At 36.0% G+C, this 72,089-nt stretch overlaps 1 protein-coding gene across 2 annotated transcripts; it reads right to left on the bottom strand.

Annotated features, from left to right (window-relative positions):
• Positions 1–32,692: 32,692 nt before the first annotated feature.
• On the bottom strand, positions 32,693–64,285 carry LOC114278180 (serine carboxypeptidase-like 7). Of its 2 annotated transcripts, XR_014358508.1 has the most exons (16): positions 64,028–64,285; positions 63,763–63,908; positions 55,362–55,438; positions 54,672–54,794; positions 54,409–54,511; positions 53,627–53,664; positions 52,691–52,789; positions 50,548–50,634; positions 50,295–50,447; positions 49,214–49,285; positions 47,601–47,716; positions 45,528–45,641; positions 45,391–45,436; positions 43,700–43,825; positions 33,471–33,515; positions 32,693–32,832 (listed from the first exon to the last, which is right to left on the bottom strand). XR_014358508.1 is itself a non-coding variant. In XM_082912264.1 (14 exons), exons 1-14 carry the CDS (start codon positions 64,159–64,161, stop codon positions 43,742–43,744), a joined length of 1,392 nt encoding a protein of 463 aa, XP_082768390.1. In that variant the 5' UTR covers positions 64,162–64,285; the 3' UTR covers positions 43,519–43,741. The 2 variants fall into 2 exon arrangements, 1 of the variants encoding a protein (XP_082768390.1); XM_082912264.1 differs by lacking the exons at positions 32,693–32,832; positions 33,471–33,515 and having other exon boundaries at positions 43,519–43,825.
• Positions 64,286–72,089: the final 7,804 nt, after the last annotated feature.

Below are 72,089 nucleotides of genomic sequence, written 5' to 3'. Positions count from 1 at the left end.
CATTTCCCCAGCATTTTCATTATATATTACATTATAGTGTAATTGTCGCATCCAGCATTAGGATCGTAGTCCTTTCTCCAGCGGGTCATTTCCCCACTTATGTCATCCCCCCCCAATACTTGTTCTTGTGTCCGTCTACATTACTCATAGTTCAGTTGACCGTTCTATGGTAGACGGACTTGTTACCTCCATCAATCTATTTGACATAGGTGTGGTTTCGAACCGCTCATGATTAGATCATTATTCGATTGCTTTGCATATAGTTTGCATTGTTTCAATCACATTGCATCTTCATTTGCATTGTTTATACATAGTTCTGTATATATTGCATATCATCTTGCATTCATTTTGCATGTTGTGCATGTTGCTAATAAACATCATACCTGTTGAGTTGTTTTCTTCACAGGCACGATATTGTATGTACGGTTCATTTGAGGTTGGTGCAACCAGACGAACCGCACAGGTATTATATCCTCCGAGTGAGACGTATTGAGAATTGCATAATTCTCTTACATCCTTTCTGCATTGTAGTGTAGTTCGGTGTATGCTAGCTTAAAATTGTCGCATGTGTGCTCTGTTACAGCTTTTCTTTGCATGATCATAAGTTATGCTCGGCTTCGTGCATTGTCTTGCATTTTGCCCCCGCCTTTGGGTGCATACCTTGTTTGTCTTGCATGTTTGTCTAAGTCTTTGGTCTTGTCAAAAATGGGTCATCTCTGGCTTTGACATTCACTCCCGTCATCGTTATGACTTTCGAGTTCTGTCAAAGAGGGGCAATTGTAGACACCCCATTTTTGACCGTCCTCAAGACTTGGACGTCACCGTTGGAACACTTGGTGATTATCCATGTTTGTGTTCGTCTTGAGTTCCCGGAAGCCTTGGCAGCGCGCCTCGTCACAGGACCTCTCGACTCGACTGTTTTGTGCTTGGTTTGACACCAAACACTTGTGTTTTGCCTTTGAGAGGCAGGGTAGGGCTTGTAGACCATCCCCACCCATCACCGGCCGTGGCTTGAGGCCATCGGCTGTGTTTTGTGGCCACCGGCCAAATATTTGGCCGGCCGGCACTATAGATGGCCGGTCGGCTATCTTTTTTTGGTCAATTGCATCTTTGGCTGGCCGACTACTGTTCATCTGCTTTTGCAGATATTTTAATGCAGTTGGCTTGCATTTTGTTCCCCTCTATACATGTGTATGGAGGGATGGCTTCCTTGTTAGCTTCTTGAGTAAGCTTTACAAGATTGGCTTCTCTATAAGAGGAGCCCTCCTCTCTTGGCTTGGGGGGTTAGACATTTTAGAGAGAAAAACATTGTTAGAAGCTCTGGTTCTAGGGTTAGGATTTATATATATTCTATCTCTATATCTCTCTCTCATTTTGCCTTTGTATGTGTATAAGTGTGTTTGTGTCTTACTATTGCACACAAACACATAGTGTTACACCTTTTCTTGGTTCTTGACCAGAGGTTTGTTCTTGAAGCTTTGGAGCTGTTTTGCGCTCAAGAAAGGGGCTGGTCCACCATTTGTGAAGAAGGTCAACAAGGGTAACAATCTTACCCCTTTTTACCCCATTCTTGCATACTATTTTTGCCTATCTTAGAACTGTTTTTGAGCTTAGTGTAGAATATAAAAAATTTGTTTTTGGGCCCTCTAAATAGTTTGTTTAGAGTGTTTTGTGGTTTGGAGGTGTTTGACCCCTCTTAAGCCTTGTGGGGCTCCATTTTGTGCCATTTTGAGTGAGCTCCGAGACCTTGGTGTTTGGGCCTCCTCACCACTGAAATCTTGAGGGATTTCAGAGGTGAGGATGGTGCCTTGAGGTCCCAAGAAGGAGAGGGTCACCCCCTCTCCTTGTTGTCCTTGAAAAGGACCATTTTTGGCCTCTTGAGGGAACACCTAGCTTAGGCTCTTGTTGACCATGCCTTAGCTGATTTTTGTGCTTATTATGTCATAATATGTCTCTGTTTTTAGCTGGTTTTGGTACACCATGCATGCTTAGCATACCTACCTTGTAATGCCATGTTTAGGCCTTAACATGCCTTAGGTTGTAAACCATTGTTCAAGCATGTTTTAGGTCTAGCTCTGTGAAGCTTTTGTGCTTATTTTGCCATGTTAGAGGTCTGTCCTTAGTCATTTTGGTCGGCCATGACATGTTTAGTATAGCCCCTTTGCATTTTGGCTTGTTGGCCTTAAGTGTGTGAGTGTGTAGCATGCATTACTTGCTTTATTTTAATGTTTTGGCACCATTTATATCATCTTTTCAGTCCCCTTAGCATGCTTGTATGCTTGCCTTGGATGCCTCTTTGATGCCTTATGAGCTTGTGTGGTATGCTCCTTGAAAGTGCATTTGTGCATGCTTTTGAATTTAAGCCATTTAGATGCCATCTAAGTGGTCTTTTGGGCTTTGTTTTATGTGCTAAAGCTCTGTTTTTGGTCATTAAATTCATGCCATGTTTGGTCTTGCTAAGTGTGGTCAAATACCCCTTTAGCTTGCCTTGAATCTTAGGCCATTGTTACATGCTTAGCCTATCTTGTTTGCTTGGTTTGGCACCATGTTCTTGCATGATTTTCAGAGCTTAATGCATGTCATTAGTCCATGTTACGCCTCTTTCAAGTGTGCTTGAGAGTTGCCCTTTTGTGCTTGAGTGTTAGCCCTTTAACATGTGCATGTGTGTATGTGTGTTTAGTCCTCATTTCATAGCACTTATGGCCACTGTTTTGGACCTAACTTAGAGCTGTCCAATTAGTGTAAGTCCATCCCTTGAATGCCATTCAAGTGTTTTTACATTATCCCATGTTTGCATGCTTTGGTTGCATGTGTTGCATGCTTGAAATCACTCGCATTTGGCATGCATTCCCTTGGTCAAGTTGCTAGCATGTCGCATGATTAGATTGCATCTTGCATGCTTTAGTAGTTTGCATAGTTATGGCATGCTTGTTTGCTTGTTTGCTTAGTTTGTGTACCTAGTGTACATCACTTGCTTGTATGCTCATGTTGCATGCTAGCTCACATGATTAGGATTGCATTGCATTGCCATGTCGCATCCTTAGCTCACATGCCTAGGATTTCATTCCATTTGCATGCATGCTTGGCCTCTTGAAATGCTTGTGATAGAGGTTGAGTCCCATTGGTTTGTTCATGTGCATTGCATTCCATATCAAAAATGCACACTTGATTTTTTGGGCCATCACGCATTGAAATGCGCGCTTGATGGCCCGAGAACCAAGGACCATATCCCTTTGAGTCATACACATGATGAGGGATAGGATTGGTGCATACATTGCTTGAATTGCATTGCCATGCTATGCCTTGCCCTCTGCTGCTGTCAATTGCAGGTTCTGCAGACATTATTTGCCGACCGGTAGTGTTTAGTGCCGACCGGCAATCCATTGGTGGCCGATAGCTTCACCAACAGCCGATGGTCACATACCACTGCCGGTGGCTATTCTACTCAGTCGGTGGTGTCTCCCAATGTCCAGGGAAGCAATTCTGAGACTTTGGCAGTCTTCAAAGAGGCAGAGCAGGGAAAACAGAGGCGGCCTATGCATGGCAGTGTACTTCCGAGCAGGACCGAGCATGCACGGCATTGGGCTCTCTTCCCGAGGCAGTTTATCTGTTTTCCCTAGATTAGTTAATTTGCTTAGCTAATTAGATGGCCTGTAATATTTAATTAGCTTGTAGGTTAATTATCATATAATTTATTACAACAAAGGCATTATGATGATGATAATTATAACAACAAAATACAACAAGATTATTTACAACAATATTATGAAAATGGATTACAACAATGGTTACAACTATAACATGAATGACATCAATAATGCATAGAATTGGATGCGTGCTCATGCAGATAGTTTGCAAAAACTACTCTGTCTGCCTCCTTGGAAATCTGCCATGTTTCATCCTCAGCCACTGTCTCCTGTTTCTGTCAAAACACTCTGTTTACCAAACATTGGAGCTCGGTCGACCCCTAATGAGGCCTGGCCGGGTCCAAAAATAGCCGACTGTGCCCTAATTTCTTGCAAAAATCTGTTTTTGTGCTCTGGTTGAAAACAGTGCAGACAGAGCAACTTTCACCATGTTTGTCCGTTTTGCTCTCCTCTATCATGAAAGCTCAAGAGGAGAGTGAATTCATGCCCGAAACCATCAATAAGAACAAATTGATGGCTTGATGATTTCGAACACGATTGGACAGGAAACTTGATAAATGTACTGAACAATGACCACCCCTTCCTCCTATCATGAATTTAGCTCAAAGAGGGAGGTAGGCATGCCTTAAGTCTCATCAAAGTATCATGAATTGATAAGTGACGATCTTTGCAACGATGGACTCGGCATAACGTCTGGCCAGATCCAATCAATTCTAAATACTTTCTTTATGTTGGTTTCATTGATTTTAAGCCAATTTTATTAGTCGTTTCCATTCTTTAATCAATTTGTCCAAAATGATAGGTAAGTCCCCTAAATGATAAGAAATGCCAAACGAGAAGTGATCCTTAGCATGAAAGATAGATTATGCCTTGACGATGAACCTTTGTAGAGATTAAGCCATTGAGCATAGGTATCTTTCTCATGCCTTGAAGAACAATCAATCGTGTGAAATAGTTCTCAAATAAAAGAAAAGAAGAAAGGGGGGAGGGCGCAAAAATGATTGTGCGAAGTTAATTATTTGAATGAGACTCTTTACATGAAAACTAAGTAAATAAAAGCTATTAACTCAAACGGCTCGGTGTCTAAGGCCTAAACAATCGAAGTCATGAGGATGTACAACACAACAAGCAAAAATATCAAAACATAAACTAATTTAAATGAATTAAAACAACCCAAAACTGTCCCCCAATATGTGAAAAATAGTGGCTAAAATTTATGTTAAAGAGCACAAAAGATGGGAAATAATAAAGAATCACAAGGCTAGTAAACAAGAGCAACGAGAGGTGGCTAACCCCTCAATTTTGGAGACTTCTAAACCATGTTTTCACCATTTTTAAACTCTGAAAATTAGTTTTAAAAAGTCAAAGAAAGGTGTGTACAAACAAAGGGTATGAACTATGAAATTAGGTACAAGAGAGGGTGTTAAGCCTCTATACCTTTGGTAGCTATTCAACCCCAAGTTCTAACACTTGAAATGGATTCAAGACAACACAAAGACACAAGAAATAGATAGAAAGAGACAGAAATGAAAGCCAGAGAAAAGGTGGTAAGCTTATACCTCTTGAAAATAACAAGATCTTGTTGTAAAGCAAACTCAATCCAAAGGCACTCTCAAGTTTGAATTGTGATTCTCAAGCATCAACAAAGACTCTAAGGCCTTGCTCTAAGGTTGTATATGGTGTATAGATACATTGAAAGGATGATAAGCTTGCTCAAAGATAGCTTGCAAGGGAAGAAGGAGCTCTCAAGGGTGATTTGGCTTCTTTGAAATTTTTCTAATCCTCAACACAGTGGGATCAACTCGTATCTATAGAATTTGAGCAAAATAGGTAAAAAAATATCTTGAAAAATAGACAACTACTGATTCCCACCCAGAACAGTGTTTCTCGCCAAAGAGGCATAGCCAACCCCAAATGGCCACAGCCGACTCTCAATGGGGCATGGTCGGGCCCCAATGTGCTCCTTAATTCCCTTGTTTCAGGCTCAGTGTAGGGTGGCATAAGGTTCAGAAATGAATTTCTGTGGTAAAAACAGTGTAAATAAGAAAGGTTTTGGAATTGTTTCAAAGCTTGAACTTATATTCCTTCGTTGAGAATTCGAATCAAGCACAATGCAACTTTCATCATCGAGTGCTCAGGATAAAGTGCCCAAGTCTTGCGAGCGGTCAAAAATGGGGTGTCTACACATGTCCATATTGAAAGGGATAGGATCACCCCTTATTCGTAACCCTATGATCATGGAAAAGTCATAAGGGGTCATCATCATCTCCCTTGTAGAGAAGAAGTGGAAGGAATTGGTGGTGTCCTACCACCTCTCCACCAAAGAGCCGAGCAAAGATCGACTCGCCTGTAGTCGTGAGAGCCCGGAGCAGAAGGAGCCAAAGCCTACCTCATCTACTAGCTCCTGGTACCAATCCCTGGCCATCACTACCCCCTATCCTCTCCAGGTGAAAGCGTCAGCCTGTGGTAAAAAAAGAAAAGTTGTTAATTACATGACCAGTTGAAGATTGTAATGACAAAGCAAAAATACATGAAGGTTCGAAAGATTCTTACCTTAGAGGCATCGTGAGAAAGGTGTGATGAATGCTCCCTCAAAAGGAAGTCCTCGGGCACACCTCAGGCAAAATCCTCAAACCGTAACATACCACCTAGAGCCATCGCATGAGAGCATGGGTGGCAAGCAACTGGATCAAAGGGTCTCATCCTCAAGGGTGGCAACTCAGGCTCGGGATAGTAGATCTCCTCCACAGTTATATCGGTAGGGATGTCTCCCGCCACAACATCTGCCTCATCCAGCATCGGGTCCTCTATATCTGCAACAGGTGGAAACACGGGCACCTCTAGAATGGCATTATCATGGGGAATATCATCAACCATGTAGAATGTAGTGGGTGGTGAGAGAAAAGTAAGGAAAATGAGGGAAACAGGCGGGAAACCCAAAAACCAAACCCTAAGAGAGAGAAAAAGAGAGAGAAAAGTGAAAACTCAGGAGTAAGTATGAAAAACCAAGAAAAACCCATGAGAGCAAGTAGAAAACAATGTGAAAACCCAAAACTCGACCAAATCAAAATCCAATCAATTCAAAACATAGAGGGCCAAGGGGGTTTTACGAATAAAGTTTGCGTGGATCGTTGGGTAAAGCAAGAAATGTGAAAATCTAGAGAGAGAGGGGGAGAGAGAGAGAGAGAGAGAGAGAGAGAGAGAGAGCCTGGAGAGAGATGGAGGTGATTTTCGGATGATATGTGTGTGAAAAAGTGAGCCTAGGTGGTGTTTTAGAGAGCCACGGGGTGAAATCCCCTTTTTGCCCCCGAAATCGGGTCTGGTGGACGGCCATCCATTATATTGGCCGGCCGACCCCACTTTTGGCCGATCATGCATATTAAATGGGTCATAATCAGTTTTGCTGAGATCTTGTTTATTCTGTGCATGGAAGGTTTTGTGTTCATCCTGACAAGGAAAATTGGAGTACTTAGGTTTGTTTCAGCTTCAGAAAACTCTGAGATTGCATTCCAGGTGCATCATTCCAAGTCCCGTCATTTCTTCGAAGTGTAAAAATGCCCCAATCTCAAGATTGAGCAAGTTGAATCCTTTTCTGAGCATTTGAAGACCTCCAAACTGTAAGTCGGAGTTGGAATAGAGATCTTTATGAGGCGTTTTCTAAAGCACTGCTTTACTTTGCATTTGTCTAGGCATCATCTTCTACGTTGCCATTTTATTTATCGCATCCATTACATCCACTTACATCATTCTTTACCTTGTACCATCTATCCTTTCACATCGAAGCGTGGTTAGGATCATTGTCCCCATAACTTATCTCAGGATGTATGAAACATATCCCCGAGAGATTTCTATCTTAGGGTATGTGATGGCATATCCCTGTACACGATAGTGTGTTCACTGCCATTTTTCTTTGCAAGGTGCTTCCAATAGCTCCACTTTCGTTTATATTCTTTGTTACATTGCATGGAACATGCATCACATCATATCTCGTATCAATTACAGAGCATCGCATTCATGTGCATCTTGCTTGTACCACCTTGTTGCATCCACCCTTATCACTCGTCGGTGTGATTTGGTTTGTCTCCTTTCACCTCTCTACGCGAAGCGTATTGTGGTTTCCACTACCTTTCCCCCTTTCGCGCGAAACGAGTTAGGATTTCAAGTGCGCTCGGTTAAAACCTTTCCCCTCTCCATATCAAATACTGTTTTGTACGCCTATTGGTTACACCACATTTCCTCCTTTTGTGTGAAATGCTTTAGGATTTCAAGTGTACTCAGTCAAAACCTTCCCCCTCTCCATATGAAATACGGTTAAGTATACCTGTTGGTTACACCACCTTACTTTATTTCACAAGAAACGCGTTAGGATTTGAAGTGTACTCGGTTAAAACCTTTTCGCTTTCCGTATGAAATACAGTTAGGTCCGCCTGTTGGTTACACCAGCTTTCCTCCTTTCACGTGAAACGCTTTAGGATTTCAAGTGTGCTCAGTTAAAACCTATCTCTTTTTTGTATGAAATATGGTTAGGTACGCCTGTTAGTTACACCACCTTTCCTCCTTTTGTGTGAAATGCGTTAGGATTTCAAGTTTACTCAGTTAAAACCATCCCCCTCTCCGTATGAGATATGGCTAGGTACTTCTGTTGGTTACACCACCTTTTACCCTCTCTGCGCGAAGCGTAGTTTGGCTTGTACTCCTTTCCCTTTCTGCACAAGATGTGGTTTGGTTGCATCTTTCCCACATTCTACATGGAGCGTAGTTTCGACTTGTCTTTTTCAACTATTGCATTTCATTGTTTCAAGTAGTGTGCTCTTTTATAATGTTAATTGTTGCGTCTTCATTGATTTTCGAGTGGTATGCTCATTTATGATTTAACTATTGCATTGCATTATTTTGAGTGGTATGCTCATTTTTAATATTAGTTGTTACATTTTCATGATTTGCGGGCGGTATGCTCGTTTGTGATTTCAATTATTGCATTGTATTTGAATATCATTTGTATCTTGTCCTTGAACTACGCTGGTTTCATTCCTTGCAAAGGGATACGTAGGCAACCCTTGGGTTCAACCAACTGTATCTACATTTTATTTGTTTCCCCAAGTCTTATGGCCGCATCAATTGGGTCGTCTTTGGGCTTTGACATTTACTCACGTCATTTCATGACTATTCAAGCTCTGTCAAAGAGGTGCAATTGTGGACACCCCATTTTTTACTACACTTAAGACTTGGGCACTCCAATCCGAATGCTCGATGGTGAAAGGTTATGTTGTGCAAACTCTTTAAAGTTTTCAGCAAAAGGTATCCATTTTTGAACACCCAAACGTAAACCATACACCCATCCTCGACCAAAACTAGTTTCCACTTTGACTAAAGACCCGGGGACCCTCCAGACCAACAGATGGTCGGCAGGCCAAAAATAAGTGTCCGATCATCCCTCTCAATGGCTGGCCGACCATGTTTAACGTACAGTACTATTTTGACAGCTGTCAGTACTCTCATGCACGACCTCCTGGCTAGCTATCCTTTTTTCTGATATTTTCGACGTGAGGAGGCGAAAATCTATAAATAAAGGGCTTGCCCTCAGGGTTTAAGGGTTGGAAATTGATCATAAGTGACAAAAGAGTATAGAGCAAGCCATATTCTCATCTTCTCTACCCTCTCACTATAGATACAAGATAGATACACAATTACATATCTGGTTTTGAAGCTTTTGCTGAAGCTTTGAGAGTAATTACAATCACTTGAGGGCTTCCAGATTGGAGTTTGTGAACCGAGGGTGTCTTCCTTTTCTCAAGAGGTTGATTCTCCAACTCTTTCAATTTCTTTTAAGCTTATTGTTCTTTAAATCCAGCACTCTTTTTAGACTTGTTTTGGCTCCAAAAAAATGATTTGAATCTTGGTTTAAGGATGGAAGGGTTAGCCACCCTTCCGTGAACTTGTTCTCTATCTTTGTTCCTTTATTGTTCTTCACTTTCTTGCTTTATTTTCTTCATTTCCAGAACTATTTTTAGATTACTTTTTGATTAAATATAGGCTGTTTGTATGTGTTTAAGGCTTACATAGCTAGTTTGATTCATGTAGCATATTACTCTCTTGTTGTTCTTCATATTTAGGCTTCATTCCTTTAACTTCCAGCACTGTTTTAATTAATTTTTGACTGAATTTAAGCTGTTTGTATACATTTAAAGCTTACATAGGTAGTTTAATACTTCTCTCATATCTCTCCCCTTTGAAGATATTGCATAGCTCTCTTCTAGTTTCTCTTTTGTAGCATGGAGATGGGTGTTTCACCCATCTTCCATGAGTAGAAAGATGAGCTTGCAATCATCTCTTCTTAGTTTTGATTTTTGCTCTTTGTGTAATCTAGTCTTGTATTTGTTTTTCAAGCTCCATGAGAGCTCTTCATCAAGGCCATTGGAGACTCTCTTCTATTTCCTTTGAAAGCATGGAAATGGATGCTTTAATCCATCTTCCATGAGTAGGAAGATGAGTCTCCTTGGTCTTCTTAATGATAGATTCTCTTATGTGTATGCTTTGTCTTCAAAAATAATTTCCTTTAAACCTATTATTTATAAACTTGAGTACTCATTTGTTCTTGTTTTCTATGAGAATCAGTGGGTTGTGGTCATTGTATTTGTTTGTATCTTTCATGCTTAGCCTTAATTAGCTTTGTTTTCATTGATTACCATCTCTTTGCTTTACTAATCATCATCTAAATACCCTTGGGATGTTTGATGATTGGTGAGGTAAACCTACTCTCTCATTGAGAAATTTCCATGATAGGAGAGAGAAAGATGGATGAACATTGTAGACACACGATTTTTGACCGCCCTTAAGACTTGGGCGCCACTGATTATTTACTTGATGGTGAAAGTTGTGCAATGCAATGGTTTGATTTCTTTGGCAAGGAGAGCATTAAATCCCAACCTTACGCCTCATTTTGGACCAAAACTATTTTGAATGGTTTTAGACCTCAAAACCCTCTCTTTCAAAATATTTTCGAAAAGAAGTTTCTACAATGTTCCGAGGCTCGCATTTTATTAAATGTTGCACTTTTTGGTACACCGAGCAAGGACAAAGTGTAAATAAATGAAAGAGAGGTGAAATCTTTGAAAAATCTTTCAAAACATCTTGTTTATAGGTTTGGAGTTGAAGAAAATAGGAGAGGAGGGAAGAAAACTAGCTGAGGAGCAGTTAGGCATGAATCTGGGTAGGACCGAAATTGAGCGGCTTCACTAAAACAAGCATATCTCTTAGAAAACTTTGAATTTTGATGTAAGGCTGCCACCATTGGAAAGAACACTTCTGGGGTTTCAATTTAGGATCAAGAATGACCTGAAAAGGAGTCCAGATGAAGGAGTTATGCCCATTTAAAGTTGGACCTGGAGAGCAAATTTTTTCTGCCGGCCACTAGTGAAGGGTTCCAGTCATGGATGATGTAGTGCCAGCCATTGATGATCAGTGCTGGCCACAAATAATCCTCTGCCGACCAACAGTGATGGCCGACCAGCCAACCATGTCAAAAATCAGATTTTTTTGCAGATATTTGTTCTCCAACTGTTCCAACTGTCTCTTTTGAGATGTTTTCGACCAGAGCTTGCATTTGTCTATATATAGAGAGCCTTCTCTATGGTTTTCAAGGTTAGAACAATTTAGGAGTGAAATATTTTGAGAGCCTTTCTCTCTACAATTCTCTCTCTCTCTCTCTCTTGAGCTTTTGTGCTTAGAAGTTTGCATACACTACTCCTTTGCCTATACATCCTTGACCAAAGTTGGTTATCTTTGAGCTAAGGTTCTAGGGGACCTTCTTTGAGCTTTAAAAGGTGATTTTAGCTTGATTTGGTGCCTCATTTTTTCCTAAAGCGTGCTTGGCTTCAAGAGGTATAACCTTCACCCTTTAAGCTTGTTTTCATACTTGTTTTTGCCATCTTTTTGTTCTGATTTTGGAGTGGTTTTCGACTACAAAAACTTCTATTTTTGAGGCTTAAAAATGGTGGTTTGAGCCTATTTTTTGTTAGGGGGTTGTCTCTCCCTTTTGTTCCTTAGCTTGTATAGCTTTTTGTGCCATTTTTCAAGGCTTTCAAATCAAACTTTTTGGGCCTTTAAACCACTGAAATTCAGAGCTTTTTCAATGGTAAAAACTTTGTTTTGAGGTCCAAAATTAGAGGGGTTAGCCTCCCCTCATTGTGTTTAGCTTTAATGCCTAGATAGCTTCATATGTTAGCATGTTTTTCTAGCTTATCATAGCTTTATTTCAGCATGTTTTTGCCTCTGAAATAACCTGTTTTGGCTCTATTTTGGGCTAGTTACTTCAGTTGAGGCTTGTTTTGCATAGTTGTAGTGCAACCCCATGCATGAGCTTAATGTTTTGGCTCTTCATGACTTGAGTCCAGCATGTTTTTGAACTGATTTTGGGCTATAAAAACTCTGTGTTTTTGGGCTGAAGCTTGGGTCCTAAGGCCATTTGTAGACACCCCATTTTTGACCATCCTCAAGACTTGGATGTTCTTGCAGGTCCATCCGGTGACAAGTTTGATTGCTTGTCGAGCACTCAAAATTAGCTGCGGAACGCCATAGGTTTGAGCTTTTCAAACCCTGCATCCATTCTATTTCATTTTCGGGCCATGTGTTGGTCCTTTCAGCATGTTTTTCTTGATGCCCTGCCGCCCATGATTGGGCACTGCCGGCCATTGATGAGCCCTGGCGGCCATCACTGATGGACAGTTGGCCACCAGTGCATCAGTAGATATTTTGTGATATTTTTGACAGTTGTTTGCACAGATTAGCCCATCTGCTTACACGTAGAGGGATGGATTTCTTTGAAGGCTTCTTGTATCTTCTATATATAGAAGCCATCCTCTTGCATGGGAGGGGTGACAAAATTTTCAAAGCAAAAAATTCTACCTCTCTTTCTAGAATTCTCTCTCTCTACTTATTTTGTGCTTAGAATTAAGATTTCTCTACATATTTGCACTAAGACCCTTAGTCAAATACCTTCATCTTGGAGCTGAGGTACTTGGAGGTCCTATTTGAGGTTTAAAGCTTGGTTTTAGCTCAAGATTGTACCTGTTTTTACTGTTGTGCTTCAAGGGTAAGGACTTGTCCCTTTTAAGCTTTGTTTTGGTTAAGTGTTTGGCCACCTTTGCATGTTGTTTTTGGCCTAGTTTTCAACTACAAAAATCTCTATTTTTAAGGTCTAAAAATGGTGGTTTAAGGCCTCTTTGGAGTTAGGGTTGGTCCACCATCCTTTGTTGCTTGTTTGCTAAGAATTGTGCTACCTTTTAAAGCTTTTGAAACAACCTCTTTTCGCCTCTTTAACTACTGAATTCCAGGGCAATATCTATGGTAGAAGTTGGTTTTGAGGTCCAAAATAGGAGGGGGTGGCCTCCCCTCCTTGTATCTTGTTTGTATGTGTTGATGGCCTAAGATGTGAGCATGCTTTTCTACTCTTTTGTAGCTTAGTTCAAGCATATTTTTGTGACCTTTTTGACCTACCTCAACTCTATTTTTGGCTGGTTAGAACACTTCTTGCTTGCTTTTTGTACTTGTAGTGAAATCATACTTATTAGCCTAGCACAATTGATGATTTAGCCTATCATTCTATCTTATGTTAGCTTGATTCCAGTATGTTTTTGGCTCTGATTTAGCATGCTTTAATTCTGTTTTGAGTGGTCTTGGTCATATATTGTAATAACCCGACCCTCGTGCATTTTTTCTGATATATTTTCAGACCCTATTCTGTGTTTTTGAATGCTTGTTGTGAAATTCCATGAGAAATTGAGGCTAAGTAAGTAAACCCCATGTTTAAGGATATTCATCTGTTCAACAAGGGAAAATATCTGTTACATCTCTAAGTTAGAAGCAGAAATTGGAAGCCTTAGGGGCTTAATTAACTGAAATTGAGTATATATATATATATATATATGATCAGCATAATTTTAATTTAGGATGATTAAACTAAATGATTTTTGTTTTATTCACCTATGATATGCTTATATATAAGTATATATTCATGTTCATATATGTTGGACTTAGAAGAGTTTCTTCAAGCTATTTTCTAAGAGAGAAAGGATGAGAGAGAGAATGGAGGTTTGAGAGGAATTCAACAAGGAGAAGGTAGAGAATCTAAGGAGCTCCAGCCTAAGGTAAATCTAATCATTTTCTAAAACCTTTCTCTTAGCTTTGAGTAAGATTTTCCCCTTGGTTATGGTATTTGAAGATGGTAATTGTAACCTTGTGTATGTGTAGAAATTAACGAGCAAAATACTCTTACTTGGTTGTTTGATTCACTTTGAATTAACCATGGAGAAGTTGTATTTGAGCTTTTAATTTGAATTCAAGTATGTGGATATATGTTTATGGATGTGTAAAGTCATAATTCTCATGGACATGCGTATGTTGTGAGCCTAAGAATGATGAACTAAATTAGATTGATGTAATTGTCATTATCTTAACATGATTTTGGACCATGTATTATCAAGTAAGAATGCTAATTTGAGCCTTGTAAATATGTGCCAAAAGGTGGGATTTTGCAAGAATTTTCGAACTGTTTTGGGCAGAATCGCCGCACGTGCGGGGGTCATGGCCGCACATGCGGAAGGTGCTGTCGCACGTGCGGGAGTCATGGCTGCACGTGCGGGAAATGGTGAAAAATAGGGGCTTGGCTGCTGTCTAAAAGGCACGTGCGGGGTATTTTGCCGCACGTGCGGGAGAGCTTGCCGCACGTGCGGGGCTCACAGCCGCACGTGCGGCCCATGCTGAAAAACGTGAATTGCTCCATTTTGCGTGTAGAAGCCTCTAAAATTGTCGGAATATGTATTTGATGCCTTTTTGATATTGCTATATTCTTTCGAAGTGAAGTGAAACAGAAAGTAAATTGATAAGAAAAAAAAAGAAAAAAAAAACTAATGTACAAGTTTTGAATGTGTGCAGGACACACTCCGGGAGGAAGTAACACGGTATCTCAACATAGTGAGTAGCAGTAACCATTATATGCTTCAAATGTAGCTAGTGATTGTCATAAGTATTATGTTTATGCCTGAAATGCAAGTATGCTATGTTTCATTGTATATAAAGAAAGAAATGGGAAAGATGAGAAACGTTCATTCAATAAGACTCTAAAGCCAAGTTATTCTATTATTATAATATGAAACAAAGTGCTACACGGAACTAAGTGCTACGATGTGAGTCACCTCTAGAGTCCGTGTGAGACACCTCTTGAGTTCATACAAGCATGATTCAAGGGCTTAATGCCAATTTACTCAAGGGCTTAATGCCAACTTATTCAAGGGCTTAATGCCAACTTATTCAAGGGCCTCGTGCCACTAAGCTCAAGGGCTTAACGCCACCATGTTTAAGAGCTTTGTGCCATTACGTTTAAGGGCTTATAGCCATCATGTTTCAAGATATCATGTTGCAAGCTACCATGTTTCAAGGATGAGCCCAGACCGTCATGAACTTAATACAGATTCAGACCAACTATGTGTGAACCTTTTTATGCTTTGATGTTTTCTATTTCAAGTCAAGCATTATTTTATTTATGCATTACTATTCACTGAGCTTGGCTCACTCTGTGTTATATCTGTTTCTATAGGTAACCAACCAGGTGGTCAGTCCTAGCCCTGACACTCGTTTTCTTTTGTCAACTTATGTGGGTCCAGGCACTGCACGGAGCCATTTATTTTTGTAAAGTTTGTTAAGATATTGGCTTACCTTGATTACCCCTTTAAGGTTGAATGTATAGAACTTCAATGATTTTTGTATAAGCCCATGATGGGGCTGGGACTGTATGTATGTTTATCTATAACCGATGCTACGAAACATAGTTTGGAACTTTATCTATTTTCTATGGTGCTTGTGATGCATGTGAGGTCCTGGCATGTAGATGTAACTCAATGGAGATTATATGTATCGTTATTTTCTTATTATATGCTCCCGATAAGGCCCCGTATGTTATATACAACAAGTTAAATGTTTGTTTTCGAACGGGTCATGCCCAAACTTGTAAGGGCGGGTTTGGGGTCGTGACATTGTTTTCGAACGGGTCATGCCCAAACTTGTAGGGGCGGGTTTGGGGTCGTGACAGTGGTATCAGAGCACGAGTTGCTATCTCACACACGGATCCATTGAGCTTTATGGTGTCTAGAAAAGCCTTAGGCATCTTGCATGACATCGTGAAAGTATATGAAAGAGCGATGGCAACGTTAAGTATACTCTGATAATGCTAACACTTTTGAAATATGTCTATTGTATATAAATGATTATTGTGTAGGCAATGGTGAGAACAAGGACAGAAGATGCGGAAGATGCTACTTCTGCATGGCTAGATAGAATGGAGAGAATGATTATGGAGATGGCGGAGACCCTACGGCAACAACAGCAACAACCACAACAACAACCGCCACCACCACCACCGGTACCTCCTCCGGCAGCACAAGATTTCCATGCTGAAGACCGGACTATCACTCTTACTAAGGAGTTTAAAAAGATGAAACTGTCATCCTTCAAAGGAGGAATAGAACCAATGAAAGCTGAGGCGTGGGTGTTGGGAATAGAGAAGTTATTCGAAGTCTTTCCCTGCACAGAAGCTCAAAAGGTGCAACTGGCTGCCTTCACTCTTGAGGATGAGGCACGCAGATGGTGGATGCTTACGAGAACAATACACCAAGGATTGACGTGGGATAGATTCTTGGAATTGTTTTATGATAAGTACTTTCCCCAAAGCATGCGGGATAAGAAGGTAACAGAATTCGAAACTCTCAGACAAGGGAACAAAACTGTCGCCGAATATGAAGCCCAATTTGTAGAATTAGCTCGGTTTGCACCTCATATGGTGGACACGGATTATAAGAAGGCGCGTGTAGACACCCCATTTTTGACCGCCCTCAAGACTTGGGCGTTACTGATGGTTTACTTGGTGGAGAAAGGTGTGCAGGGGAAAGGTTCAGTTTCTTCGGCAAGGAGAGAGACAAATCCCAACTTCACACCCCATTTTGGACCAAAGCTATTTTGGATGGTTTTTAGACCTTAAAACCCTCTCTTTCAAAACATTTTTGAAATAAAGTTTCTACAATGTTCCGAGGCTCACATTTTGTCAAATGATGCGCTTTTCGATAAACCGAACAAGGACAAAGTGGAAATGAATGAAAGAGAGATGAAATCTTTGAAAAATCTTTCAAAATACCTTGTTTAGGTGTTTTAGAGTTCAAGAAAAGAGGAGAAGAGAGAAGAAACCTAGCTGAGGAAGAAGTTGGGTATGAATCGCTAAGGGAGAGTCGAGCGGTCCTTGCCAAATCAGGTTTATCTGTCTGTGCACTTAGAGTTAAGCTACCAGGCCACCATCATTGGAAAGAAGACTTCTGGGGCTTCATTTTGCACTCAAGAATCTCATCAGGCCGAGTCCGGGTGGGGGAGATATGATTGCTTGAAGTTGGGCATCATCCTGGTTGGACTGAAACTAAGCAACCTTCACCAAAACAAGTATAACTCTTTCCACAGTTGGAATTTTGATGCAAGGATGGTGCCATTGGAAATCTTACTTTCGAGGCTTCAATTTTCACACAAGATTGACCTGAAAAGGAATTCATATGAAGAAGTTATGTCCGTTTGAAGTTGGACCTGCAAAGTAGATTTTTCCTGCCGACCGGCCAGAACAGATGGCCGACCGACCAAATAGATGGCCGACCGGCCAGAACAGATAGCCGACTGACCAATTTTGCTAGCCGACGACCTTCCGAAGTATTCTACAGATTGAATGGATGCCAGCTGTGCCAACTATTCTCCACTCAACCCACTGTCCGAGGGGCTACCTTTTGGGGGGGAAATTTGAATTTGTTTCCCCCTCCCCCTTTCCTTAGCCTCTCTCCCTCTATATAACCAGCCCTCCACCACCATTTTCAAGGGTTAGAAAAACCAGCTGGAGCATTGCATACAATCCTCCATATATCTATCTCATCCAAGCCTCCAAACACCCTTGGTTCTTGGCCATTTGCACTACAACCCATAGCACCACGCCTCTACACTCCATTCCAACAACTTGGAGGCCATTTGAAGAGGTTGAGAGCTCGGAAATTTGGTCCAAGAGCTGCTGGTTTACTGTTCTACAAGGGTGACTTCTTCTTTTCCCTTTTCTAGTCTTTTCTTGCTTCATCTATAAGCCATACTTGCAAGCTTTTTTTTGGCTCCGACCCAAACTGTAAATAGTCATATTTTGAGCCCCTCTTCAACATTGTTGAAGGACCTCCTGCTGTTTGAGATCTCCAACTACCACTTGCCTCTTTATCTCTCCTTTTAGGCCAATTTTTGCGTAGTATTTTAGGCCTATTTTTGAGTTGTTTTGGACTTAGTCATAAACTGTAAATAGTCATATTTTGAGCCCCTATTCAACATTGTTGAAGGGTTCTCCTCTGTTTGAGAACAGCATCTACCACTTGTCTCTTTACCCCTCTTTTAGGCCCTTTTCTTGCATGATAGTTTGGCCTTGTTTGTGATTATTTTCGTGGCTTGATGTAAACTGTAAAGTGACTTTTTTTGAGCCCCTCTTCAACTTTTTTGAAGGGCTCTTTGCCATTTGGGGCCAGCTTCTGTCCCTTCATGTTTAATCTCTCTTTTAGGGCCATTTTTGCATGGTAGATTAGACCTATTTGTGTTCATTTTTGAGGCTTGTGATAAACTGGAAATATGCATGTTTTGGGATTTTATTTCTTCTGTCTTCATGCTTCATGATCAAATAACGCATGCTTTGTATAGCTGTAAGTCATTCCATGTGCCTAGTTTCGAGTTTCGGGGTTCATTCCATGCATCGGGTGCCATGTTTTCATGTTTCGGGATCATTTTGCATCACATTTCAGTGCTGAAACTTGCATGTTTGTATGCCATATTTCATGCCTTGCCATGCCTTGTTAGAGTGGCATTTGTGCCTTAGGATCGGTCCTCGGTTTGCGTGCATGTGTGCACGCATTTCAATTGTCTCATTTTCATCTAATGGCCACTGATTTTGGCATGCTTGCGAGCTATCCATGTTAGTTTAAGTCCATCATCGCATGTTGTTGTATGCCATGTATGCTTACATGTTTAGGTTGTGTGCTTATTGCATATTAGATGCATTGCATAATCATGTTGCATTAGCCTTGCTTGCATGCTTAGGTTGCATTACATTGTGCATGCATCCCTTGCCTCTTGATCAAGCATGATAGAGGTTGGGGCCTTGGCCGAGCTCAAGGAGTATTTGTCTTCAGCGCCACTGTTGGTCACACCGGAGCCTAGAGAAGAACTCTACCTTTATCTGGCCGTATCGCAGCATGCAGTCAATGTGGTGCTTGTCAAATCAGAAGGAATCAAACATCTACCCATCTTTTACGTCAGCAAAACCTTGCTACCAGCAGAGTCAAGGTACCTGCCGCTGGAAAAGCTTGCGTGAGCTTTGATGATGGCTTCAAGGAAGTTGGCGCACTATTTCCATGCACATACAATAACCGCTCTGACCGAGTTCCCCCTCAAAGCTTTATTCGAGCGGACGGACTTCTCCGGTCGAATTCTTAAGTGGGCGGTCGAGTTGGGACAGTTTGACGTCAAGTTCCAGCCGCGCACTGCCATAAAAGCCCAGACTTTGGCCGACTTTGTTGCTGATAAAGAGGTAAATGCAAGCCCGACCAAAATACAACAGCTTGGCGGTGTTGGCGACGCGGAACTTGCGCGCCCCGCCGAAGCACCTTCAGTTAGTACGATACTGCCGCCCGGCGATGCGATGACGGAGTTGGGTATCACCGACCAACCTGCTCCGCCCGGTACCACATCACCACCGGGGGAAGAAGTGGACACGCTCTGCACAGAGCCTGCGGCCTCTATAATACCGCAACCTGGCGATTCGCCTACGGACTTAGGCATTATGGTTCAACTTGCCGAGTCCGGTGCCGAATCACCAAGGGGGGCTGAAGTGGAACCGCTCAGCACAGAACTTGCAGCCGAACAGCCGAGCAACCGTGATCCCATCACCCTTCAAGCCTCTCAGGACCCCTCAGACTGCTGGAAGCTCTTCGTTGGCGAAATATGGAAACTTTTTGTTGATGGGGCATCGAATCGTCACGGTGCCGGGCTGGGCATAGTTCTGATTTCACCAGACGGTCTGACAATTGAACATTCTATCACCCTTGGCTTCCCAACATCCAACAATGAGGCTGAGTATAAGGCGCTCTTGGCTAGTCTCAAGAGCGCGCTTCAGATGCAAGCATCCGAGCTAATGGTTTACAGTAATTCCCAGCTTGTGGTTAACCAAGTGTCTGGGGTTTACGAGGCAAAGGATGACAGAATGATGAAGCACCAAGCTCTAGTCAGGGACCACATCAAGCGATTTTAGGCGATCAGGGTCCAACAGATTGGCCACGAAGAAAACGGCCGAGCAAATGAGTTGGCCGGCCTTGCTTCTATGGTCGACAGCACATCTCCCAACCCTCTTTTGATTGAATTCCTTTCGAGGCCCATCATTGAGGAAACCGGACAGACAGAAGTACACTGAGCCGAGCTAGGTCCTTCTTGGATGGACCCTATAATCCTCTTTCTTAGAGAACGGACCCTTCCAGCCAAGAAGAAGAAAGCACATAAAGTGCGGGTGAAGTCAGAGCGGTTTTGGCTCTCTCCATCAGGCGCTTTATACAAGAAGTCTTTCACCAGTCCCTACCTAAAGTGTGTGCACCCAAGCAGCATGGAAGCCTTCCTGTATGAAGTTCACGAAGGCATCTGTGGCAGTCACATAGGGGGCAGGTCCTTGGCCTACCGAGCTATTTCGCAAGGCTACTGGTGGTCGTGCATGCAAGCCGACGCACAGAAGTATGTTCGCAAGTGTGAGAAGTGCCAGAAGTTTGCCCACCAGATCCACCAACCGCCCAGGGAACTCCTTCCCCTCACCAGCCCTTGGCCCTTTGCAATGTGAGGGCTCGATATAATGGAGCCGCTCCCAACTGCACCAGGCAACCGGAAGTTCTTCATTGCGGCTACAGACTACTTCACTAAGTGGGTTGAAGCTGAGCCTTTGGCGACAATCAAGGAGAAAGACGTCAAGCGGTTTGTCTGGCAAAATGTGGTAACACAGTTCGGCGTCCCCAAAATTCTGATCTCGGATAACGGCACCCAATTTGACGGCCGCCTATTTAGGGGGTTTTGTGAAGATTTGAAGATTGAATTCTACAACTCTACTCCGGCTTACCCGCAGTCCAACGGTCAAGCCGAGGCTTCGAACAAGACCATTCTTGATGGACTGAAGAAGAGGCTTGAGAAAGCCAAAGGAAAGTGGGCTGAGAAACTCCACAGTGCCCTTTGGGCATACCGAACAACCCCGCGGCGATCTACCGGGGAAACTCCTTTTGCTTTGGCATATGGCATTGAGGCGGTCATCCCTTTGGGAGTTGGTATGCCCACCCTCAGAAGTGAAAGTTTTGAGCCCGAGCTGAACGCCGAAGCCATTGCCCTGGAATTGGACCTAGTGGAAGAACGTCGGGAAAAGGCTCTCATCCATGTGGCCGCCTACCAACAAGAGCTTTCAAGGAAATACAACAAAACGGTGCACCCCAGACAGTTCAAAGTAGGTGATTGGGTCTTGAGGAAGGTCATGGGCAATACCCTGGTGCCAGGTGAAGGCAAACTAGGGGCAAATTGGGAAGGACCCTACAAGATAACCGGTCTGGTGGGCAAGGGGGCATACCATTTGGAGGATTTGGATGGTAAAGGAATACCCCGGCCATAGAATGCGGCCAACCTTAAACTGTATTATTTCTAGCTTTTGCTTTCTTTTCGTGCAAAGGAATTTTTTGCCCTACACTTCAGAATGTAACATTCTTTTTGTCAATATATAGAAGTGTCTCATCTTTGCCTTAGCATTTTGATTGTTGCCTTTAAAATGGGACTTGCAACCGAGATGATTTACTCCGGTTGAACGAGTTGATGATTTTCTCAACTTCTAGATTGCAACCGAGATGATTTATTCCGGTTGAACGAGTTGATGATTTGCTCAACTCTGAGACTGCTACCGAGATGATTTATTCCGGTTGAACGAGTTGATGATTTGCTCAACTTTGAGTATAACAACCGAGATGATTTATTCCGATTGGCTCTGTTAATGATTTGCACGACTTTTGTATTTAAGCCGAGATGTATTGTTCCGGTTAAAACAGTTGCCAATTTACTCAACTATAGGCATGAAACCGAGATGACTTTTCCAGTTAATTAATTTGAGCAAGATGATTAGCCTATCCGAGGTATTTTGTTCGATTGAAGTTACTTCGATTGAAGATCGTGCAAACACTCAATGAAATTAAAGCTTTTTCATTAATGTGAAAATAAGTACAAAAGGTGGGGAACTTAGCCCGGTTACATGTTCAGACAAAAAGCAAGAAAAAGAAAGCTAAACTAAGGGAGAAAGGTTAGTGAATTCATCCTCGGTCGCCTCCAAGTTGACCGTTGGTGATTGGTCTTGGACACCGGTCTCAGTTTGGCCAGGCTGCTCCTGCTCCAGGCGGTTTCCCTCCTCGGCATTTTCCTCGGCCTCTTCTTCGCCTTCTGCCTCGGCCTCAGCTTCAGCCTACAGTGCACTGAAGACATCGTTGGCGTATGGCACAAGATAAGTTGGCAGGAAGGCGGCTGGAGGAGAGGCAAATATGTCGGTCCCAATTCCTTGGCCGAGATACTCACAAGCAGTCTTCCAACCCGCCTTGATGTAGATATCTTGGGTGGCGTGAACCCGCTTTGTGTAGCTCTCTTCGGCCTCCTTGAAGCCGGCATTATTGGCATCCTCCAGCTCCTTCTCCTTGGTCTGTTTCAAGGCCTCCAGCTCGGCCTTTATTGCATCTCTTTCTTGCTCGGCGACGCCAAGCTGACCGAGCAACCTGCTATTGTCAGCATTGGCAATTTGAAGTGAAGACTTTGCTCGGCCGAGCTCGGTTTGAAGACTTTGGACTTGGCTGGCAGTGTCATTCGCCTTCTGCCGCAGTCGATGAATTCTCTCCATGACCAAGTGTTGCTTCTGGATGGCCTGCAAGATAAAGATTGATCAGAGAGGAAACCGTACAAACACTTGTGAAAATTTGAGTAGAAGTTTGAGACCCTTACCCTGGTCATGGACTTCACGGCCGACTTCACTAACCGGGTGTCTGGAACATGGTCGCTGCCGACCACGTCGCTTGGTAGGAGAAAGACCTTGGAGAGGTCAAAGGCGAGAAGGTGTTCCTTATCACCCTTCATGGAAGCTGTTGCCGGGATTTTCTTGCCCCGGTATTTGAGCTGTGGTCGCCATGCCGGTGTTGGGTTGACAGTGACGGCGAGTTGCTCGGTAGTCAACTCTTCAACCAGCTCGGCAGAGAGATCTGCGCAAGGCCTTTTTCTAGCCGAGCGGGTTTCTTGGCTGGCTTCACCGGCGGCTGGAGACGCCAACGCCACCACAGCACCGCTTGATTGACCGGCAGCAGGAGAGCGTGTGATGACGCTCGGTATCTCGGCGGAAGTTGCAGTGAGGAAGTTCTTGATGCGGCTTCGTTTTGCCATCTCTTCTTCCTCGATCAACCGGATTAGAGGCACGTCCGGTAAAGTTGGGTTTGGAGGTGGTGATGGAGCACGGAGAAAGTCTGTGACCTTACTCCAGCGTGGAGCTGAGTACCGGTATGTTGGAACGTAACCGAGGAGCTCGTTACAATCCCGGTGGCAGTAGCGAAACACGGTACAGATGGCTCCTTCGTTGGGGTATTGATAGTTGGCTTGCAAGGCTTGGATCGCTGCAAGGGAAAGAGGAAAAATGATAAGTATAGAATTATGTGGAAAGGCAATCGACCGAGCAAGTTAGCACGGCTTACATGTAGAACCGAAGTTCTTGCTAATGAACTAGCCCGGTACGTCGGCTGTTTCATAGTTGCCAGGCACCCAGAAAAAGTCGTCGTCGTGTAAGTCTTTATCTGGGGTGCCGGTCACTATCTTTTCTTTGCCCGGTCAAATTTTTAAATAATAGACGAAGCCATCGCCGGTGTGCCCAAGGGTGTATTGTCGTAGTATCTCGGCTAAACCTAAGTTTGTGCCTAGCCGGTTGTTTAGCTCGTGCACGCCATTGATCATTCGATAGGTGTTGGTTGAGACTTGGGTGGGTGCTAGCCCGATGCGTCGCAGGAATTCGGTCATCAGGGGGTTGATCGGGAAACAGAGGCTTTCCTCAATTATAGACAGCACGGTGAACGGGCACTGGTCAAATCTGCCCCAAGGGGTTGTCTCCATCTCGGCGAGCTCTAATTGAATGTCTGCCGGGATACCATACTCTTCCCGGAAAGCGGCCAAGGCAGCTGGAGTATCCACAAGGAAGCGGAAGCGCCCCATGTGTGGCCGGCTCGATTAGCTCGGCTGGGGTGATTTGGCATAGGCTGGTGTATTGACGGTTGCTCGGTCTTTGAGAGCCTCAATATTTGGTCAGTGGTCCCCTTGGACTCTGCAGGAAAAGGATGACAATTGTAAGTGTGAGCGCAGTCGCGCAATACGAGCTTGACTTTAGCTCGGTCGTAAAGGGTGCCAACCACCTCGGTCGTTAAGGTGAGCCAAGAGTTCGGTCGCTCAAGCGGACCAGATGTTAGCCCGGTCAAGCGACCGAGTTCTCTGTCTACCCGGTTTCTGCTAAGGTTTTGACAAACTGGTGATTTGCTCAGTCTAAGGGATTTTTGGGATCCAAGGAAGGCCTAGAGCCCGGTCCGCCCCAGTTCTTCATTGTTCATCAGGGAAGATGAAGAACAGCAAAGAAACTAGGGGCAAGTGAGGGTTTTGGGTGCCTAATGCCCTGAAACCTACGGACTTAGTGCCCTAATATATGAAATACCAACTGAAATAGCAAAAACGAGGCTCAAAGGACTTACCAGTGTGGGGCAAGGACCACTTCTTCGAGCCCGAGTGCAAGGAAGGGCAGGAATGAAGTCTGTTAAGGATGCTTGAGCTCTGGAACGTCGAAGGATTGAGGAGAGACAGTAGGAATGAAAAGAAGTGAGAAGGGGCATGTTTATAGAGGGGAAGAAGCTGCCCAAATTCAAATTTGAGGGGACGGTTGGGTTGGCTGCTCGGGGGCCAATAAGAGATTGACACGTGTCCCCATTAATGGCAGCGTCAGAGTTGAAGAGACAGGAAGGCCAGACGAGGCATCGACCGAGCAAGTCAAGGAACCGAGCAAGGAAACTAGCTCGGTTGACCTCTTGCAAAACCAAGGACCGAGGAAGAGTTACCCCGGTCAGAATAGATAATCCCAGTCACGCTTGCGCGGACGGAATTAAGGGGCAATTGAGAGGGAGATTTATGAGCTAGAAGTGGGCCGAGATAAAAGCCGAGCAAGTTGAAGGCCCAAGGACGTGTTTGGCCAAGATAGCTTTGGATTTGCCCGGAGTTGGGGCTGCTCAGCCAGTGGCCGAGCTACTTGGACTTGCATCGGTGGTGACCGTGCAACTTGTGTTGCTCGGCCAGAAGGCATACACCTTTGGCTCGGCGGGCAAGCTCGTGCCCGAAGCTCGGTAGGAAAGCCTTTGGTCAACAGGCATGACCTTTTTGGAGCTCAGCTTCGCCGGAATGCAGTCGAGCACGATGGGAACGGAGCTCGGCTATTGGTGTGCCTGGGTATGAAGTGCAGCTTGGCTGTCAGCAGCCGAGATGCTGCACCCCGACTACCGAGCTCCCAGCAGAGTGGGCTGGCAGTTGGGTTAGGTGATGTTCAGCAAGATTTGTGCTGACAGATGGGATAGCAGTACCACGTGTCGAGAGATCACTGGGAGTAGATTTAGGACGCAAAAGGTATATAAGAATGTCTGCGCCCCCCCATGCACGACAGACGAACATTTTTGTAAGAAACACTTACACTCAACTCTCTCCTCTCTCTCTCTATCCCAAGATGTGTGCTAACTTGATCGTCAGAAGGGTTTTTCGGCCACACACTGTCGGCTAGCTCACCGCCGTTATGTACGTAAGTCGATCGGACAGGCAGGGGCTTGGAAGAAAGGAGTACGGGCTTGCCTGAATATTTGCCCCCCGTACAACTGGGATACCAGGAAAAATGGAAAGTAAGGCTGAGACTCAAAGAATATGACATCCATGGAGACAAACCATTTGCGAGTAGGAGGGTGACAACACTTATAACCCTTTTGGGTGGCAGAATAACCTAGAAAAACACACTTAAGAGACCTAAGATCCAATTTACCACGAGTGGGAGAATGATTATGGACAAAGTAAACACAGCCAAAGGTTTTAAGAGAAATGGAGAACCCAGAAGAGGTAGACCCGAACAAAACGTGAAAAGGAGTTTGTTTGTGAAGGATTTGGGTAGGAAGACGATTAATCAAATAAGCGGCAGTGAGAACCGTTTCCCCCCAATAGGATCGAAGAACCCGCACCTCAAAGGATAGACAATGGGCGACATCAAAAAGATGGCGATTTTTGCATTCTGCAACACCATTTTGTTGAGGGGTATTAGTGCATGAAGTTTGATGAATAATGCCATGTGTGGCGAAGTAAGTGGCAAGACCAGAGTCAATATATTCCCCTCCATTATCAGAATGTAGAATTTTGACAACCTCCCCAAACTGAGTACATACCATTTTATTGAAGTTTTGAAACACAGAAAAAACCTCACTTTTACCTTTCATCAAATAGACCCAAGTAGGTAGCTCTAGAACAATCATCTATGAAGGTAACAAACCATTTATGACCTGTTAAAGACACAAAACGGGATGAACCCCATACATCAAAATGAATCAAAGAAAAGGGAACTAAACTTTTATTAATAGAAGGAGCAAAAGAGGCTCTGTGTTGTTTGCCAAGTTGACAAGACTCACATTGAAAATCTGACACATTATTTTTCTCAAAAACAGAGAGAAATAAATGCTTAAGTAATAAAAATGAGGGATGTCCTAAGCGACGGTGCCACAGCCAATTGTCTTCCTTGGTGGATGGTAACTGAATAGATGAATGAGCCAACTTGTCTGTCTGATTCAGAATGTAGAGCCCATGTTCCTCTCTACCACTGCCAATCCTCTTCCTCGTGATAAGGTCCTAAAAAGACAATGATCAAGAAAAAATGTCGCGCTACAATTTAAGTCATGGGTAATACGACTCAAAGATAAAAGATTAACACTGAAATTGGGAACATGGAGGACAGAAGACAAAGGAAGGGAAGAGTTGGCATGAATAAAACCTTTCCCTGACACAGACAAAATGGTACCATCTGCAATACGCACTGTTTCCTGACCTAAGGAGGGTTTATACTCTGAAAATAAATTAGAGGAGCAAGACATATGATCGGAAGCACCGGAATCAATAATCCATGGTACAGTTGTATAAGATAGCAATGCACATGGAGAGGAAGCCAAGTTACCTGAATTGGCAAAAGAAGAAGAGGGTGCACCTGTAGCAGAAGTGGAGGCTCGATGGTCTAGTAAGTGGCGAAGAGCAATCTCAAAATTCAAGGCAGATAACCGCAAAACATCAACAGTGGCGAAGAGCAATCTCAAAATCCAAAGCAGATAACCCCAAAACATCAACAACGGAGAAGACAATTGGAGATGAAGATGCTGGCTCAACAGTGTTTGAAAGATGGGCTCGTGCATTGGACCCACGGCCTCTAGTACCAGAATGACCCCCTCAAGTACCAGGACGGTCGCCTCGGCCACCAAAGGGAGCTCCATGATGCTTCCAACAAGTCTCTCGTGTGTGGCGAGGTTGACGACAGTAGTCACAATAAAGATGATCCTTCTCAGAGGAACGACGAGAACCACGAGGCACACGGTCGCCATTGCGAAATGGTGCAGAAACCAAGGTCGAGCGATCAGTAGTAGCAGAAGGAAGCATCGCAAAACAGCGACTCTCTTTATTCTGCACAAAAGCAAAGGCTTCCTGGAAGGAAGGAAACACATCCATGCCAAGGACTCTGCTTCGAACCGGATCATACTCCACATTGAGGCCTTCCAAGAACTTGAAGCGCTGCCACAAACTTCCGGTAACCAACAGAATCAGTGGGATAGACAGGTTTATAATCCTGAAGGTGATCAAGTCGCTTCCACCCATTGTTAAGGAAGGTAAAATACTGAAGGATAGTCATCTCACCTTGTATCGACCTTTCAATGGAGCAGCGTAACTCAAAAGCCTGGGAGAAGTTTTGTCACACCCCAAACTCGCCCCTAAAAGTTTGGGCATGACCTATTCAGAAGTGGACACTTAACCTATTATACATAACATATGGGGCCTGAACGGAAGCATTATATATTATAAAATAACATGAAATAAAAAGAAACTACATCCATTGAGCGACCACTATCATGCCAGGATCACAAACAGTGCATTAGATAATAAATATTTACATACACCTATACAAACCCCGCCCCTTAGTTCCGTACAGCACTTAGTTCCGTACCAGAAATCAGTAGGTCGTAAAGACCGAACAATTCATATCACCTCATAGCATAAACGAAATGGTAAACAGAACAGAGTAATCCCAGATATCATTTGAACAGATTAGTCTCAGAGTTGTACAGAGGCACATAAGTTCTTTCAATCATTCACATGAGTTAACATGGTTAATTTGCGTGTAACAAAGTGCCAATGATAATTATTAGTGATACGTAAAGCGTATTTTACAGATTGGCCTTGGGTTCGAATATTAACAGATTGAACAATTCCATATTGCACATACGTTCCATTTGTTCATCGTAAATCAATACAATTAACTTGCAGATAATAGAATGTTCATATTAACTATCAACAGTAAACAATATGTATTACTACAGTGCTAATAATGCACGTAGATTCCCCATGGTTTATAATAAGTCGACATAGTAGTCTCGCAAATAATAGAACATCATTAATAACGATTAACAAAAAGCAAATGTATCACTGCATTCATAAGGACAAAGCAATTCACATCATAATGGCCTTGAGCCCATCACTGCCAAAACAGAATGATTCCAAAGACGTCAAGATATCAGTAAAGCAAGGTAATTCCAGAGCTGTACCAATGTACGCAGATTTTCCAAACATTCATAAATGTTAGCGTAAATAACTCACGAAGAACAGAGCATTGATAATAAGAATCATTAATGGTAAGTAGATGTACGATCATAGTACTAGTACTCACAGTGCGTTAAAGGAGTGGTAGTCCCTCCGGGTGGGTGCCCTACATACACACACAACTTGCGACTTAGTTCATTTCCCTAGTTAAGTCAGTTTCTGACTTATTTGGCTTCGAATGAATTTTCAACATTAAAAAGGCATGAAATACAGATTTCAAAAATATCCGAGGGTTAAGCACGTAAAACGGAGCAGATCACTTTTTCTAGCATGGGCCGCACATGCGGCTGTGAGCGCCGCACGTACGGCGATTGGTCCCGCACGTGTGGCTAGGAAGTCCCGCACGCGTTTTTCTAGCAGTGTCCAAAACCCAGAATTTCTCCATTCCCCGCACGTGCGGCCATGACTCCCGCACATGCGGCCATGACCCCCGCACGTGCGGCGATTCTGTATATCCTGGGCAGTCCGAAATTCAACCAACCTTTCACTTAGCAAATTCAACTTGAAGCACAAATTGAGAAACAAATTCATGCAATACCATGGTTCAATATTACAATAACATGAATTATAAGTGTATAATATCACAAGAATTGTAAGGTACAATCCAATTAAATTACTTCTTTACAATCACATTAACACAACCTACTCCTCTTGATCACACAAACAATACACATACTCTTACATGTAAATCCAACATGAGAATTCTAGGCATGAGTTATAATTCTCCCATATAACACAAATTAGCCCCCCAAATAAGCAAACAAGAAGTATAATTTCCAATTAGGCAAGCATCACACACAAACTTCAATCATGAACCCAAGTCCTCACAATTGAAAGGAGAACTCTTTACTTATAAGGCAAGAGAGGCATAACAAAGGAGATAACACATACCTTGAGCTTAATTTCCTACAACCCTCTCATATCTTCCTCAATCTTGTCCTTGTTGACCTCACCTCTTCCTCTCTAGTCTTCTTCTTCTCTAGCTCTCTCTCTCTCAGGAGGTATTTTGAGGTAACACAAGAGTTCTAAATCAAATGTTCAAAGGGCACACACATATATGTAAAGTTGAATAGGACAAAACTTAATCAATTTAAATTGAAATTTCACAAAAATGTTTATTATGACTTAAAAATTACGCTGGTCACAAATATAGAATCAATTTCAGGTAATTAAGCCTCTGGCTTCCAATTTCTGATTCAAACATTATAATTGCAACAGATATTACTCTCATTAAACAGATATGAACTTATTATCATAAAATTCACTCAATTTAAATTAGTTTTAGATGCAATTGCACAGCAAGCACGTAAATGCACAAAATAGGGAACTAAAAGAATACCAGCAAACATGTACGAGGGTCGGGTTATTACAAGTTTCCCTTCCGGGAGTAAGTGGTAGTCACTGCCTCCCAAATATCCCGCGCCGTGTCCATAGAGAGATAGCCCTCTCCGATCTCCGGGACCATAGAATGTATCGACCAACCCATAATGAGGGAGTTGGTGATCTCCCACTAATCATAACTTGGGTCCGTGGTGGGGGGTGCCTGTAACTTGCCATCAACATATCCCATCTTCCCTATGCTCTTCAAGAAAATAGTCTGACTCTGCGACCACGCTAGATAGTTCTAACCATTGAATAAAGAAGTGGTAATTTTAAGGCCAGGGTTGAGATTATCAGTCATAGTAGAAGGTAGAACGAAACTCTCGCTCTTAAGCGGCTGAGAAGTTGTAGACTCACTAGTAAATTCTTCCATGAGTATTCTACTAAGCAACCCTCAAACCCAGGATCAATCACAAACTCGGAGGATGGTAGAGGAACAAGCACAATAGTAACTAGGAAATCAGAAAGAATTACGAAAGCATTTTTCTTTTTCTTTTTTTTTTTTCTGCCATGAGTATTCTACTAAGCAACCTTCAAATCTAGGATCAATCACAAATTCGGAAGATGGTGGAGGAACAAGCACAATAGTAACTAAGAAATCAGAAAAAATTACGAAGGCATTTTTCTTTTTTATTTTTTTTTTATTTTTTTAATTTTTATTTTTTATTTTTTATTTTTTATTTTTTATTTTTTATTTTTTATTTTTTATTTTTTATTTTTATTTTTATTTTTATTTTTTCAACACCAATATTTTTATTTTTTTTTGGTTTTAAACGAGAATGATGTAAGCACAGAATCAGAGAAGAAGAAAAAAAAAATTGGAGGCAGGATCAGAGAGGCGACATCACAGACTCAGGGAAAGATCGCAAGTCGACAACGACGGGAGCCCAGCAGGCTAGAGAAGCTGCCGACAATGGCCAATAAGGCTAGAGGGGCTACCGACAGGCCCCTAGGAGGCCAGAGAAACTACCGACAAACCCATAGACAACCAAAGGGGCTGCCGACTCAGTCCAAGAGGCAGTCGGAGAGTCCAGGAGGACTGCCGACAACTTGGGTAAGTGAGTCAGAGGGGTAGGTGGCTTATAGGTGGGCTAGGTGAAGGTCTATAGTGATTGGGCTGTTAAAACGAAGCTGCCGGCAGCAGAAGAGAAGAAGAGGGCTAGGGTTTTGGTCTGATAACATGTAGGTTTAGAGGAAAGAAAGAGTTCATTCCCTTTTATATTGATAATTGAGCAATTACAGGTATAGTCTGAGCAATCAAAAAAGAAATGAATAAGAATACAAACAATTATTTCCTATTCTAACAGTTCACACTCCCTAGATGCACTCTACTTTTTATTGTAGTAAAAAAATTGTAATAAAGCCCTTCATATTTTTGTTAATTACTTTTATTATCACTATTAAATCTGAATACTTTTTTTTTTCTTAGGAGGGGCAAATTTGATATTTGTGCAAAATTTGCATATAAGGACAAAATAGTGTTTTTTTTTTTTATTGAAAAAAGGTGCTCACAATGTCCTTTTTTTATTTTTAAGGTTTAAATTGACACCACAGATAAAAAGTTCTGGAGTTGTCACTACATATCACAGAAGCATATAATCTTAGTGATTTATTATCCTAATGAAATTAAATGAATTTAGGATAATTTGGGAAAAGTTTATAATTAAGGCCATGTTTGGTTGGACTTGATTTTGTGGAGCTTTTGCATGTGTTAAAATTTCATGCAACCAAACATAGTGTAGGAACTTGACTAATTAAGGGTGGTATGTGTGATTATAAGGGTTAAGTGAGATTAATTAAAGCTTCAACAAGTTTATTAATTACGTGCGATGGCAAGCTAAGGAATGACACCTCATGGTGTGAGTAATCCACCTATAGTTACACAAGTGTCTCATAAATATGATATATACACATATATTTAAGATATATATAGTATATATATTCGGCCACATCTCTCTCCAAGGGGGAGAAGATGAGTGAGTTAGCACACTAGTTTAGTGCATAGCAATAAGAAGCCGCCTTGCTCTCATTTTTCAACCTCACACTTAACAAGTTATTGACTCCCTTGTCACATAAAAACTCAAGGGACCAAGCTGGTCTCAGTACTTAACTCACAAAATTTAGAGAGGAAAAGAGAAACCAAGAAACAAAAGGAAATAAGATAATCTAAGGAAAAAACTACAAAAGATTTACTTTGAGGAAATCTCTTTTTTGAATAATTACACTTTAATTCATGTTACTTTTTCTCATCTTCATCTAGACCTAATTAAGCATCATGTATTGTATCTTAGTTAACTTGGTCTATCAGAGCTTGCATGGTATCTTCAGCCGATGCCAGTGGTATAGATGGAATTAGTGGATCAAAATTCAAGGCTCATTGTCACGACCCAAACCCGCCCCTAAAAGTTTGGTCCATGACCGGCCTATACATGGGCCTCAAAACAAAATTTTATGAATACTTATTCAAATACGGGGCCTAAAGCGGAAGCAAATATCAATATAAAGATAACGCCCATTGAGCTTGTGCATACATGAAGTCTTAGATTAATTTAAGCATTTAAATACACTTCCATATTTACATATACGATCACCAAATTTATATAGATCTCATACACATTTACATGAGACTCCATAAATTACATAACTCCTAGTAATCAAAATTAAGGCCTCAACACGGAGGCGTACCCCAGGCGACTTGGCAGACAGGTGGCTCTCAATACAATTCTAGTGTCAATCCCCAATGGCTCACCTACATAAATATACATAAAACGGAGTGAGCAAGGCTCGATGAATAATAGCAATGTAAGGAGGTTAAATGAATGAGCATAACCTTGAGGAATAAAATATGCATATATTAAACCATACGTGGGGCCTACCCATAATTGTATTCCGGAACGGCCTCAGGCCCATATGTAATACAGAACTGGCTCGGGCCCACATATGATACAGAATGGCCTCGGGCCCATATATGATACAAAACGGCCTTAGGCCCACATATAATACAGAACGGCCTTAGGCTTACATAACGACAGCTGTCCAGAGCAAAATAGGGAAGATGGAACATCGGCATGTCTCCATCTCCCTTGGCGTAGAGCCAATAGTCATATACAGTCCATATCATTATAGGGTAGACAGAACATCAACTTGTCTCCATCTCCCTCGGCCTTAGGGCCATGAGACATAAACAATTCACATTATAACGGCCTCAGGCCCACTTTTAATAATAGGAACAAAACGACTTTAAGTCCATATCAATGCCATTGTTCAATTATGTCCTTTAATTCAATCAAAGCACAATGTCAATGGTATATGCCATTCACAAACACAATACATAAATCATAATCATAGGAAGTAAGTAAAACATATCATTACACTACTATTACTCACAATGATGGGCTTCTGGTAGCAATGGGACGATGTCCTCGTCTTGACCTACAAACACAATGCACATAGCATAATATGAGGATATAATCAATCTCTTTCTTTGCTCTTTAATCAATTAGTCATATCGGTTCTAAACTCACTAGTCCTCAATGGGTCATAATCCATGTCCCAAAAAATAGGAGGAATCGATAGGAAAATGGTTTAGACGAAGAAATGGTACAAAACCAGTAGACAGAAAGTGAACAACTTTCACTATTTTGAGCATATCTATTTTTATACTAAGAATTGAGAGTGAGGCCACCACCATTGGAAACTAGACCTCCGGGGCTTGAATTTAGGCTCAAGAATCACTCAAAACGAAGTCCGGATGCAAAAGATATGCTTATTTGAAGTTGGCTGAACAAGGTTGTCCCGCACATGCGGGAAACTTGGCCGCATATGCGGGAATTGGGCCGCACGTGCGGGACCACGTGCTTTTTTAGCAGAATCTGGAAATGGATTGCCGCACGTGCCGGAAGACCCGCCACACATACGGCTCTGGGTCAGTTTTGCTGTCCGAAAATGTTGTTTGCTCTAACTCTTGTTCTTTCCATTTTTAAGCTTGGTTTCAACTCTAATCACTCAAAAACATGTAGAATTCCTTCCAAAACATAACAAACTAACATCATTCAAATAGAATTTCATCTCAATTACATCAATCTTGCTCAAAGTTAAAACTTCAAGTCTCATCTTTTCTATATATTCAAACTTCTATAATATATGCCCAAATCATGTAAATATATCTTACACATAGGTGATTCTCACACTAAACCTTGTTATTCCATGAATCATCCTTAAGATTGAACTCAAGTCAAGCAAATTTAAGGAAATCAAGGTTCAATTCCTTGAATTCAACCCAATCCATTCATAACCCAATACACTTGTTCATTTACATATTAAACTTCCAAGTTAATCCTTGATTTCATGTAGTAGGTGAATTATCTACAAAGGCAATAGTTAGAGCCACATACCTTAACTCAAATCTTTGTTTTTCCCCTTAATCTCTTCAATTTTCCCAAGCTTCATAGTTGATCTTCTTTCTCTCTCTTCTATTCTCTTCAATCATCTTCAAACCTTCATGGATGTTGAGTTTTCTCTTAGAGAAGCTTTGTCTCTTCTTCTTCTTCTTCTTCTCTCTCTCTCTCTCTCTCTCTCTCTCTCTCTCTCTCTCTCTCTCGGTTCTCTTTCCCTCTCCTTTAGATATTTTTGGCCCAAAGTGATGAGTTCAACAACTCATATGACATATATATATATATATATATATACATATATAAGCTTTCCACAATTAGAGAGGGCCAAACACACCCTTACGAATCATACAAAATCAAATTTCAATTAAACTTCTCAGATGACTCAAAAAATTATGATGATCATAAATATGTACTCTATTCTAGTTTCTGAAGCCTCTAAGGCCTTCAATTTGCAGTGCAAAGTTAACCACCCAAACATACCTTAACGAGTCTGACGAAATAAATTTCTAATTAATTTTCCCAAATAGCTCTAAAAATTCTCATTAACATATCCAAGAACTCAATTTTGATTTCTGAACTCATAAAGGTCGCCAATTCTGGTTTTAAGGTCGTAACTCAACAGATAATTCTTCAATTAGAACAGATAAATTTAAATTAAAGCATATTAACCCACGTGTAAACAAAGATAGCTTCTTATACACATTTTGGGGTCGTTACACTCATCATGTGGGAGTTCCGTCTGGGTTAGTGGATTCTTTGGCTGCGATGATATCAACTTCGTTAATTGAAGGATCAATCATAAGGTTTGTCATGGATGAGTTTGAATATTCCCACAAACGGCGCCAACTATGAGGAGTGGTTCTTCAATATTCATTCGTCCCAAATAGACCTTCGTTTAATCCTCGCTTTGATACCTGAAACAAGAGGCCCTCCAGTCGGGGGTGCCAGAAATAGCACTCTGATGGTTAAGTTAGTAGGTTGTGTATGGGAGTGGATGAGTATGATATTTTAAAGATAGAGTCCAGTTGATTCCTAGAGCATACCTTTCTTCCTCTACTCACCTCCTTTATATAGCCATTTGGTGAAGATATTTCTTACGTAATTTGATCTGTTTGTCATCATTACTTGAATGTTAGGGCCAATTTCCTATTGCACCTTTGGAAAGAGACAGCTTGGGCCTACTGTAGTTCTCAGCACAAGTGTATCACTTAGTCAGCGATCGTTCTATTTAGCATTTAGCTCTCAACAATACAATGAGCTGTAGACACCTCATTTTGACCGCCCTTAAAGACTTAGATGCCTCACGTTGAACACTCAATGATGAAATGTTACACTATGCAATCGTTCAATTTCTTCAGCAAAAGGCTTCAGTTTCAAACTTTAAAACCTAAACCTTACACCCCTTTTGAACCAAAACCTTATTTTTTCTAGCCTAACCACTTATAGAAGAGCTGGCCAACAAGTGGTCGGCAAGCCATTTTTTATTGGCCAGCCATGTTTAGTACATGTAGATATTTTGCAACAGCCAATTGTCCCCATGTGCATGCCGTGCAACCGCTATCTCTTTATCGATATTTCCGATGTGAGAACTTGTTTTTCTATAAATACAAGCCCCCTTTCATGGTTTGGGGTTAGAAAAATTTGGCCAAAAGTTATAACTTGTCCAACACTCTTCCCACTTCTCTTACAATATACATGCACCATACATACACCTTCTAAGTTTAAACTTGAAGCTTTTGCTGAGATTTGTAAAGATAATTTCAGACCATTGATAGTGCTTAGCTTGTGGTTTGTCAACTAAGAAGAGCATCCTCTCTTTAAATAGGTAATCTTTGAGCTTTTGAATCATCTTTTCTCTCTCTTTTCCTTGTGTTTACTTGCTGTTTTTAGATTGTTTTGAGACTTGAAATATGTGATTTAAAGTCACAAAAAAGATGAGGGGTTAGCTATCCTTTCTTGGGCTTCTTGGTTGGTTGAAACCCCTTGGTTTTCAACACAGTTTTTGTGATGTTTCAGTGCTTTTTTTAATGTGTTTATTTAATTGTGCTTTGAATATTACACTTGTGTTGTTGTAAGTCCTCATGGATTTGGTGTATGGGCCATAGCTTCCAATCCATTTGAGTTGATAGTCTTTTCTTCCTTTTTTTATAGCTTTCATATACATATTCATACCATTGTACTCATCCACTTTTCATTAGCACTTTGCAATCTCCCTCTTCTCTTTGTTTCTTTGATCAAGAGTTGTATGAAACAAAAGATTATTCTCAAGGCATAAGAAAAAGACCCCTCGTGCAAAATGGTTTAATCTCTTCAGAGGTTCATTACTAGGACATTACATCTCTCTTCTACTAAGCATAATCTCTTGTTTGACACTTCCCTTTATCACCGGTGCATTACTTCTAAGGAACTAATTTTCTAGTTAGACCCTTGGAAATCACCAAGGAAAGGTTCATTATAGCTTATTATCAAGTTTGGATTTGGAGTCATTATTGCTCGTTTTGGGTTTGACTCTGAATTCATTATCGCTTGTAAATGAGTTTGATCCTTCCTTTGTAATTTTCCCCGTAGAAAAGGGCTTGAAAAGCTTATTTTTTGAGTCAAGTCATGCTTGCTACTATTTATGGCTTTTGGACTTAGTGAACGTACTCATCACCTTTGGACAAAAAATGAAGAAAAGATAAGGAAACGAAATGTAAAGCAAAAAAGGCTAATAAAATTGGAGTAAAAGAGAAAGATAATAAAATTTGATTAGGTTCAATCAAACGTTATACTAAACCTATTGCGTCTTGAATGATCGCATACCATTCAAGTGATGTTTGATGATTCATGAAGCAAGTCTACCCCCTCATTTGAGGTAACTCCATGATAGGGAGGAAGTGTTGTTTGTCTTTGTTTCATTTTATTGAGCTCTTGTCCTATCACTTCTAAGATCATCATGCAACAAATTTGCAATGATTGATGATTTGAGAATAAAATCTACTCCTTCCTTGATCATCTTCATGATAGGGAAGGGTAGAGAGGATAAACATCTCCTGAAAACACTCTGTTTCAACTCTGTTGTAGCAGGGTATTCCCCAGAAACAGTGGTCGGCCGGCCATCATTTTGTGCGGCCGACCACTTCTTAGGATCGGCTGACCACATATTTTGCACAAGCAATGGCATTTTTACAGCAGAACATAACAGAATTTAAGGCCAAAACGGAATAATTTTTTGAACTGCAAACAGAGCAAATTCTGGCAACAAACAGAGAGGTTTCTGAAGGATGTTCCCCGTTGTTCACATACGGTTCTTAGCCTCCCGTTCGAGAATCCATTAGATTAATAGCTTTCATATTCGTATGTTGTAATTAATTAGTTGCTTTATTTTCATTAGGAATTGTAATAATTAATTAGTTAGTTAATTCATTTGGATTTGTAATAATTAGTTTGATTAGGACATTCATTCGGATCCTCTTATGTGAGGGCAAAACTTGTAATATTTTGTATGCTTTCCAGCCCCCATTTCTTTCTCCCTTTTATTTACATGCTTACCGTGGTAGTATCATGTTTTCGTTTCATATCTTTACCATGCGTTGTATCCATTTTTGCATGCATTGGGTTCGGTTCATCATTCTAATATCATTGTCATTTCCTACTTACTTGAATATGTACGTTACCGCATACTTTGAGTTGATCCATATGACATGATAAGTAAATTGAACCTAGTAGTTGCATTGTGTATGTGTTTCATTATTAGTCACTTTGCATATAAGGAGGATGCATTTTTTTTAATTATTTTATTTTCTTTAGCTTGCCGCAGTTCAGTACTAGGTGAGCATTTTTGCTTTAGCATATTGCATGTTTGTTTGTGTTGTCATATCAAGCATATTACTATAAGGCTAAGTGCTTATTCGAAATACCTGTTTGAATGCCTGTGGATAAAGGCTATTTCGCTTAAGTTGGGATAACTTTTATAAATGTACATATGTGCTTGCTTTTCAAATAGCACATATTTAAAACTCTTTTCAAACAAACATGAAATCAAAGCATTTCAAAGTAAGTGACATAGTCTATACTTGTGTGCCCCACATAGTAAAGTTAGCATTAATAATCAGAACTAGAGCATGTAATGCACATAAAAATCACATCATGATTAGTAGAGGCCGATCTTTGATCGGGTGAGTAGGGTGCTCAATTCATGACCTTCCCCTCTCATACCTAAGTTCCTAAGCCAAGACACTTTGGTTATGACGGACAAGTGGTCTTTGGCATAAGTCACGGGTTTCCTAAATTTTTCAAAAATATTTAAGTGGCGACTCTTAAATCTGGCAATATAGTCCATTTCTGGCATCTCTAATGATAAATGAATTTTTTAAAGATTTTTCAGATTTGGACTCTCATTTGTGTTTTTTTATTTGACATTGCACTTGTGAAACCAGATTCAGAATCGCGAGAGTCCGAACTGCAAGGCTATCGTATCCAAGGAGACAAAACCCCTCCGAGGAGCACGAAATACCAGCTACATGGGCCTGAATGGATTTTGGGCCTATGATGGATGGGCCCAAATGTCTTGTTTGCCGATTATGCAGATATTTTACTTGGCTCACACAATTACAAGGATGAAACCCAAGATTAGTAACGGTTTTGGTGATAAGAGCAAGCGTTGAAAAATCGTCATTGCCATAAAATTAGTTGAAAAAGTCATTGGGGACTGAAGGCGGCAACTAGTGGCGATGTGATGAATAGATAGGTGACATTAAATGTAGACCTCTAACTTGAGTGCCTTATTTTATTTCTAGATCCACCAGAAGCTAGTGATCACTTTGTCATAGAAAAATAACAAACATTGCATCCTTAAAAAATGATGTTCGTATAAAAATAATTGTATCAATAGACAAGACCATGTTATTAGAGTTTTGGCAACATCAAAGTGATCATACTTTCGGGTTTTGGCACACCTATTTGGATGAGGTAAAGATTGATCCTAGAGGTTGATTAGAAATCCATCTTTCGAACATAGTATAACATTCAATAGGCTTGTACTCTGGAGCCGTATCCCTGTTAACACACACACACAAAAAAGAGGTTAATTTCACTTTCTTTTATCATTTTAACTGTTGTCATTTTTATTTTTTTATTTTATTCTGAAATTATTAATTTTATCTATTTAGTCTATAGAATGTTTTGTTTATTTATTTTTATTTCAGTTCGTATGGTCCACAAGATAAAATGTCCAAATTAATAGTGGTGGAAATCTAACCTAATACACCCATAGAAAAGGTAGTTTTATAATCTGCACAATCTAAATCTAAATCATATAATTAACCACTTGTCTTATGATTCACAACTTAGGTAACCAAAGAAAAACTCTATGGTTTGGAGTGCATACTGTATGTACCATATCATAAATTGGCATAACTTTATTATAAAATTTCGTAACATCAATTATAAAATGTGTAACCTCACCACAAATTAGAGTAACAAAAAATATCGTAACCAAATCACAAATTTTTGTTACAGGAATTACAAAATTTTGGACACTTCGTTATGCTAATTTGTGTCAAGATTACGTATTTTACGATTGATGTTACGAAATTTTAAAGTAAAATTACACCAATTTATGATAGAATACATATAGTCTGCATCCTTAAAGGGTGCACACCATAGGTTTTCCCATAACCAAATACCCATATTCTTCGTCACCCCTTATTTCAAAATAGTGAGCAAGAAAAATGAGTATTGCGTTGTGTGGTTTAAATTGTTTAAATTTTGAAAAGACATTTTTGCCCATCAAGTAAGCTTTAGCGGTTACTAATTTATTTTTCATTTGGCTATGGTTTAAAAGCTGACTTATTGATTAAAAAAAATTATTTTTCTCAAAAGCCTTATCATATCTGATTAATTGATGTTCCACCAAAAAATGAACTTCAACTACTCAAAAGCCGGTAGAAAAATCATTAAAGTTAAAGAATGTACTAAATAAATTAGTTTTTTTCTTTGTAGTCTTATTTTTAGCCAATGAATTAACTACTCAAAAGCCTGTAGAAAAATCATTAAGGATCCGTTTGGGAAGAACTAAAGTGGGCTTTTTTGGCTATTTTAGCCACAAAAGACAAAATAGGCTATTTTAACCAAAAAAAACAAAACATCACTTCCAACCCATAATCATTACACTCTTCTCTCACAAAAAAAGTCAAAAAAACCAAAAAACCAAAAAGCCCTTCCCAAACCAAACTTTTTAGCCCAGACTAAAATAGCCAAAAAAGTCAAAAAGCCAAAAAGCCAACCCACTTCCCAATCGGAGGCTAAAGTCAAGAATGTGCTACATAAATTAGTTTTTTTCGCATTAAGTTTTTGTCGACTTATTTTTAGCCAATGAATTAGTCTTTTTGTCAATAGACAATCATCTCCAATTAAATCACATTACATCACATTTAGAAACTATAGCAACTAATTAGACGAAATTGAAAGAAATAGAATAAATGATGATAGTTTAAGAGATAAAAATGAAAACGACCTAATAAAAAATACAAAGAAAAAGAAAAAACATACTTCATGTTTGGTACTATTATCATTTTTCCTTCTAAAATTAAAATGAAAAAGAAAAAGTGATGCAGAAAACTTTTTGGCTTATTGTTTTTTTTTTACTTGAAAATATTTTTGAGCACATCTATTTTTTTAGGAAATACTTCTAAATTATTTTCTCAATTTTTAAGAACTGCTTTCAAACAAAAATGAAAGGGATAAGTGTTTTCAATTTTTTTATTATTTATTTTCAAAAACGTGAATAACAAAAATAAAAAATTTCAAAACAATACCAAACACATTTGAAAAATATGGAAAACAAGTGAAGACGAGAAATTTCATACCTTGACCGTAGCAAATGTCATCCGATTTGAATAAGTCCTTGTATAACTACACATTGGCAACGAAAAATAAACAAATAAATAAAATAACTTTTTTAATAAGCTTTAAAAATGAATATGAAAGGCTGAGGTGAACCTACCCCGCAACTTGGCCTTGGACCCACCATGAACGCCACTCATCAACAATGGAATAATTGAGAGCTCTAATCCATGCTTGAGTTCCCAAGAATGGAATTATCATGCCGTGATCACTACTATTTCAACTATCATTCCACCAACAACTTTCTTAATTAGTATTAGGGGAAATTACATTTTTAATTTATTGATTTAAATTTCATTTTTATTTTTTAATTTAAATTAAATAATTTAGACTCTACACTTTAAATTCACTTCGTTCAAATTGAAAGGTAAAATTAATGACTTTGAGACACTTGCGAAAATTTAGACAGAAGAATTAAATTGAAACATGACTTAAAATGTGATGACTAATTTGTTCAAATTTAAACAATAGGGATCAAAGTAAAATTTTGGGTCAAATTATATAGGTGAAAAGTATTAATTACTTTTTTTTTTTAACCAAATTATCTTTAGTTGAACTAAAAATTGGTTACGTCCAGTTAGGTTAGGTCCTTTAATGATCCAAATAATTCATTAGGTAGGTCTCTCTATACGTAGATTATTCATGAAAAAAATTAAATTGATCTAACCTAACTGGACGTAACAGAGCAGATTCTGGCAACAGACAAAGAGGTTTCCGGAGGATGTTCTCGGTTATGTGCATGTAGTTCTTAGCCTCCCATTCGTATCCATTAGATTAATAGCTTTCATATTCATATGTTGTAATTAATTAGTTGCTTTACTTTTATTAGGACTTGTAATAGTTAATTAGTTAGTTAATTCATTTGGGTTTGTAATAATTAATTTAATTAGGACATTCATTCAGACCCTCTTGTGCAAGGGCAAAACTTGTAATATTTTGTATGCCTTCCAACTCTTATTTCTTTCTCCCTTGTATTTACATGCTTACCATAGTAGTATCATGTTTTCGTTTCATATCGTTACCATGCGTTGTATCTATTTTTGCCTACATTTGTCATTTCCTACTTATTTGAATATGTGTGTTACCGCATGCTTTGAGTTAATCCATATGGCATAATAAGTAAGTCGAACCTAGTAGTTGCATTTTGCATGTATTGTATTAGTCACTTTGCATGTTAAGAGCATGCATTTTTTCTAATTATTTTCTTTTCTTTGACTTGCCTCAGTTGAGTACTAGGTGAGTATTTTTGCTTTAGCATGTTGAATGTTTGTTTGTGTTGCCATATCAAGCATATTACTATAAAGCTAAGTACTTATTCAACATACATGTTTGAATGCCTGTGGATGAAGGCTATTTCGTTTAAGTTGGGATGACTTTGATAAATGTACATATGTGCTTGCTTTTCAAATAGCACATATTCAAAACTCTTTTCAAACAAACATGAAATCAAAGCATTTCAAAGTAGCTGACATAGTCTATACTTGTGTGCCTTACATAGTAAAGTTAGCATTAATAATCAAAACCAGAGCATATAATGTACAAAAAAATCACATCATGATTAGTAGAGGCTGATCTTTAATCGGGTGAGTGGGGTGCTCAATTCATGATCTTCCCCTCTCATACCTAAGTTCCTGAGCCAAGACACTTTGGTTATGACGGACAAGTGACCTTTGGCATGAGTCACGGGTTTCCTAAATTTTTCAAAAATATTTAGGTGGCGACTCTAAAATCTAACAATGGAGTCCATTTTTGACATCTCTGATGATAAATGAATTTTCTAAAGATTTGTCAGATTTGGACTCTCATTTGTGTTATTTTGTTTCACATTGCACTTGTGAAACCAGATTCAGAATCACGGGAATCCGAACTGTAGGACTATTGTATCTGAGGAGACTAAATCCCTCCAAAGAGCATAATGGGCCTGAATGGGTTTTGGGCTTATAATGGATGGGCCCAGATGTCTTGTTTGTAGATTGTGCGGATATTTTACTTGGCTCACACTATTATAAGGATGAAACCCAAACTTAGTAACAGTTTTGGTGATAAGAACAAGCGTCGAAAAATTGTCATTGCCATAAAATTAGTCAGAAAAGTCATTGGGAACCGAGGGCGACGCCTAGTGGCGATGTGGTGAATAGATAGGTCAACATTAAATGTAGAACTCTAACTTGAGTACCTTATTTTATTTCTAGATCCACCAGAAGCTAGTGATCACTTTGTCATAGAAAAATAACAAACATTGCATCCTTAAAAAATGGTGTTCATACAAAAATAGTTGTATCAATAGACAAGACCATATCTCATATTAGAGTTTTGGCAGCAACAAAGTGATCATACTTTTGGGTTTTGGCACCCCTATTTGGGTAAGATGAAGATTGATCATAGAGGTTGATTAGAAATCCATCTTTCGAACATAGTATAACATTCAATAGGCTTGTACTCTGGAGCTGTATGTCCTGCTCCCTGTTAACACACACACACACAAAAGAGATTAATTTCACTTTCTTTTACCCTTTTCACTATTGTTATTTTTATTTTTTATTTTTATTCTGAAATTATTAATTGTATCTATTTAGTCTATAGAATGTTTTGTTTATTTATTTTTATTTCAGTTCGTTTGGTCCACAAGATAAAATGTCCAAATTAATAGTGGTGGAAATCTAACCTAATACACCCATAGAAAAGGTAGTTTTATAATCTGCACAATCTAAATCTAAATCATATAATTAACCACTTGTCTTATGATTCACAACTTAGGTAACCAAAGGAAAACTCTATGGTTTGGGGTGCATACCATATGTACCTTATCATAAATTGGCATAACTTTATTATAAAATTTCGTAATATTAATCATAAAATATGTAACCACACCACAAATTGGAATAACAAAAAATGTCGTAACCAAATCATAAACTTTTATTTCATGAAACACAAAATTTTGGACATTTCGTTATGCTAATTTGTGTCGAGATTGCGTATTTTATGATTGATGTTACGAAATTTTACAGTAAAATTACACCAATTTGTGGTAGGATACATATGGTATGCATCCTTAAAGGGTACACACCATAGGTTTTCCCATAACCAAATACCCATATTCTTCTTCACCCCTTATTTCAAAATAGTGAGGAAGAAAAATGAGTGTTGCCTTGTGTGGTTTAATTGTTCAAATTTTGAAATTACATTTTTGCCCATCAAGTTGGCCTTAGCAATTACTAATTTATTTTTCATTTGGCTATGGTTTAAAAACCGACTTGTTGATTAAAAAAAATTATTTTTCTCAAAAGCCTTATCATATCTAATTAATTCATGTTTCACCAAAAAATGAACTTTAACTACTCAAAAGCCTGTAGAAAAATCATTATAGTTAAAAGAATGTGCTAAATAAATTAGTTTTTTTCGCATTAAGTTTTTGTAGTCTTATTTTTAGCCAATGAATTAACCACTCAAAAGCCTGTAGAAAAATCATTAAAGTTAAGAATGTGCTACATAAATTAGTTTTTTTCGCATTTGTCGACTTATTTTTAACCAATGAATTAGTCTTTTTGTCAATAGACAATCATCTCCAATTAGATCACATTAGAAACTATAGCAACTAATTAGACGAAATTGAAAGAAAAAGAATAAATGATGATAGTTTAAGAGATAAAAATGAAAACGACCTAATAAAAAATACAAAGGAAAAACAAAAAACAAAAAAAAAAAACATACTTCATGTTTGGTACTATTTTCATTTTTTTCTTCTAAAATTAAAAAGAAAAAGAAAAAGTGATGCAGAAAACTTTTTGGCTAATTTTTTTTTTTATTGAAAATATTTTTGAGAACATCTATTTTTTTAAGAAATACTTCTAAATTATTTTCTCAATTTTTAGGAACTGCTTTCATACAAAAATGAAAGCCATAAGTGCTTTCAATTTTATTTTTTTTTTTATTTTCAAAAACGTGAACAACAAAAATAAAAAATTTCAAAACAATACCAAACACATTTGAAAAATATGGAAAACAAGTGAAGACGAGAAATTTCATACCTTGACCGTAGCAAATGTCATCCGATTTGAATAAGTCCTTGTATAACTACACATTGGCAACGAAAAATAAACAAATAAATAAAATAACTTTTTTAATAAACTTTAAAAATGAATATGAAAAGCTGAGGTGAACTTACCCCGCAACTTGGCCTTGGACCCACCATGAATGCCACTCATCAACAATGGAATAATTAAGAGCTTTAATCCATGCTTGAGTTCCCAAGAATGGAATTATCATGTCGTGATCACCACTATTTCAACCATCATTCCACCGACAACTTTCTTAATTAGTATTAGGGGAAATTACATTTTTAATTTATTGATTTAAATTTCATTTTTATTTTTTTAATTTAAATTAAATAATTTAGACTCTACACTTTAAATTCAGTTTTTATTTGGCCACTTCGTTCAAATTGAAAGGTAAAATTAATGACTTTGAGACACTTGCAAAAATTTAGACAGAAGAATTAAATTGAAACATGACTTAAAATGTAGTGACTAAATTGTTCAAATTCAAACAATAGGGATCAAAGTAAAATTTTGGGTCAAATCATATAGGTGAAAAGTATTAATTACTTTTTTTTTTAAACCAAATTATCTTTAGTTGAACGAAAAATTGGTTATGTCCGGTTAGGTTAGGTCCTTTAATGATTCAAATAATTCATTAGGTAGGTCTCTCTATATGTAGATTATTCATGAAAAAAATTAAATTGATCTAATAATTATTATTATGTAATTTCATCATATTTAACTTTAAAAAAATAATCACAAGTATTTATTTCAAGCAAGTGGTATGTTCTTTTAACGATAAATCTTTGTTGTTCAAATTTTTTTTTTTTAAGACAAATATAATAAAATTATATAATTACAAATTATTAGATCAATCTTCTTTATTTTTGGTAGATGATCAACACACTAAGACTTTCCAAAAATGAGTAATTTAAATCATCAAAATAAAATATGTTGTAACGCTCACAGCCGAATGGACAGAACTAGACTTCCTTTAAGGTTCTGATTTATGGGAGCTTCTGTACACCGCACATTAATCTCTCTACACTCATCATTTTTTAAACTATTTTTATTACCATTTATCTCTCATTGAAATTACCATTTAAGAATTGAAACCTTAAATTCTAAAGATCAATTTCCTTATTACACCCTGCCACCCATTTTCCCAGTTGAGGCCCATTGCTACCCCTTTCATCTCCTTTCCACACCATTGCCAAACCCTCTCCACTCTCTCCTATATCATCCTCCTCTTGACAACCTCATCTCTCTCACTTCACTATCCTCTTGGCCAGTCATTCTCCTCCACAACCTCCATCTCCAGCTATGACCTCCAACCCCTTCCACCTTTCCTCACTTCTCCTTACCACCATTTAACCTCTTTCCATCCATGCCACCCCTAACTCCATCTCTACCATTGCCAGCTCTTTCTTTCCCTACCTTTCCCCACCCCTTCCCAGTTTCTCTTCATCTTCCTCTTCCTCTCATAACGATCCTTATCCCCTTTTCGCTTCTCCACAACCCCTTGATAGAGGAAGAGGAATCGTGCGTGCATCAGAGAGAGAGAGATAGAGACAGAGACTCATAGAAATGAGAGGGGAAGAAAAGGAGATTGGGTGGTGTCGAGAGATGACGACTATGAACAGGAAAGTGTTGATTGGGAGGAGTGGAATAGAGATGATGATGGGGAAACAGAGAAGATGGCAGGAATGGTGTTGAGAGCTGGTGGGTTGGATGGAGATGGGTTAATAGCTAGCGGGAAGATGGAGAATAGACTGTAGAAATTAGAGGTAGAGGCTAAGGACTTGGGTTTCAAATGTTAGGAATTATGATAGAATTGAGATTTAAGGATGGTGTTCGAAGTAGGGCTAGCAAGGTTGGTGGGGGTAGGCTGAACAGTGGCAAAAATGTGGGGGGGGGGGGGGGGGAGGAAGGACTGCCAAAACTGGAAGTAGGTGCTAGGTTTAGGGTTTCAAATGTTACAGATGATGATAGAATTGTGATTAAGGTCAGTGTTCAAAGTAAAAGAAAAAAATTTTAAATTTTGAGGTGAGAGTTCAAAGAAAATAAGGGTCCAAAGATTGGTGAATGTTATTAACAACACTTTTTAAAATGAATATAATGAGGCAAAATAGTGTGTAAATAGAAGCACCCTTATTTTTTGGACTTAAAAGCTTTTAATGCAAGAAACATAGTGATTTCACCTGTAAATAAGGGACCTATAACCTTTGGTGCTGAGGTTTACATGGTACGGGAAACTGTCCCCAATTGTGCGAGTGTAAGACAATTTGTTGCATCTTATCCATTCCGTTATGCTTCCCTGTTTTTAGAAGTACAATTCATTTTCTTGTCATTTTCTTACAAATAATTTTAAACATAGACAAGTATGTATGTCACTTTAACCCCTAAACTAAAAATTATAACAGTTAATCCCACTTATTTATTAATTTTTTTCAATTTGGACCTTAATGGTGAACGTACCCTTTCATCTATTGGGGTAAATAACACTTTACTTTCTTAAACTATCACTTAGGCCTCGTTTGGCAAGAGGCTATTTTAGTCAATTAGCCAAAAAGTTACTAAATTAGCCAAAAAACCAGCAACTCATACCAAAAAGTCAAAGATTCTCTTTTCTCTCTACTTTTTGCACATATTTTCGTAATTAGCCAAAAAGTCATCCCAAACATACAAGTTTTTTTTACCTACTTTTTTAACCAAATAGCCAAAAAGTTACTAAATTAGCCTGTTCCCAAACGAGGCCTTAGTATCACTTTACTTCCCTCAACCAAAAAAATACTACACTTTGTTTGGTATTTCAACTCAACTACAGTTTTTGAGTTATTTTGTTTTCAGTAAAACTTTTTCATATTTTAATCAAAAACAAAATGCGTTTAATTTAAATATACCTAAAACGTAAAATATTTGTGAAGAAAAATCTTTAAAAAAAAGTTCACAAAAGATGAAAAACTAAAAAATATAAAGATATAAAAAAAATTAAAACTGGCATATTTTTGTATTTCTTTTATCTTTAGTGAATGTTTTGTTAGATTTATTCATAAATATTTTACTTTTTAAATGTATCTAAATTAGAGGTACGTAAAAATATTATATTTTTAAAATATTAAAAAAGTTCACTACAAGAAAACTAAAAAGCTCAAAAATAGTTTTTAAAAATTACACCAAATAAATTATCATTTTAGGCATTCCATTTGAGATATCATTTCATCTCTTTAAGAAACATGTCCTTAAAAGAATATTTACATTATATAAATTTATAATTCAAGGTCAAAAAATGTAGCATTTTTTAGTTGAGGGGTAAAACAAAGTAATATTGGGTGATAGTTCAAGGGTAATTATCCTATAGCTAAAAAGGTATTTTTGTTAAAAATGTCCAAATTGAAAAAACTAATAGATGAGGGAGTTAAAGTGTTACAATTTTTAATTCAAGGAATAAAGTGATATGGGACAATATTTGAGGGGGCTAAAGTGTAATTTACCTAATAAAAAATGCATGTGTATTAACCAATTCAAAATACGTATCAATTATAACCGATACCATTGGTTCATAATGATACGACAGGTAAGCTACTATAAAACACTTTTCTTTTTTTTTTTTTTGCAGTTGATGATATTTTAAAAAGGAAAAAATTATAATAAACTCCCTTCAACTATGGCCTGTTTTTGAGTTACCAAATCTCTGAATTTCTAATACGTTTTGCTCAATCCACCCAATGCTTCTATATTGCAACTAATAAGAATTCTTCTTTCAATACAGCTATTTAAAAATTTGATTCTAAAGAAATAATTTCAAGTGTACCTTTCGGATATGGAGCGCTTCTCGAACTCTATCATTGTTATTCCAAAAATAGGAAAGTCTGTACACGTTGATCTACAATTCAGGATGGCAAACAAATGGTAATAAGATATTCTCCTTATCAAACCATACTTATGGGATCATTGGGATAAAATCAGTGCAATTTCAAGTGCTATATTAGAGCATCAACAATGTTGAATTGCATTGTCAAATTTTAGCTATGCCATAATACAAAAATGTAAAAGTTTGGCAACCTTGCTCCAAACATGTGGCATGGTGAAAGGTTTCCCGTTGGGGTTTGCCCTTCTGGTCTTCACCGACTTTGTGGAATACTTGTATTATTTTTTTACACAAACAATGAAAAAAAAATCGCAAATCTACTAAAACTTGTGTCAAATTTGATACCAAGGATAGCAATGCTAAAATTTAGCAACTTCAATGATAGCTTCATTAAAGCACCAGACTGCTATAATATAGGTATGGGAACTCAAATAGCCTTCCCATTGGAGCTACTCTTACAATTGGCAGCTCCAACATTAATTTTGTAAGCTTCAAAAAGATTTTGATAGACTGAACTTTGTAATTGCCAAACTTTGCCGAACTTCTCTTTTGTGCACTAGACCATCTAATATTGGCTGTGAGGGGCTGATGTTTTCAATAACACCTGTAGGACCAAGTGTGGGGTTCACAGGCCTCTCACATCCATGCCCTGGACAAAAGCCATTTTTGCAGTTCTTCAATTTGGCCGGATTAGTTACATGGGAAGCCCTCACTAATTAAATCATTCTCCTCTATTGTAAAATGTGTAAAATTGATAACTCATCTTCTAATGTTTAAAAAGTCATAACACAAAAAGTATTTAAATTTAATATTTCAATCAATTCATTCGGTATTGGTATAAAATTTTGAATCCAAAATGGACCATAGCTTATGAAAACCTTACTAAAAATCAAAATTTGATCCATTTGTTTTTCTTAATGCCATAGCATATTACCACTAATTTTTCATTTTTTTTTGTTTTAAACGATATACCATGCTAAGTCTAAATTGGGAGCAACTTATTGGAAAAGTTAGGAGGGCTTACACGACTAGAATCACAAGGCGATGGTTGACGAACAACAAGCTCTATGTTTTTCTCGTCGACATATCTTCTTTCACTAAACAATTCCTGTGGTTTTGGAGAAGCAAAACCACATGATGGTTCCAAAATTTGAGAAGTGTCAATTCCATCAATACACTACAAACACAAACAAAGAAGTTTCATCAGTTTAGTATCCAAGAAAAGGCACACAATAAAGTAATGGAAGGGTTTGTAGAACAGAACATAATATATTGACCTGAGAGTAAGCCTGATGATCCTGCAAACACCATGTATTGTTGGGATCTATATTCAAATACTCCCCTTGACAGCTTCTTTGCAATGACTGAAAAAATAGAATTCACATATTGTCTCTATCTTAAGCAGTACGGACATATACACAAACATGACATGTGATATAGTGATTTCAAAAAGGATAAATTACACTGACCTTTCTTAAGTTTTAGAGAAAATACAACAAGCCCTACAGTTTTGACATAAATATACTGACCTCATTTTCAGTAATATTAATGAGATCAAAACTAATACAGATGGTATGAAGACACAAAGATAGGTAAAACGTAATAATGTTATTTTTTTCATTCGTACGACTGATTTGATGAAAAGGGGACCAAATATTATATGAATTAAAATCTTAAGGGAACCCAATATAATTATGTCAAATTTGTAACCCTAAATGATTGGCCTGGTGGTCAAGGCTTGGGGCTTTGGAAGTATGCTCCCCCCAAGGTTTTAAGTTAAAAACCTCTTACGTGCAAACAATTTATTAGAGGAATCAATCTATATGAGGCTTTACCTTGACTTTAATTAGAACCACCACAAGTGGACGGTAGGATTGGTTCTATGGATTAGTCAGTCCTTTGGACCAGATATTGAGTTATCAAAAATTATGTCAAATTTATGGGACTTATTGTATTTTTTTCTAATCTCAAGGGAGGTTAGTGTAATTTACTTTTTCAAAAAAATGAGGACTCAAACAAAGGAGGAACATGACAATAAAAAAAAATATTATATATATGTTTAATTGCTATAAAATTAATTTCACATCCACAAATAATTAAATTAACAAAAATTAATACTAATTCAATATTTAAAAAATAAATCTCACTGTTATATTATCTCTTATCGTTCATGTTTTCTTTAATGGATGAACAATTAATTATTTATATCTAAGTAAAAAGTAATCGCCATTCAAAATCTAACCTCCATCAAATGCATTAACAAACAAACAAACAAAAAAGATTTAATTGGTGTGTCCCCAGGGTATTTGCTCGAAATAAATTAATTAAATGACAGGACACCTATTCAGGGTCAACACTGATTTTTTCGAGGTCCAAAGTGGACTTTTAACAAGGGACCTTCATACATATTTTTTTTAAAAATAATTATGAGTCTAATTTTATTTTTATTTTCTTTCTTGTATATGACAGTACTCATAAAAAGGTTATTTCCAGTATATATATCTATTAAAATTTATTTAAATATACGTTAAAGTTTACAATAAGAAAATGACCAAAATAATATAAAATGAAGTATCAAATAAAAAGTAAACAAAATGTAACAAAAATCACTTAAACATCATTTTTCTGGCATTTTTAACTATAAAATTACTAATCTAGTTTACATAATCCAACTTATAAGCTAAATAATTTTCAATGGATAAAATTGGTAATTTATTTAATCTTTCATTTGACTAATTTTCAATGGATAAAATTGGTAATTTATTTAATCTTTCATTTGACATAGTTGAGTAAAGGTAAGATTTAATTAATTTTAATTTGAAAAGAATAATTGCAAGTAGTATAATTAATCATATTCTATATATATATATATATATATTTTGATCGGCAATCATATTCTATATATAAGCTATACATTTGGAAAATAACTATTCAATAACTTCAAACAATTCACTATATCAATTAGTTTTAAATCATAACTGAATTTTGTCTAGGCCTTTAAATTTCAATGAGATTTTTTTTTATAGGTTAATATAATAATTAACCAAATTTTGAAGCCTTTTTTAGGTTAATTTTCCGGGGCCCAAAGCGACAACTTCCCCGACTTGTATCCAGAGCCTGCCCTGCACCTATTGGCGTGTCCCATACTTGTCCCAATGTCTAACTCCACTACGGCAGATGTTTCAAAGTGTCGGTGTTTCATGGTCTCTTTCATTACCTTTGCCATTAGACACTCAATCTGTTCAGTCTATTCTCCTTATCTATGAAACCATGTCACATGTAAGGAGGAATATTAGTTTGATCAACACTTTATTTAAAAAATATGGGACAATTGTGATTTGTTATCATTGCTGATGAAATGACATTAATTTAAGTAGATTTTAAAAAAGAGAGAGGATTTATTTCGAAGTATTAAATCACCTCGTAAAGTTCGTCTGAAATAAGTCCCATTCCATGAGCAAATGGGATTGCATAATTGCGGTCATTAGGAGTTGTAGATGGGTTGCCAAGTAAGTATCCCTAAACCATTTCAGAATGAAAAGAATTATTCATATATAAAATTTATGGAAAAAAATAAATAAATCAATAAATAACAAAAATAATATGATAATATCATTTTTGTAAATATCATTTTTGTAAACAAATTTATCTTCATAAATGTATAATTATGCATGAAAATTTTATATGATTTTTTTTTAATTACACTAGTAATCCTTATGTCGACCCTTGTATCATTTGTACTTATACTTTTATTTGATTCTCATTTTAGATTTTGTGTCAATTTGGTAATACCATTATGGTTTTTTACGAAAACTATCTCTAAATTGGTTGATGTTTACTCATTGAATTGATCATGTATACAATTATGCCCCTAAAAGTATGAGACATTCCACTCATGTGCTTTGTTTTTATAAAATAATGCTAACAGTTGTAATCAATTAAATCAAATTGAGACAAAGCAAAAAATTCATAATCAAAATCGAGACAATTAAAATTATAAAAACTAAATGTAGACTACCAATAGAATTTGTCCCACTCCTTTAGAATCACAAGAAAACGCTTCGTAACTTTGTGAAGCATTAAAATTTAATTCTCATATTTCTATCAACCCAAAAGATACTATATAAGTGGCCTAGTTAGAATAATGTTATATGCACCAATTAATATATTAATTAGTGTACTAATTGATAATGTGTCATAATTTAAAAGGTTTTTGGTATTTATAATGTAATTAATGCGTGAGATCAATAATAATATCATAACTAGTGTTAATACAATAGTTAAAATACTAATTAGTACATGTAACACCACTGACCTAGTTATTGTAACAGAAAAGAGATATAAAGAGGTACAAACCTTGAGATTGAAAAGAGGTTTAATGCCTGCTTCGTTTCCTGCGTTGCAACACAGTACACTTGATTAATCCCTTCTTCAAATCAATGCATATAGCATTATTTTTTTTTTTTTTCTATTTTCATTTTTGGAAATTACAAAAAAATAAATAAATAAATAAATTCCAAAGTTTGACCTCAATAATTAATTAAACCAAAACTTTTTAATTATTTAAATCCTAAATTTTTAAAATAGTATCAATTTGTTACTGGGTAATTTTCACCAATTTCAACATATATTTATGTTACATGGAATCACATAAGAGTGTCTAGTCAGGACCAGCCCTCAACCTTTTGGGCTTTTTGGGACCCGAGTCAAACTGTGAAGATGCTGTTGGAAGAGGCACATTGGGTTTAGTTTAATTCAAGCGTGAATTCGCTAGTTAATTGAGGATATTCGTGTGTAATTCGTTTTTGTCATCTTAATGAATTGTTTTGTGACTTTAGCCTATGATTTTTGTTCATTAAGATGCTCCAATTGTGATTTTTTTTCACATTAAATCGTTATACCTATTTGTTGTTGATTGTTTGATTGGGATTAATATTCATTGTTTTAAATTGAAATATAATCATGAATCAATATCTCGAAGGTTTTTCAGATTTTTCATGTATGATTTACTCGAATTACTTAGATATGCCCGTTAGATGTCTAGCTACACATATCAATGTATACGTTAGTAGCAAATTGTAGAGTTGTACCACTAGAATTTCTATAAATTTTCTCTCGCTCATCCTTTACTTTCTTACCATTTGATATCAGTTGAACAATAATTGGAACAGTAATGCCTGTGTACGAGTCTCCACCTATGTAAACTGGATTTGAGAGGAAGTCTGGATGATCAATCAACCACTGCAAAATGTTTTCAAACAATAAAATTATATATATATTTTTTTTTAATTCTAAAATTATGTACAACTGGCTTATGCTATGAACTGTTCTTCATTTACTCTCCAAAAGCCACTCTAAAGCATTGCTTCATGTTGCTTTTATTGGATAGTTAAAAAGGTACCTTTCTGAGAAATTCATAAGCTTGGTCACATGATTGCAAATCAGTAGATTGAGAAGCAATTGATGTCATTCCATAGGAGAATCCAGTACCAACAGGCAAGTCTACAAAGATTATGCTTGCCACCTGATATTTATCATTGTATTATGATCAAATTAATGCTATCATATCTGCGCATGCACAGAATCATTGGAGGAAACTCGCTTCTCTCCCGTCAATTTGACTTTCAATCCAAATTTTTGTGAGAGGACAAGTGGATCTCATTGTGGGATTCATTTTCCCTCTCACAAATTCGTCTCCAATCCATCTCATTTGGAAATGGAATGGGCTGGGCATTGTTGTTGAGTCCCATCAGGGGTCATTCTTCAAAGTGAGCCCCTGTGTGCAGATCATTCATAAAAAAATAAAATAAAATTTATCCTAAAATCACAATTATGTATTTATCTTTAAAAAAAAAAATACCATATATGTCTTTAAAAATAAATCGTCTATTTTTTGAAGATAAACGTGATGAAATACGTTATTATAATTAGTAAATCAATTTGATTTTTTTTTTTTTTTTAGACAAACTATGGTTGATGTTAAGGTAACATATAACATTTTAATGCATTAGATAGTTATATATAGTTGCTCTTTAAAGCATATAAAACTAGTATGACAATAATAGCCTCAGCCTTCGTATATTCTATCTACCTTCGTCCATGAGTTTGGATTCAAGACTAAAGTGGGCAAACTCCCTTCTTTCTGGTTGGCCGCAAAATTTAGTGGACCTGCAAATTAGTTAAGCCATTATATATTCTCAATAAATCACCAATTCAAATCGATTGGGCACCTTTTTTTCTAAATTTTTTTTTTATTCTCTGATTTTATTTCCTTCAATTTTGTTTCCTTTTTTTGTTTTCTGCACTATTCACTCAACACAAATCCCTTAGGATCAATTATTTTTTTACATGTATACATGACTAGTGAGGAACATAAAAATTGTACAAAAAGGGCTAAAGTGTAATCATTTAGAATTTGTAAGGGTGCCGAAGTAAAATTATGAGATTGGCTTTCTTCCAGTCCGTGATTAGATTAAAGGGTGCTGTTGGACCCGTAGGGGCTTACCATAGGTCCCATTTCGATAATTTAAACTGTTCGATGTATAAAAATCGTCGAGTACTATATGCCTGTAAAAAATCACGTTGACCAGATATCAATAGCTATTTCATCAGATCAGATTTCTATCAACCGTTTATTTTTTCACCTTCTTTTTTTTTTATAAAAAAAAAAAAACTGATTTGATCACGTAGTTATCGATATCCAATCAACGTGATTTTTTACAAGCATATAGATCTCGATGAGTTCTATACATTGAACGGTTCATATAATCAAAACAAGACCTGTAGTAGGCCATCGCAAGCCCAACAGCAAACTCTAGTCCGTGAAGCCAAACCCTAAGATTATATGCATGTTAGTGGGACCAAATTTTATATATAGATATATATATATATATTTAAATACTCAAAATTGCATTAGGAGTGAGATTTTTCAAAAGTTTCGAGCATGATAAAATTACTTATATTTGGAGGAACGGTAGTAAAATTGTATAGATTTTATAGGGGTCAAAATAGTTTTTATTTCTTTAAATTTTTTTTAACACTAGTTAGAATTGTAGGGAAAATGAGGAGATTGTATTAATTATTGAGGGTAAATTACAAATACACCCCTTAAAATTTACTTAAAATATGAAATTATTTTTGTGATTTAAAAAATTACAAATATTCCCTTATTAGAAATTTTTTATTTATTACTTTGAGTTGCACCCCTCCATATTTGTATAATTTTATTTAATATTTTTTATTTCTATCCAACTATTGAGTAATTTCCCTAAAAAGAAAGTGTCTATATTGGTGATTATGGGTGTGCGCGGTTCGGACATTTTAAAAGTGAAATTATGAAGTAAATCGTGAATAAATAACAAAATCGCAGTTTGGAGCGGTTTCAATTTACTAGTTGATTGAAAAATATTTTTAAATAATTATCAATCATTTGTATAATAGATAATATTAATTTGTATAATATTTTTCATATATATAATATAAATTAATTTTACATAATGTTTTTCATATATATAACTACTACTAATGTTTATTAAAATTCACATCTTAAATCTCACTCACACGCATTTTTATTTTTATATTTCATTAGATGTTAAAAAAAATATATGTATTAACTCTAATAGAATGGAACGATTTCAAAAACGGATTATAAATTTTAAAACTTAATTCACTATTAACCAATAAATCAAAACAAGTTGATACGATTTTAGCGACATTTTATACAACCCTAATGATAATACCGTAGAAAAGTTCTGACTTTATTCTCTTATATTCTAAAACTTGACATAATGAATCCAACAGAGATAGACGGCACACACAAGGTGCAAGTGCATGGAAGTGCAAGAGATTCGAGAATTTTAGTAAAGGTAGATTATAATCAGTGATTCTAAGATCACTAGGTCAAACTCAAGATTTAAAAAAAGATTTGAGATAAAATTTAACAAAAATGTTCGGATCACAGATGTTGTACTAAAATTTTTACGAAACTTCTCATGTGATATGATTCCACAGGGGTGTGGGTATGTGTATTTGGTAATATTTGGGATCCTTGTTTGGGAAGTGACTAAATATAATAAAAAAATTATTATAAATTGTCTTATCACTCTTTTTTTTTTTTTTTTTGTATATCTTTTCGTAAACAGTCAATTCAATTCCCACACTCTAAAGATTGTTTTGGATATAATTTATAAATTGTTTTTTTTTACTTATTACAAAAATATATATATATATATATAAATAAAATTAATATGATAAAAATAAATCAATAAATAACTTATTTATAATATTGTCAAATCTAATGAGAAGAGTCGATGTATGGCTAAGATTTGACTAGGATTTCTCCCATCCAGACGAACCAATTTACGGCCACAGTTGGACCAACGAACCGATTTACAGTCATGGTCAAACCATTGAGCTAGTATATGGTCATGGTCCCACCAATGAGAAAATAATAGGAAAAGAAAAATGATTTAGACCTCTGAAAAAAGACCTCTAATGAAGCTCTAATTTGTTTTTTTCTTCTCCCTTTTTTGTCTTCTACTTCACTGTTGTTTTGTTTTGTTTTTTTTTTTTTTTTTGCTGGACAGCTCATTAGAGCTGTACTGCAGATGCTCTAATTAGAGCTCTGCAGCAGCTCCGATAGGAAAATAATCAATAAATTCTATTTTACTATTAAGATTACTATTAAATCTTATCAAGTTTGAATATGAAGAATTAAGATCTATTTGTCATAAAATATTTTCAAAAAGTTTATTTCTTCATAATGATATATTTTATCTTAATTTTACGCTTCTCATTTAATATGAACAATAATTTATAAATAATTTTAACTTAATTAAAATTGAAAAATATAAGTAACAATTGGATCAAAACAACTTTAGTATAAAATGCATCATTTTTTATTATTTCCAATTATGAATTTTATTTAGTATAAACAATTTAAAAAGTTTAAATTCTATTAAATTTCCAAAGAGTTATGAAAAACAACACTATGGCAAATTTATATATTTCTCAATACATGAGATAGTTGATGTGTTTTTGTTTATAAAAATTCATTTAATTCAACAATTAAAAATATTATTATTATAAAATTTTAAATAAATTAAAATTATTTATGAATTTTTTGGCTCATATTTTAATGAAAGTTTAAAATAAAATATACTATTATGAATAATTGAATTTTTTTATAAGAATTTATAAAATAAAAAAGAAAATATAAAGGGTTTGTCAATTGAAATTTGATGTAACTCAATAGTTGTTTTTGAAACAAAATAAAACTTATCGATAATTTTTTTTATTGTGGTTTATAATATTTTAATAAAATATTATAATTTTTAAGATTAAAAAAATATAATTTTGCTTAGATTAAAAATATTTATGAAATTATTGTTCATAATAAATGAGGGGTAAAATTGAGATAGCATATACCATTATGAAGAATGAACTTGTTGGGAATATTTTATGAAAAACGCTAAAAATTGATAGATCTCAATACTAATCTTAAAAGTAACATAGGACTTGGCACTTTGGGAAGAGGTTAAAAAAGTCAATTTTTTGGTTTTTTAGCTTTTTTAACCAAAGAAGCCAATTTTTTTTTGTCAAAAAAACCATCAAAAAAGTCAAAAAGTGCAAAAGTTAATTTTTTATCAACTTTTCAAAACACTACTTAGCGGTACTTTGGAAAGTAAGTTAAAAGTTACTTTCTAACTCTTTAGCATACTTTCTCTCTCATAAAAAAAAAAGTCGAAAAGTCAAAAAAGTTAAAAAGTTCACTTTTAACTATCTTTCCAAAACACTCCTTAGTTATTTTTTATTTTTATTTTTTTGGGTGTATTTGGTTTGATTTTCAAACATTATTTTCTAACTGCTTAATTTTTTGTTTTCGTTTTATTGCTTATTTTTTATTTTTTATTTTTAAAATATATTTAATTTAAATGTTTTTAAAAGCGTACATATATTAGGTTATATTTTATTTTTATATTATTATTGATTTCTATTAATTTTTAATATAGACAATTAAATTTTATTTTTTATTACAAAAAAAAAGTCAACAAATGGAGGGAGATTTTTAAAGGAAAAAAAAACAAAAACAAACCGTAGAAAAAGGTCATTTGAACAATTTTTTTTTGGGACATCATAATTTTTTTTGGGTGCATCAGAAAAACGTCATTTGAACAATCATGACTACTTTTGTTGATCAATGATCATGTTGAACTGTCAGAATGACCTGTTGCTATTAAAAAAGCAACATTGGAATGAAATTACATTCATATGCTAGATTTGGCATAATGGGTTAGGATTAAAATAGTTCAAAATAAAATAAAATAAAATAAGTTAAAAAATTAATAAAATAAAATATGATATTTAAATTATAATTATTTTATTTTTTATTTTATAAAAGTTAAAAAAATTAAAAATTTATCATAAATGAGACTCTTTAGTCTAGGTTAAAATAATTAAAAAACTAAAAAATCAACTTACTTCCCAAATGATGGCATATGGCATATAGCATATATATATATATATATGATGAGATTAGAGTGTCTTCGGTTCTTCATCGGACTGGACAATGTAGTTTGGTTTATTGGGCTGATTTTTTAGTCATATTTTCATAATTCGAATCGTTTAAATTTTAAAATTTATCGAATATGTTATTCTTCTAAAAAATTAAGTTGATCGGATGACGAAAAATATGTGTTTAGATTAGTTTTAAATACACTATTTATTTTTTTACCATATATTTTTTTTATCCAAAACTGATTCGAACACATAATTTTTATTATTCGATCAACTTATTTTTTTTATAAGAATGATATACTTAATAAATTTTAAAATATAATCAATTTATATTATTGAAACAGAACTCAAAAATAAAATATCTATCCAGTCCAACGAAGGTTTGACGTATAGTAAATCTGCAACCTGCATTTAGTGGCTGTTTGGCATATGCTAAAATAGCACATGCTATCTTAGCACATTATTCTATTTAAGTCACAATTATCTTATTTTGGGATGCTACCTTTTTAGCCAATTAGTCAAAAAGTTACTAAATTAGCCAATTAGCCAATTAGTCATACCAAAAAGTCAACAATTACGGCTTCTCTCTACTTTTTGCACAGCTTTTCGTAATTAGTCAAAAAGTCATCCTAAACATACAAGTTTTTTTTTACCTACCTTTTTAGCCAATTAGCCAAAAAGTTACTAAATTAGCCTGTTCCCAAACGACGCCAAGTCACATTACCTCTCTACCACATCAACTCAAACCTAATCCATATTTCACATTTTTCATAAAAAATTCAAAAAGCATACTAATCTAACACTTCTCAAACAACTCCTATTCACCGCTCATGGGTGAAATCCCAAATTTACGGATGATTAATAACTAGCGGTCACACGTCAACGAACTTAAACTACATCTTTATTTTTTGGTAAATTGCAAACACACCCTCTAAAATTTATTTAAATTACAAATTATCTCTTGTAATTCTAGAAATTATATTATATCCCCTAAATTTTTTAATTTCATAACAAATAGATCCTTTTATTAATAAATCATGAAATTAATTAACATTTTTTAATAATGTTAAAATTTTATTTCAATTAATAATTCAGATAATTTTATTATTGGTAAACAGTTAAAAATTTGGGAGACTTATTTATAAGTCTTTTTTCAGACACTTATGATAGGTTAAATCCTGTGTAATTTCTTATAGAGGTTCAAGTCCTATTTAGATAGGAATGTATTCCACAAGATCCTACATAAACGTAACGTGACGTGACACTTACATAAACGTAACGTAACGTAACGTGTCACGTTACGTTTCACAAACTTAATGAGTTTTTATTTTTTAAAATTAAATGTGAAAATATTGCTAGTTTATGTTGATGTCACGTTACGTTTCATATAAATATGATCTTTGGTAACATAGGAAATTAAATGTTAAATGTTGTCATAGATCATAGGTGTCACGTTACGTTTATGTAGGTGTCACATTACGTTACGTTTATATAGATATGATCTATGATAACATTCAATTTCCTATATATGATTTTACTATTATTTATGATATTAACAACTAATATTGAAGGTAAATGTGTCAACAAACTTCCCACAGGATTTATAAGAACATATATTTTTTAATAGGACCATATGTAGCATAAATCTCCCTAATAGGACTTATAAATAATTTTTCCTAAAAATTTTACTTTTTCAATTAATTCTGTTGAATAAAAAATTATGACAGGGAGATATTTGTAATTTTTCAAACCACAACGAACAATTCATATTTTAAGCAAATATGAAGAAGTATATTTATAATTTACCTAATATATCAATCAGCTACCTAAGAGATGAGGGGATTACCCATTTTGGAGAAAAATAAAAGCCACTTTTTTTTTCAATTTTTTTTTTTAGTATTTTTTGAAATCGTATCAATTTTTTTATTTTTTTAATCTGCCTTATCGAGATGAATTTAAAAAGGAAAAATGACTCGTAACTCGAATTTTGTCCGGCTCAAATGACCCGAACTACCCAAAACGACGTCGTTTTGGGCATTTTTTTTTTTTTTTTCTTCTTCTTTCTTTCCTTTTCATTCTTTCGAACATAGACAGAGAATGAAAAGAAAATGAGAGACAGAGAGAGAGAGAGAGAAAAAAAAGAGAAAAGAGAGGAGAGAAGAGAATCGACGGTGATGGTCGGTGATGGTGGTGGAGATCGACGGCCCAATCTTCTCTTTCAAACTTTTTTTTTTTTTTTCTAAGTAGATCTGGATCTGAAAAAAAAAATTTATTGATGATGATAATATCAATCCGGATCTGCAGACCCAAGGAATTTTTTTTTTGTTTGTTGATGAAGATGATGATGATGTTGTTGCAATTTGTTGATGTTGATGTTGATGTTGATGTTGATGAAGATAATGAACAAGATCTGCAGACCCAGCGTGGCAGACCCTTCTTCTTTTTCTTCTCCCTTCTTCTTATTCATCTTCAGAAAAACAACGAAAAAAAAAAAAAACACCAAAATGACATCGTTTTGGTGTCGGGCCATTCGAGCCACGCCTTTTTCGAGCTACCAATCAGAGTTGTTTAAAAAGTATACTTGTTTTAAAGAAGTTTTAAAAACCTCACTAAAGATGAAAATAAACTAAAAATGATTGCTTATTTTGATTTATTTTTGTGTTTTCTATATTTGTTTTTTGAATTTTTTTGAAAAAAAAATTATACTTTTTTGGTACATCTTATCAGGCTGAATCTAAAAACGTAAAACTCTTTCAATAATTTTCAAAAAAAAGTACACTAAAGATGAAAAAAAAAAGGTATGGCTTCTGTTCAGTCCGAGATCGGACTGGACTGTGCTGTTGGGCTCGTGGGGACGCACCATGGGTCCCGTTTTGATAATCTGAACCGTTCAATGTGTAGAAATCGTCGAGTACTATATGCTTGTAAAAAATCACGTTGATCGGATATTGATAGCTATGTGATCAAAACAGTTTTTTGTCAACCGTTAATTTGTTCACCGTCCAATTTTTTTAATACGAAACTGATTTGATCATATAGCTATCGATATCCAATCAACGTAATTTTTTACATACATATAGTACTCGACGAATTCTACACATTTAACGGTTCAGATTATCAAAACAGGACCCGTGGTGGGCCCCCACGAGCCCAACAGCATGGTCCAGTTCGATCCCGGACTGGAAAGAAGCCATACCCGAAAAAAAACACCCCCCAAAAAAAACAAAAAACCATGCCCAAAACACCCAATCTTATACCTCATCATCTCATTACCTACCTCCCTGTTCTCCCCTCTTGCCTATTCGACTCTGCCTCACCAACACCGACAACCAGTGTCTAGACCTTCTACCCATAACAACCACCCTTACCTCCTTGTAGTCCATGAGCATCTCCAATCCAGTATCGATGCTTTATCAAATTTAAAATTTGATGAAAAGAGTCAAATGAGACGTTCCAACCCTTTCATCAAAATCATATTAAATCAAGAAAAAACTCAAATTTTCATCAAATGAATGGAACCTTTCATCTTTCATTAAATTTAAATTTACGGCTCGGCTAGACATCCTTCCAAATGTCTACCAAGAGTAATTTTGACAGTTTTTTTATTTTCATTCAGACGTCCTCCCGGACAATCGGGAATGTAAAAAATGTAATGAAAATTTTAGTTTTAGCATTAGAATGAAGAATATCAAAAAAAAAAATTTAAAAATGTTTACTCAAATTTAGATGGTCTTACAGCTCTCACTTAAGGGAAGCTGTTGTCTTCTTTTTGAGGTCACATGATGTGAAAGTCAAACTAAATACTGATATGCAGATTATTGTTGGGTGGGTGCCGTAATAATACAGATGCTTTACGGTTCATCCATCCGTGAACAAGTAAATCCCAAATCTATCATCACTATTGTGTTGGAAATGGGAAATACAATACAAGGATTTGAGGAGAGAAAAGAAAGTGAAGTTGGAGATGAAAGATTTACCTATTTCATAAGCGAAACCAGAGAAAGCAGAGCAGCCTGGGCCTCCTGTCAACCAAAGAAGCAGAGGGTCCTCTTTGGGGTTGGATTCAGACTTAACAAAGTAGTAAAAAAGCTGTACATCTTCTGATTTATCCACACCCACATACCTGACACATACATGTATACACAATACATAACATAACATAACATTAATCAACTATATATTCATGCAAAAACAGAGAAGAAGAAAAAAAATGAATCAAGTATACTGAGTTGACCCACCCACCCGGTTTCAAGTTCAAAGGGAAGGGGTCCTTCAAATCCTGGGAGAGACTCAACCACAGAGTAACCGAGTACGAGCTTAGATGAACAAGCAATCATCGAAAGAGAAAGCATGAAAATCAAAACCAAGTGTGCCATTTTTGAAGCCAAGTTTGTGTTTAATTGGAAGCAATCAATAACAGCGACACAGCAAGTGGGGGATAAGAACAAAGGGTCGCCGATCCAAAAGGAACCAAGTAGTTGATTTGTATTGTACACTTCTCTTTATCATCTTTGGACCCTCTTTCTTAATTTCTTGATGATGTCATGACAAATAAATTAACAACAATGATTCATCCCACTAAAAACATCACCACTAAGAGCATCTCCAACGGTAGTAGGCATTTTACCTATCTAAATATTACTATAAAGTATACATTTTATTTTGCTTGTCAATTTTTTCATGTTTCTACTCCAACCATGCTCTTTATTTTAGCTATTCATCCAAATATTATTAACTTCATAGAATGCCACGTCAGCAACAAAGATGGAGGGAAATAATCTTAATGATTAAATACATTTTGCCTAGTCTTGAAGGCTAGCTACATGTAGCTAGTGAATTTGAGATGAGCCAAAATGCCTAATCATATGCCTAGTGCATTGGAGTTAAAAAAAAGTGAGTCATATTAGGCATTTTGACTAACAAACATCATATGCCTAGTGGGTTGGAGATGCTCTAATAGCACTAATGAATTAAAAAAGTAAAAAAAAAAAAAAAAAACACAACTCCAAGACCAAAACATCACATCATTAATGGCGGGACCCACTGCCACCTAATTAGTGGGAGCACTAATTAGTGCTCCCAAGCATTTTTCATAAATTAATGTATCCTCAGCAATAGTGACAGATAACTGTATTTTAACCATTAAAAAACAATGACAAATAAATTGTACGTGTTAGATTTGAATTTGTTTAATTTTAACATAAACTATTATATATGACCTTGTTTTTCAATTTTTTTTTATAATATATATTTTTTAATTTGGTGCCTGAGCTAATAAGTTTTATTTTAATGTAATCCAATTCTTATCTACCATCTAATTATTGACAAAAAAAAAAAAAAAAAAAAAAAGGAATACATGACATTGAGATGCTCCTAACTCAATCCAAAAGCGAGAACAATCTTTAGAGTTCTGTAAAAAGATAATCCAATGTATATAAACTTATCATAAAATTACATAAATTTTTAGAAAATTACATAAGATCATTTGTATAAATTTGTAAAAATTAATGTAATTTTATGGTTAGATTACATATGGTGTACATTGCATATCGGAGAATTTTTCTATAAAAAAAATAATCAGATTCTTTTTATCATTTTTTGCAATTAATGAATAGATTTTAAAAAGGTCAAAAAAGAAAGGTTAATAATCTGAGAAAAATGTCAAAAAAATTCAAAATTTCAAATTCAAAGTATTTACACATTCCAAAATTTGTATCACATTATTTCCATGAGTTTTCTTTCAAATTTTAAAATTTTATTACTACGTCACGTTCATGAGAATGTTATCAACTTTTTTTCAGCTAAAAAAGTCAATAAAGATTTTTTTTAAAAAAAAATTAAAATAGTCAATAAAATAAAATATCATATCATTCATATCAATTAATCATTTTTTCTTACAACTATCTATTCAACTACAAAAATATTCAAAAATCAACCCAAACCAACTTTTTTCTTCTCATAAAAAACAAATAGTCAAAAAGCTAACTAAAATAACCAACATGTCAAATGAAGGCTTAGTTAAATGGGATTTACTGTAAGGACTTGGACGGTCTCCAATTGGACTAGACAACTGAACAGTCCATTGTGGGACAATTTTGAATCCATCTTGATGATCTAAACCGTTCAATGCGTATAACTCGTCAAGTATTTCATTTTTGTAAAAAATCATGTTGACCGGATATCAATAGTCACTTGATTAGATCACATTTGTGTAAACAATTTATTTTTAAAATCATAATTATCGTTGACACAAATTTTATCTAATCAAATGACTACTGATATCTGATCAACTTAAATTTTAACAAAAATGAAATAATCGACAATTTCTACATATTAAACGATTTGGATTATCGACATGTATCTTGTGATGGGCCCACAGAAGGCCAACAACACGCTCCAGTCTAAATATAGGCTGGAGGAAAAAAGGTTTGTGGATTCGCACATAGGCGAAAATTTGAACCCATACTTCTAACATTAAATACGATATATATAGATTTAAAAAGTTCGTACTATCAATTATATATACTGTCGCCCAAGTGATTGCTTCTAAATAGAATGAAATCGAAACTTGAACCTCAAAACCCAGAAATGATAGAGATTCTTTTTTTTTTCTTGACCCTCACAACCCTCACAGACACATGTCAATGAGTGATAGGAGGAAAAAAAATAAAAATAAAAAGTAAAAAATTAATCAATCCTAATACATTAAGGCCCTGTTTGATTGGGGGATATAAAGATTGGGATTGGATATTATATCCGGTGGGGTCCATATATCCCATGTTTGCAATTTTTTTTTGAAGGGGATATAATATCCGGTGGGATTGTATATCCCCCAAAAGTGGAGGATATACAATACCACACCCCCCCCCATTATATCATATCCCCTTGGTGGGGATATGATGTAAAAAGTCCAATTTATCCTTTTTTCTATCTAACATAATATAATTTAATATATTTTTTTGAATTTAATATAATATAATTATTGAATTTAATTTAATATTATTGAATTTAATATAATATAAATATTATTGAATTTAATATAATATAATATTAAATTATTTAATTTAATTTAATTTAATATAATATAATTTAATACAAATTTTGAATTTAATATAATATAATATTATTGAATTTAATTTAATATAATATAATTTAATATAAAATTTTGAATTTAATATAATATAATATTATTTAATTTAATATAATATAATTATTGAATTTAATTTAATATAAATATTATTGAATTTAATTTACTTTAATATAATATTATTTAATTTAATACAAATTTTCAATATAATATAATATAATATAATATAATATTATTTAATTTAATTTAAGTTAATATAATATATAATATTATTTAATTTAATTTAAGTTAATATAATATATAATATTATTTAATTTAATTTAAGTTAATATAATATTATTGAATTGAATTTAATATAATATAATTTAATATAAAATTTTGAATTTAATATAATATAATTATTGAATTTAATTTAATATAAATATTATTGAATTTAATTTAATATAATATAATATTATTTAATTTAATATAATATAATTATTGAATTTAATTTAATATAAATATTATTGAATTTAATTTAATTTAATTTAATATAATATTATTTAATTTAATACAAATTTTGAATATAATATAATATAATATAATATAATATAATATTATTTAATTTAATTTAATTTAATTTAATATTATTGAATTTAATTTAATATAAATTTTGAATTTAATATAATATAATATTATTTAATTTAATTTAATATAATATAATATTATGAGGGCAATCTTGAAAATTACTTGTTATATCCCACAATATATTTTGTAAAACAAACATGCATAACATATATCCAATCTTATATATCAAGTCAACAAACATGACTTGGGGGATATACTATCCAATACTTATATCCTATTCATTATATATCCTGACTAAATTCCACATCATATTATATCCTCCATTTTATATCCAACAAAACAAACGGGGCCTAAGAGTGATAGAGGTCAAGAAAAAAAAAAAGTCTCAACTTTTTTTTTTTTTTTCTCGAAACCGGAGGAAAGCCACTGCATTGCTGAAAAAAGTCCATCCCCCATACAACTTTAATGAGCTTTGATTGTAAAGCCACTGCATTGCTGAAAAAAGTCCATCCCCCATACAACTTTAATGAACTTTGATTGGATAAAGGACGAGGAAAATATTTGGTAGTTTAAAATTTTGAAGTTTAAATGGTTTAAATTTGTCAAAATAACGTCATTTTATGTCGTTTTACATTTGAAACGATGTCCTTTTGAGTGATTTGAGTCATTTTAATTATAAATTTTTGAACTACCTAGCATTGTTGAAAGGACAAACAGGTGCTTATTACGTAGTGTATAATATATTTTCGAAAATACCTTATTTTTGTTCTACAAATTTTAAAATTTGATTACTTATGAAAAAGATATCTATTTTAATAAAATTAATAATTTTAGATTTTTTTTTTTTTGTTGAAACTATAAAAAAATAAAAATAAAAATAAAAATAAAAGTCCATTATATAAATTAACATTGGTAATAAAATTTTACTATACATGTTTAGCATGTGAATAATAAAAATTCACTGCCACTAGTACTCACCGCTACACTCAACTATGATTTATATTGGTATGTAAGTCTTGGTTTGAAATGAGGATTGATTTTTTAGCTTTTTAATTATTTTAGTTTGGAATTAAAAAGTTATATTTGTGATGAGTTTTTTAACTTTTATAAAAGAAAAAATAAAATGATTATTATTTGATATAACATTTCGTCTTATTAATTTTTTAGCATGTTTTATCTTTTTTGTGACTCTAAAAAAAAAAAAAACTCATGCAAAACATTGCCTAAAACTATTTAAGGAGAAATTTATCAAATAATGAAATGTTAATGTTAACCTCATGGATTGGTCTGGTAGTTAACGTTTAGAATCTATGAATGTACTTATTTAAGGTTTTAAGTTCGAAACTTTTAAAGTACAAGTGTGTTTAGTTTTAGTTTTTTGAATTCAGTTTTTTGAAAATTTATTTTTTATTTTTTGTATTTTTTTAGTTTTAGTGAACATTTTTTAAAATTTTAAATAATTTTTTTACTTTTTAGATGTACCTTATTTAGATGTATTTAAATAGTAAAATATTTGTGAAAAAATATTTTAAAAAATTAATAAATACACAAAAATATGAAAAATGAACTAAATTTTTATATATTTTTTTTGTATTTTTTGGTATTTAGTATATTTTTTAAAGATTGTTTTCATAAATATTATATTTTTTTATGTATATTTATATTAGGTGTGTCTAAAATTTTAAAAAAAAATACTTAAAATATTAAAAAAATTTATTAAAAATATTAAAATATGAAAAATAAAAATATAGAATTTTTTGAAAACTATTTTCTCAAAATCAGAACGAAACAAGCTATAATTTTTTGAATACCGAGTTATAAAATTTTTTTTTTCTTTTTATTAATGTTAACAGAGTGTAGTGGTGGATTTTTTTTGGTTAATAGGGAAGTTTGTAAAATCAAACTTAAAGCTCCACCTCCACTACCCCACCCAACATACATACCATCACCATCTATCTGACCATTGTATGAAGTACAGGCATCTCTCTAAAGGTCATGTATGCTTCAGACATGTTGAAAAATAATTTTTTTAAAAAATAAAATAAAAAATTTAATTTTTTTAAACTAAATTAGCATACCTAGAGCTGATATATTCAATAAAATTAAATATTTGACATAAAATATAACCTATAATAAATATATAAAATTATATATTTTGCGCGTGTTCTTAACATACTATGTCCTTCATTTTTTTAAAATTTACATATATACATGTTGGTATCATGTCCGTGTCCCGTGCTGTTAAGTTTGACACACTAGGTTGAGACCCAAAAATTAAAAAATAGTTGAAATACGGCCTGTTTGGTAACATTTACGTTTTCGATTTATATTTACAAAAATTTTATAAACTGGTTTTTTTTTTATTTTTAGAAAAACATAAACTACAAACGTGTTTGGTTTAGACAAAATATTTTAAAAATTTTAAAAATATAAAAAAAGTGAGAAATAACAAGTGGTGGTGGGTGGTGACGAGTGGTGGCGGCGGAAGACAGTGGTGGAAAATGATAGTGGGTGGTGATGGTGAAAGACGGTGGTAAAAAATGGTGACAGGTGGTGGGTGGCGACGAGTGGTGGCGGCCAAAGACGGTGGTGGAAAATGATAGCGGGTGGTGATGGCGAAAGACGGTGGTGGAAAATAGTGGCAGGTGGTGGTAATAGTGACAGAAGACAGTGGTGGAAAGTGGTAGCAAGTGGTGGGTGAGTCGGTGGTGGTGGCGGAAGACGGTGGTGGAAAGTGGTAGCAAGTGACGGGTGGTGACGGCGAAAGACGGTGGTGGAAAGCGGTGACGGGTGGATGGATAGTGGTGACAGGTGGGTAGTGACGAGTGGGTGGTGGTAGTGGTGGTGGGTGGGTGGATGACGATAGGTGGAGGTGGTGGTGGTGGTGGTGGGTAGTGGGCGGTGGTGGCGGGTGGGTGGTGGGTAATGGGTGATGGTGGTGTGTGGTGGCGGGTGGTGGCAGGTGGGTGGTGGCGGATGGTGGTGGTAGGCGGTGGCGGGCGGATGGTGGTAGTAACGGGTGGTGACGGGCGGGTGGATAGCAAGTGGGTGGGTAGATGGTAGGTGGTGGTGGTGGCGGCGGCAGATGGTGGGTAGTGGGTGGTGGCGGATGGGTAGCAGGTGGGTGGGTGGTGGTGGTAGCGGCGGGTGGCAGGTGGGTGGGTGGTGGTGGTGGCGGCGAGTGGCAGGTGGTGGTGCGGGCAGGTGGTGGGTGGTGGCGGGTGGGTGGCAGGTGGGTGGTGGACAGTGGTGGTAGGTGGTGGTGGTGGATGGGTAGTGGTGACGGAAGATGGTGGTGGAAAATGGTGGTAGGTGGTGGTTAGTGTTGGGTGGTAAAAAAAAAAAAAAACTCAAAACTCAAAACGGAAACACATTTTTTGAGTTTACATTTTTTGGCCAAATTTATAAACTAAGACCACTGATTTATAAATCAAAAATTTATCATACAAGTTTTTATTTGAGTTTTTAAAATTTTTGTAAATATAAACTGAAAACTGAAAACGTGAGTGTTACCAAACAACACCATTTATCACTTTTAAAAAATCACTTTTAATGATGTGTTTAACAATTGTTATATTTTAATTTGTCAAATATTTTAACATATAAAATCTAATTTTAATGTCACATCATTAAAAATAATTTAAGAATAACAAATTAAAAGAATGTAATATTATTATAAAAAAATTGTACAATAAACTCATGTATTTATATTATGAATAAAACACTGATACAAATGCTTTCACAATGGCCTCGTTTGGGAAGTGGCTATTTTAGTAGGCTATTTTAGTTTTTGACTATTTTAAGTAGGCTAAAAATTTTTTGTTTGGAAAGATGATTGGATTTTTTTGTGGTTGGATGTGATGTTTGTGAGAGAAAAAGTGAAATAATTATGAGTTTGATGTGATATTTTGTCTTATTAACTATTTTAGCCTATTTTATCTTTTTGTGATTTTTAACCTAAATTTGACTATTTTTTTTTCCCAAACACCCCAATATAACAAGTACACAAACAACTGGAAGACCACTTGGCGCAATAACTTATATATTCAATAACACTCACGTGATACACTGACACGCTAGCACTCACTTTACACTTTTGCGAGAAATTATTCGTTGCCCCTAGGGCACCACGTCAGAAGTGCCAGATGATGGCCCTGTTTGGTACAGCTTAATTTCAGCTTATTTCAGCTTTCAGCTTAATTTAAGCTATTTTGATGTGTTTGGTTTAGCTTATAGCTTATAGCTTATAGTTTTGTGGAAGTCAGAAAACAGCTTATTCTTTGAGTGGAGCAGGAGATGCTTTAAGAATAAGCTGGAAATCAGCTTAAGCTGAAAGTTATAAGCTATAAGCTGTTTAGGCATAAGCTATAAGCACTTTTCCACAGTTTTACCAAACAGGGCCGATGCACCAATCCAATAAATCATTAGTAATTCCGGAATATAAAAGGGATGTTTGGAAAGAAAAAAAATAGTCCAATTTAGGCTAAAATTTACAAAAAGATAAAATAGGCTAAAATAGCTAATAAGACAAAATATCACATCAAACCCATAATCATTTCACTTTTTCTCTCACAAACATCACATCCAACCACAAAAAAATCCAATCATCTTCCCAAACATAAAAATTTTAACCTACTAAAATAGTCAAAA

The sequence above is a fragment of the Camellia sinensis genome, unplaced genomic scaffold (genome assembly GCF_055761805.1).
Source record: "Camellia sinensis isolate YWXY unplaced genomic scaffold, ASM5576180v1 Unanchor3, whole genome shotgun sequence".
In the NCBI taxonomy this organism is placed as follows: domain Eukaryota; kingdom Viridiplantae; phylum Streptophyta; class Magnoliopsida; order Ericales; family Theaceae; genus Camellia; species Camellia sinensis.
Note: the sequence above shows the minus strand (reverse complement) of the source record. Positions and strands in the feature narration are given on the sequence as shown.

Excerpts from the sequence above, each read along its gene's own strand:
- LOC114278180 (XM_082912264.1), bottom strand. The coding sequence starts at position 64,161 with ATGGCACACTTGGTTTTGATTTTCATGCTTTCTCTTTCGATGATTGCT. Across the intron at positions 55,439-63,762 it reads TGGTTTCGCTTATGAAATAG|GTCCACTAAATTTTGCGGCC; the intron begins GTAAATCTTTCA and ends ACTAATTTGCAG. Across the intron at positions 54,512-54,671 it reads CTTATGAATTTCTCAGAAAG|TGGTTGATTGATCATCCAGA; the intron begins GTACCTTTTTAA and ends AACATTTTGCAG.